This window comes from Ammospiza caudacuta, chromosome 28, assembly GCF_027887145.1.
Source record: "Ammospiza caudacuta isolate bAmmCau1 chromosome 28, bAmmCau1.pri, whole genome shotgun sequence".
Lineage (NCBI taxonomy): Eukaryota > Metazoa > Chordata > Aves > Passeriformes > Passerellidae > Ammospiza > Ammospiza caudacuta.
In genome coordinates this window covers 288,837-359,417 of record NC_080620.1, presented here as the reverse complement: position 1 = coordinate 359,417, position 70,581 = coordinate 288,837, and positions in this window count along the sequence as shown.

Genomic DNA, 70,581 nt, shown 5'->3' with positions numbered 1-70,581 from the left:
TAGGGTTAGGGTTCAGCCTAGGGCTTGGATTTCTTTAACCAGGAAGCCCTGAGTTCCAGGCTTACTTCATCTGCCAAAGGCATCCCAAAGGGAGTGCAGAAGTGCCACAACATGGCTGCTTTCACGGCTTTTCCCTTAGGAAGAACCCTAATACCCGGCTGATTTACCTTCCTAGGGTTACTGTTAGGCTTAGGCCTAGGACTTTTAAAACCAGGAAGCCCTGGGCTCCAGGCACACTGCAGCTGCGAAAGGCATCCCAAGGGGAGCGCAAAAGTGACGCAACTTGGCTGCCACCACTGATATTTCCATGAGAGCATCCCGAACCATAGGCTGATTTTCCTTCCTAGGGTTAAGGTTTGAGTTACGCCTAGGGTAAGGGTTCTATTAACCAGAAAGCCCTGAGTTCCAAGAACACAGCAGCTGCGAAGGACTACCCAAGAAGAGCGCAAAAGTACCACAACATGCCTGCCTCCACAGCTTTTTCCTTGGGGACATGCCTAATTCCTGGCTGATTTGCCTTTCTCGTCTTAGGGTTGGGGTTCGGCCTAGGGCTAGGATTTTTAAAATCAGGAAGCCCTGAGTTCCAGGCACACTGGAGCTGTGAAAGGCATCCAAAAGGGAGTGCAAAAGTGCCACAACATGGCTGCTTTCACGGCTTTTTCCTTGGCAAGAAGCCTAACACCAGGCTGATTTCCCTTCCCAGGGTTACTGTTAGGCTTAGGCCTAGGGCTAGGATTTTTAAAACTAGGAAGCCCTTAGCTCCAGGCACACTGCAGCTGTTCAAGGCATCCCAAGGGGAGTACAAAAGTGCAACAACATGGCAGCTTTCACAGCTTTTTCCTTGGCACCATCCCTATACCTAGGCTGATTTATCTGCCTAGGGTTAGGGTTCAGCCTAGGGCTTGGATTTCTTTAACCAGGAAGCCCTGAGTTCCAGGCTTACTTCATCTGCCAAAGGCATCCCAAAGGGAGTGCAGAAGTGCCACAACATGGCTGCTTTCACGGCTTTTCCCTTAGGAAGAACCCTAATACCCGGCTGGTTTACCTTCCTAGGGTTACTGTTAGGCTTAGGCCTAGGACTTTTAAAACCAGGAAGCCCTGGGCTCCAGGCACACTGCAGCTGCGAAAGGCATCCCAAGGGGAGCGCAAAAGTGACGCAACTTGGCTGCCACCACTGATATTTCCATGAGAGCATCCCGAACCATAGGCTGATTTTCCTTCCTAGGCTTAAGGTTTGAGTTACGCCTAGGGTAAGGGTTCTATTAACCAGAAAGCCCTGAGTTCCAAGAACACAGCAGCTGCGAAGGACTACCCAAGAAGAGCGCAAAAGTACCACAACATGCCTGCCTCCACAGCTTTTTCCTTGGGGACATGCCTCATTCCTGGCTGATTTGCCTTTCTCGTCTTAGGGCTGGGGTTCGGCCTAGGGCTAGGATTATTAAAATCAGGAAGCCCTGAGTTCCAGGCACACTGGAGCTGTGAAAGGCATCTAAAATTGAGTGCAAAAGTGCCACAACATGGCTGCTTTCACGGCTTTTTCCTTAGGAAGAACCCTAATACCCGGCTGGTTTACCTTCCTAGGGTTACTGTTAGGCTTAGGCCTAGGACTTTTAAAACCAGGAAGCCCTGGGCTCCAGGCACACTGCAGCTGCGAAAGGCATCCCAAGGGGAGCGCAAAAGTGACGCAACTTGGCTGCCACCACTGATATTTCCATGAGAGCATCCCGAACCATAGGCTGATTTTCCTTCCTAGGCTTAAGGTTTGAGTTACGCCTAGGGTAAGCGTTCTATTAACCAGAAAGCCCTGAGTTCCAAGAACACAGCAGCTGCGAAGGACTACCCAAGAAGAGCGCAAAAGTACCACAACATGCCTGCCTCCACAGCTTTTTCCTTGGGGACATGCCTAATTCCTGGCTGATTTGCCTTTCTCGTCTTAGGGTTGGGGTTCGGCCTAGGGCTAGGATTTTTAAAATCAGGAAGCCCTGAGTTCCAGGCACACTGGAGCTGTGAAAGGCATCCAAAAGGGAGTGCAAAAGTGCCACAACATGGCTGCTTTCACGGCTTTTTCCGTGGCAAGAAGCCTAACACCAGGCTGATTTCCCTTCCCAGGGTTACTGTTAGGCTTAGGCCTAGGGCTAGGATTTTTAAAACTAGGAAGCCCTTAGCTCCAGGCACACTGCAGCTGTTCAAGGCATCCCAAGGGGAGTACAAAAGTGCAACAACATGGCAGCTTTCACAGCTTTTTCCTTGGCACCATCCCTATACCTAGGCTGATTTATCTGCCTAGGGTTAGGGTTCAGCCTAGGGCTTGGATTTCTTTAACCAGGAAGCCCTGAGTTCCAGGCTTACTTCATCTGCCAAAGGCATCCCAAAGGGAGTGCAGAAGTGCCACAACATGGCTGCTTTCACGGCTTTTCCCTTAGGAAGAACCCTAATACCCGGCTGGTTTACCTTCCTAGGGTTACTGTTAGGCTTAGGCCTAGGACTTTTAAAACCAGGAAGCCCTGGGCTCCAGGCACACTGCAGCTGCGAAAGGCATCCCAAGGGGAGTGCAAAAGTGACGCAACTTGGCTGCCACCACTGATATTTCCATGAGAGCATCCCGAACCATAGGCTGATTTTCCTTCCTAGGGTTAAGGTTTGAGTTACGCCTAGGGTAAGCGTTCTATTAACCAGAAAGCCATGAGTTCCAAGAACACAGCAGCTGCGAAGGACTAGCCAAGAAGAGCGCAAAAGTACCACAACATGCCTGCCTCCACAGCTTTTTCCTTGGGGACATGCCTAATTCCTGGCTGATTTGCCTTTCTCGTCTTAGGGTTGGGGTTCGGCCTAGGGCTAGGATTTTTAAAATCAGGAAGCCCTGAGTTCCAGGCACACTGGAGCTGTGAAAGGCATCCAAAAGGGAGTGCAAAAGTGCCACAACATGGCTGCTTTCACGGCTTTTTCCTTGGCAAGAAGCCTAACACCAGGCTGATTTCCCTTCCCAGGGTTACTGTTAGGCTTAGGCCTAGGGCTAGGATTTTTAAAACTAGGAAGCCCTTAGCTCCAGGCACACTGCAGCTGTTCAAGGCATCCCAAGGGGAGTACAAAAGTGCAACAACATGGCAGCTTTCACAGCTTTTTCCTTGGCACCATCCCTATACCTAGGCTGATTTATCTGCCTGGGGTTAGGGTTAGGGTTCAGCCTAGGGCTTGGATTTCTTTAACCAGGAAGCCCTGAGTTCCAGGCTTACTTCATCTGCCAAAGGCATCCCAAAGGGAGTGCAGAAGTGCCACAACATGGCTGCTTTCACGGCTTTTCCCTTAGGAAGAACCCTAATACCCGGCGGGTTTACCTTCCTAGGGTTACTGTTAGGCTTAGGCCTAGGACTTTTAAAACCAGGAAGCCCTGGGCTCCAGGCACACAGCAGCTGCGAAAGGCATCCCAAGGGGAGCGCAAAAGTGACGCAACTTGGCTGCCACCACTGATATTTCCATGAGAGCATCCCGAACCATAGGCTGATTTTCCTTCCTAGGCTTAAGGTTTGAGTTACGCCTAGGGTAAGCGTTCTATTAACCAGAAAGCCCTGAGTTCCAAGAACACAGCAGCTGCGAAGGACTAACCAAGAAGAGCGCAAAAGTACCACAACATGCCTGCCTCCACAGCTTTTTCCTTGGGGACATGCCTCATTCCTGGCTGATTTGCCTTTCTCGTCTTAGGGCTGGGGTTCGGCCTAGGGCTAGGATTTTTAAAATCAGGAAGCCCTGAGTTCCAGGGTTCCAGGCACACTGGAGCTGTGAAAGGCATCCAAAAGGGAGTGCAAAAGTGCCACAACATGGCTGCTTTCACGGCTTTTTCCTTGGCAAGAAGCCTAACACCAGGCTGATTTCCCTTCCCAGGGTTACTGTTAGGCTTAGGCCTAGGGCTAGGATTTTTAAAACTAGGAAGCCCTTAGCTCCAGGCACACTGCAGCTGTTCAAGGCATCCCAAGGGGAGTACAAAAGTGCAACAACATGGCAGCTTTCACAGCTTTTTCCTTGGCACCATCCCTATACCTAGGCTGATTTATCTGCCTAGGGTTAGGGTTCAGCCTAGGGCTTGGATTTCTTTAACCAGGAAGCCCTGAGTTCCAGGCTTACTTCATCTGCCAAAGGCATCCCAAAGGGAGTGCAGAAGTGCCACAACATGGCTGCTTTCACGGCTTTTCCCTTAGGAAGAACCCTAATACCCGGCTGATTTACCTTCCTAGGGTTACTGTTAGGCTTAGGCCTAGGACTTTTAAAACCAGGAAGCCCTGGGCTCCAGGCACACTGCAGCTGCGAAAGGCATCCCAAGGGGAGCGCAAAAGTGACGCAACTTGGCTGCCACCACTGATATTTCCATGAGAGCATCCCGAACCATAGGCTGATTTTCCTTCCTAGGGTTAAGGTTTGAGTTACGCCTAGGGTAAGGGTTCTATTAACCAGAAAGCCCTGAGTTCCAAGAACACAGCAGCTGCGAAGGACTACCCAAGAAGAGCGCAAAAGTACCACAACATGCCTGCCTCCACAGCTTTTTCCTTGGGGACATGCCTAATTCCTGGCTGATTTGCCTTTCTCCTCTTAGGGCTGGGGTTCGGCCTAGGGCTAGGATTTTTAAAATCAGGAAGCCCTGAGTTCCAGGCACACTGGAGCTGTGAAAGGCATCCAAAAGGGAGTGCAAAAGTGCCACAATATGGCTGCTTTCACGGCTTTTTCCTTGGCAAGAAGCCTAACACCAGGCTGATTTGCCTTCCCAGGGTTACTGTTAGGCTTAGGCCTAGGGCTAGGATTTTTAAAACTAGGAAGCCCTTAGCTCCAGGCACACTGCAGCTGTTCAAGGCATCCCAAGGGGAGTACAAAAGTGCAACAACATGGCAGCTTTCACAGCTTTTTCCTTGGCACCATCCCTATACCTAGGCTGATTTATCTGCCTGGGGTTAGGGTTAGGGTTCAGCCTAGGGCTTGGATTTCTTTAACCAGGAAGCCCTGAGTTCCAGGCTTACTTCATCTGCCAAAGGCATCCCAAAGGGAGTGCAGAAGTGCCACAACATGGCTGCTTTCACGGCTTTTCCCTTAGGAAGAACCCTAATACCCGGCTGATTTACCTTCCTAGGGTTACTGTTAGGCTTAGGCCTAGGACTTTTAAAACCAGGAAGCCCTGGGCTCCAGGCACACTGCAGCTGCGAAAGGCATCCCAAGGGGAGCGCAAAAGTGACGCAACTTGGCTGCCACCACTGATATTTCCATGAGAGCATCCCGAACCATAGGCTGATTTTCCTTCCTAGGGTTAAGGTTTGAGTTACGCCTAGGGTAAGGGTTCTATTAACCAGAAAGCCCTGAGTTCCAAGAACACAGCAGCTGCGAAGGACTAGCCAAGAAGAGCGCAAAAGTACCACAACATGCCTGCCTCCACAGCTTTTTCCTTGGGGACATGCCTAATTCCTGGCTGATTTGCCTTTCTCGTCTTAGGGTTGGGGTTCGGCCTAGGGCTAGGATTTTTAAAATCAGGAAGCCCTGAGTTCCAGGCACACTGGAGCTGTGAAAGGCATCCAAAAGGGAGTGCAAAAGTGCCACAACATGGCTGCTTTCACGGCTTTTTCCTTGGCAAGAAGCCTAACACCAGGCTGATTTCCCTTCCCAGGGTTACTGTTAGGCTTAGGCCTAGGGCTAGGATTTTTAAAACTAGGAAGCCCTTAGCTCCAGGCACACTGCAGCTGTTCAAGGCATCCCAAGGGGAGTACAAAAGTGCAACAACATGGCAGCTTTCACAGCTTTTTCCTTGGTACCATCCCTATACCTAGGCTGATTTATCTGCCTAGGGTTAGGGTTCAGCCTAGGGCTTGGATTTCTTTAACCAGGAAGCCCTGAGTTCCAGGCTTACTTCATCTGCCAAAGACATCCCAAAGGGAGTGCAGAAGTGCCACAACATGGCTGCTTTCACGGCTTTTCCCTTAGGAAGAACCCTAATACCCGGCTGATTTACCTTCCTAGGGTTACTGTTAGGCTTAGGCCTAGGACTTTTAAAACCAGGAAGCCCTGGGCTCCAGGCACACTGCAGCTGCGAAAGGCATCCCAAGGGGAGTGCAAAAGTGACGCAACTTGGCTGCCACCACTGATATTTCCATGAGAGCATCCCGAACCATAGGCTGATTTTCCTTCCTAGGGTTAAGGTTTGAGTTACGCCTAGGGTAAGGGTTCTATTAACCAGAAAGCCCTGAGTTCCAAGAACACAGCAGCTGCGAAGGACTACCCAAGAAGAGCGCAAAAGTACCACAACATGCCTGCCTCCACAGCTTTTTCCTTGGGGACATGCCTAATTCCTGGCTGATTTGCCTTTCTCGTCTTAGGGCTGGGGTTCGGCCTAGGGCTAGGATTTTTAAAATCAGGAAGCCCTGAGTTCCAGGGTTCCAGGCACACTGGAGCTGTGAAAGGCATCCAAAAGGGAGTGCAAAAGTGCCACAACATGGCTGCTTTCACGGCTTTTTCCGTGGCAAGAAGCCTAACACCAGGCTGATTTCCCTTCCCAGGGTTACTGTTAGGCTTAGGCCTAGGGCTAGGATTTTTAAAACTAGGAAGCCCTTAGCTCCAGGCACACTGCAGCTGTTCAAGGCATCCCAAGGGGAGTACAAAAGTGCAACAACATGGCAGCTTTCACAGCTTTTTCCTTGGCACCATCCCTATACCTAGGCTGATTTATCTGCCTGGGGTTAGTGTTAGGGTTCAGCCTAGGGCTTGGATTTCTTTAACCAGGAAGCCCTGAGTTCCAGGCTTACTTCATCTGCCAAAGGCATCCCAAAGGGAGTGCAGAAGTGCCACAACATGGCTGCTTTCACGGCTTTTCCCTTAGGAAGAACCCTAATACCCGGCTGGTTTACCTTCCTAGGGTTACTGTTAGGCTTAGGCCTAGGACTTTTAAAACCAGGAAGCCCTGGGCTCCAGGCACACTGCAGCTGCGAAAGGCATCCCAAGGGGAGTGCAAAAGTGACGCAACTTGGCTGCCACCACTGATATTTCCATGAGAGCATCCCGAACCATAGGCTGATTTTCCTTCCTAGGGTTAAGGTTTGAGTTACGCCTAGGGTAAGCGTTCTATTAACCAGAAAGCCATGAGTTCCAAGAACACAGCAGCTGCGAAGGACTAGCCAAGAAGAGCGCAAAAGTACCACAACATGCCTGCCTCCACAGCTTTTTCCTTGGGGACATGCCTAATTCCTGGCTGATTTGCCTTTCTCGTCTTAGGGTTGGGGTTCGGCCTAGGGCTAGGATTTTTAAAATCAGGAAGCCCTGAGTTCCAGGCACACTGGAGCTGTGAAAGGCATCCAAAAGGGAGTGCAAAAGTGCCACAACATGGCTGCTTTCACGGCTTTTTCCTTGGCAAGAAGCCTAACACCAGGCTGATTTCCCTTCCCAGGGTTACTGTTAGGCTTAGGCCTAGGGCTAGGATTTTTAAAACTAGGAAGCCCTTAGCTCCAGGCACACTGCAGCTGTTCAAGGCATCCCAAGGGGAGTACAAAAGTGCAACAACATGGCAGCTTTCACAGCTTTTTCCTTGGCACCATCCCTATACCTAGGCTGATTTATCTGCCTGGGGTTAGGGTTAGGGTTCAGCCTAGGGCTTGGATTTCTTTAACCAGGAAGCCCTGAGTTCCAGGCTTACTTCATCTGCCAAAGGCATCCCAAAGGGAGTGCAGAAGTGCCACAACATGGCTGCTTTCACGGCTTTTCCCTTAGGAAGAACCCTAATACCCGGCGGGTTTACCTTCCTAGGGTTACTGTTAGGCTTAGGCCTAGGACTTTTAAAACCAGGAAGCCCTGGGCTCCAGGCACACAGCAGCTGCGAAAGGCATCCCAAGGGGAGCGCAAAAGTGACGCAACTTGGCTGCCACCACTGATATTTCCATGAGAGCATCCCGAACCATAGGCTGATTTTCCTTCCTAGGCTTAAGGTTTGAGTTACGCCTAGGGTAAGCGTTCTATTAACCAGAAAGCCCTGAGTTCCAAGAACACAGCAGCTGCGAAGGACTAACCAAGAAGAGCGCAAAAGTACCACAACATGCCTGCCTCCACAGCTTTTTCCTTGGGGACATGCCTCATTCCTGGCTGATTTGCCTTTCTCGTCTTAGGGCTGGGGTTCGGCCTAGGGCTAGGATTTTTAAAATCAGGAAGCCCTGAGTTCCAGGGTTCCAGGCACACTGGAGCTGTGAAAGGCATCCAAAAGGGAGTGCAAAAGTGCCACAACATGGCTGCTTTCACGGCTTTTTCCTTGGCAAGAAGCCTAACACCAGGCTGATTTCCCTTCCCAGGGTTACTGTTAGGCTTAGGCCTAGGGCTAGGATTTTTAAAACTAGGAAGCCCTTAGCTCCAGGCACACTGCAGCTGTTCAAGGCATCCCAAGGGGAGTACAAAAGTGCAACAACATGGCAGCTTTCACAGCTTTTTCCTTGGCACCATCCCTATACCTAGGCTGATTTATCTGCCTAGGGTTAGGGTTCAGCCTAGGGCTTGGATTTCTTTAACCAGGAAGCCCTGAGTTCCAGGCTTACTTCATCTGCCAAAGGCATCCCAAAGGGAGTGCAGAAGTGCCACAACATGGCTGCTTTCACGGCTTTTCCCTTAGGAAGAACCCTAATACCCGGCTGATTTACCTTCCTAGGGTTACTGTTAGGCTTAGGCCTAGGACTTTTAAAACCAGGAAGCCCTGGGCTCCAGGCACACTGCAGCTGCGAAAGGCATCCCAAGGGGAGCGCAAAAGTGACGCAACTTGGCTGCCACCACTGATATTTCCATGAGAGCATCCCGAACCATAGGCTGATTTTCCTTCCTAGGGTTAAGGTTTGAGTTACGCCTAGGGTAAGGGTTCTATTAACCAGAAAGCCCTGAGTTCCAAGAACACAGCAGCTGCGAAGGACTACCCAAGAAGAGCGCAAAAGTACCACAACATGCCTGCCTCCACAGCTTTTTCCTTGGGGACATGCCTAATTCCTGGCTGATTTGCCTTTCTCCTCTTAGGGCTGGGGTTCGGCCTAGGGCTAGGATTTTTAAAATCAGGAAGCCCTGAGTTCCAGGCACACTGGAGCTGTGAAAGGCATCCAAAAGGGAGTGCAAAAGTGCCACAATATGGCTGCTTTCACGGCTTTTTCCTTGGCAAGAAGCCTAACACCAGGCTGATTTGCCTTCCCAGGGTTACTGTTAGGCTTAGGCCTAGGGCTAGGATTTTTAAAACTAGGAAGCCCTTAGCTCCAGGCACACTGCAGCTGTTCAAGGCATCCCAAGGGGAGTACAAAAGTGCAACAACATGGCAGCTTTCACAGCTTTTTCCTTGGCACCATCCCTATACCTAGGCTGATTTATCTGCCTAGGGTTAGGGTTAGGGTTCAGCCTAGGGCTTGGATTTCTTTAACCAGGAAGCCCTGAGTTCCAGGCTTACTTCATCTGCCAAAGGCATCCCAAAGGGAGTGCAGAAGTGCCACAACATGGCTGCTTTCACGGCTTTTCCCTTAGGAAGAACCCTAATACCCGGCTGATTTACCTTCCTAGGGTTACTGTTAGGCTTAGGCCTAGGACTTTTAAAACCAGGAAGCCCTGGGCTCCAGGCACACTGCAGCTGCGAAAGGCATCCCAAGGGGAGCGCAAAAGTGACGCAACTTGGCTGCCACCACTGATATTTCCATGAGAGCATCCCGAACCATAGGCTGATTTTCCTTCCTAGGGTTAAGGTTTGAGTTACGCCTAGGGTAAGGGTTCTATTAACCAGAAAGCCCTGAGTTCCAAGAACACAGCAGCTGCGAAGGACTAGCCAAGAAGAGCGCAAAAGTACCACAACATGCCTGCCTCCACAGCTTTTTCCTTGGGGACATGCCTAATTCCTGGCTGATTTGCCTTTCTCGTCTTAGGGTTGGGGTTCGGCCTAGGGCTAGGATTTTTAAAATCAGGAAGCCCTGAGTTCCAGGCACACTGGAGCTGTGAAAGGCATCCAAAAGGGAGTGCAAAAGTGCCACAACATGGCTGCTTTCACGGCTTTTTCCTTGGCAAGAAGCCTAACACCAGGCTGATTTCCCTTCCCAGGGTTACTGTTAGGCTTAGGCCTAGGGCTAGGATTTTTAAAACTAGGAAGCCCTTAGCTCCAGGCACACTGCAGCTGTTCAAGGCATCCCAAGGGGAGTACAAAAGTGCAACAACATGGCAGCTTTCACAGCTTTTTCCTTGGTACCATTCCTATACCTAGGCTGATTTATCTGCCTAGGGTTAGGGTTCAGCCTAGGGCTTGGATTTCTTTAACCAGGAAGCCCTGAGTTCCAGGCTTACTTCATCTGCCAAAGGCATCCCAAAGGGAGTGCAGAAGTGCCACAACATGGCTGCTTTCACGGCTTTTCCCTTAGGAAGAACCCTAATACCCGGCTGATTTACCTTCCTAGGGTTACTGTTAGGCTTAGGCCTAGGACTTTTAAAACCAGGAAGCCCTGGGCTCCAGGCACACAGCAGCTGCGAAAGGCATCCCAAGGGGAGCGCAAAAGTGACGCAACTTGGCTGCCACCACTGATATTTCCATGAGAGCATCCCGAACCATAGGCTGATTTTCCTTCCTAGGCTTAAGGTTTGAGTTACGCCTAGGGTAAGCGTTCTATTAACCAGAAAGCCCTGAGTTCCAAGAACACAGCAGCTGCGAAGGACTAACCAAGAAGAGCGCAAAAGTACCACAACATGCCTGCCTCCACAGCTTTTTCCTTGGGGACATGCCTCATTCCTGGCTGATTTGCCTTTCTCGTCTTAGGGCTGGGGTTCGGCCTAGGGCTAGGATTTTTAAAATCAGGAAGCCCTGAGTTCCAGGGTTCCAGGCACACTGGAGCTGTGAAAGGCATCCAAAAGGGAGTGCAAAAGTGCCACAACATGGCTGCTTTCACGGCTTTTTCCTTGGCAAGAAGCCTAACACCAGGCTGATTTCCCTTCCCAGGGTTACTGTTAGGCTTAGGCCTAGGGCTAGGATTTTTAAAACTAGGAAGCCCTTAGCTCCAGGCACACTGCAGCTGTTCAAGGCATCCCAAGGGGAGTACAAAAGTGCAACAACATGGCAGCTTTCACAGCTTTTTCCTTGGCACCATCCCTATACCTAGGCTGATTTATCTGCCTAGGGTTAGGGTTCAGCCTAGGGCTTGGATTTCTTTAACCAGGAAGCCCTGAGTTCCAGGCTTACTTCATCTGCCAAAGACATCCCAAAGGGAGTGCAGAAGTGCCACAACATGGCTGCTTTCACGGCTTTTCCCTTAGGAAGAACCCTAATACCCGGCTGATTTACCTTCCTAGGGTTACTGTTAGGCTTAGGCCTAGGACTTTTAAAACCAGGAAGCCCTGGGCTCCAGGCACACTGCAGCTGCGAAAGGCATCCCAAGGGGAGTGCAAAAGTGACGCAACTTGGCTGCCACCACTGATATTTCCATGAGAGCATCCCGAACCATAGGCTGATTTTCCTTCCTAGGCTTAAGGTTTGAGTTACGCCTAGGGTAAGGGTTCTATTAACCAGAAAGCCCTGAGTTCCAAGAACACAGCAGCTGCGAAAGACTAGCCAAGAAGAGCGCAAAAGTACCACAACATGCCTGCCTCCACAGCTTTTTCCTTGGGGACATGCCTAATTCCTGGCTGATTTGCCTTTCTCCTCTTAGGGCTGGGGTTCGGCCTAGGGCTAGGATTTTTAAAATCAGGAAGCCCTGAGTTCCAGGCACACTGGAGCTGTGAAAGGCATCCAAAAGGGAGTGCAAAAGTGCCACAACATGGCTGCTTTCACGGCTTTTTCCTTGGCAAGAAGCCTAACACCAGGCTGATTTCCCTTCCCAGGGTTACTGTTAGGCTTAGGCCTAGGGCTAGGATTTTTAAAACTAGGAAGCCCTTAGCTCCAGGCACACTGCAGCTGTTCAAGGCATCCCAAGGGGAGTACAAAAGTGCAACAACATGGCAGCTTTCACAGCTTTTTCCTTGGCACCATCCCTATACCTAGGCTGATTTATCTGCCTAGGGTTAGGGTTCAGCCTAGGGCTTGGATTTCTTTAACCAGGAAGTCCTGAGTTCCAGGCTTACTTCATCTGCCAAAGGCATCCCAAAGGGAGTGCAGAAGTGCCACAACATGGCTGCTTTCACGGCTTTTCCCTTAGGAAGTACCCTAATACCCGGCTGATTTACCTTCCTAGGGTTACTGTTAGGCTTAGGCCTAGGACTTTTAAAACCAGGAAGCCCTGGGCTCCAGGCACACTGCAGCTGCGAAAGGCATCCCAAGGGGAGCGCAAAAGTGACGCAACTTGGCTGCCACCACTGATATTTCCATGAGAGCATCCCGAACCATAGGCTGATTTTCCTTCCTAGGGTTAAGGTTTGAGTTACGCCTAGGGTAAGGGTTCTATTAACCAGAAAGCCCTGAGTTCCAAGAGCACAGCAGCTGCGAAGGACTAGCCAAGAAGAGCGCAAAAGTACCACAACATGCCTGCCTCCACAGCTTTTTCCTTGGGGACATGCCTCATTCCTGGCTGATTTGCCTTTCTCGTCTTACGGTTGGGGTTCGGCCTAGGGCTAGGATTATTAAAATCAGGAAGCCCTGAGTTCCAGGCACACTGGAGCTGTGAAAGGCATCTAAAAGGGAGTGCAAAAGTGCCACAACATGGCTGCTTTCACGGCTTTTTCCTTAGGAAGAACCCTAATACCCGGCTGGTTTACCTTCCTAGGGTTACTGTTAGGCTTAGGCCTAGGACTTTTAAAATCAGGAAGCCCTGGGCTCCAGGCACACTGCAGCTGCGAAAGGCATCCCAAGGGGAGCGCAAAAGTGACGCAACTTGGCTGCCACCACTGATATTTCCATGAGAGCATCCCGAACCATAGGCTGATTTTCCTTCCTAGGCTTAAGGTTTGAGTTACGCCTAGGGTAAGGGTTCTATTAACCAGAAAGCCCTGAGTTCCAAGAACACAGCAGCTGTGAAGGACTACCCAAGAAGAGCGCAAAAGTACCACAACATGCCTGCCTCCACAGCTTTTTCCTTGGGGACATGCCTAATTCCTGGCTGATTTGCCTTTCTCGTCTTAGGGTTGGGGTTCGGCCTAGGGCTAGGATTTTTAAAATCAGGAAGCCCTGAGTTCCAGGCACACTGGAGCTGTGAAAGGCATCCAAAAGGGAGTGCAAAAGTGCCACAACATGGCTGCTTTCACGGCTTTTTCCTTGGCAAGAAGCCTAACACCAGGCTGATTTCCCTTCCCAGGGTTACTGTTAGGCTTAGGCCTAGGGCTAGGATTTTTAAAACTAGGAAGCCCTTAGCTCCAGGCACACTGCAGCTGTTCAAGGCATCCCAAGGGGAGTACAAAAGTGCAACAACATGGCAGCTTTCACAGCTTTTTCCTTGGTACCATTCCTATACCTAGGCTGATTTATCTGCCTAGGGTTAGGGTTCAGCCTAGGGCTTGGATTTCTTTAACCAGGAAGCCCTGAGTTCCAGGCTTACTTCATCTGCCAAAGGCATCCCAAAGGGAGTGCAGAAGTGCCACAACATGGCTGCTTTCACGGCTTTTCCCTTAGGAAGAACCCTAATACCCGGCTGATTTACCTTCCTAGGGTTACTGTTAGGCTTAGGCCTAGGACTTTTAAAACCAGGAAGCCCTGGGCTCCAGGCACACAGCAGCTGCGAAAGGCATCCCAAGGGGAGCGCAAAAGTGACGCAACTTGGCTGCCACCACTGATATTTCCATGAGAGCATCCCGAACCATAGGCTGATTTTCCTTCCTAGGCTTAAGGTTTGAGTTACGCCTAGGGTAAGCGTTCTATTAACCAGAAAGCCCTGAGTTCCAAGAACACAGCAGCTGCGAAGGACTAACCAAGAAGAGCGCAAAAGTACCACAACATGCCTGCCTCCACAGCTTTTTCCTTGGGGACATGCCTCATTCCTGGCTGATTTGCCTTTCTCGTCTTAGGGCTGGGGTTCGGCCTAGGGCTAGGATTTTTAAAATCAGGAAGCCCTGAGTTCCAGGGTTCCAGGCACACTGGAGCTGTGAAAGGCATCCAAAAGGGAGTGCAAAAGTGCCACAACATGGCTGCTTTCACGGCTTTTTCCTTGGCAAGAAGCCTAACACCAGGCTGATTTCCCTTCCCAGGGTTACTGTTAGGCTTAGGCCTAGGGCTAGGATTTTTAAAACTAGGAAGCCCTTAGCTCCAGGCACACTGCAGCTGTTCAAGGCATCCCAAGGGGAGTACAAAAGTGCAACAACATGGCAGCTTTCACAGCTTTTTCCTTGGCACCATCCCTATACCTAGGCTGATTTATCTGCCTAGGGTTAGGGTTCAGCCTAGGGCTTGGATTTCTTTAACCAGGAAGCCCTGAGTTCCAGGCTTACTTCATCTGCCAAAGGCATCCCAAAGGGAGTGCAGAAGTGCCACAACATGGCTGCTTTCACGGCTTTTCCCTTAGGAAGAACCCTAATACCCGGCTGATTTACCTTCCTAGGGTTACTGTTAGGCTTAGGCCTAGGACTTTTAAAACCAGGAAGCCCTGGGCTCCAGGCACACTGCAGCTGCGAAAGGCATCCCAAGGGGAGCGCAAAAGTGACGCAACTTGGCTGCCACCACTGATATTTCCATGAGAGCATCCCGAACCATAGGCTGATTTTCCTTCCTAGGGTTAAGGTTTGAGTTACGCCTAGGGTAAGGGTTCTATTAACCAGAAAGCCCTGAGTTCCAAGAACACAGCAGCTGCGAAGGACTACCCAAGAAGAGCGCAAAAGTACCACAACATGCCTGCCTCCACAGCTTTTTCCTTGGGGACATGCCTAATTCCTGGCTGATTTGCCTTTCTCCTCTTAGGGCTGGGGTTCGGCCTAGGGCTAGGATTTTTAAAATCAGGAAGCCCTGAGTTCCAGGCACACTGGAGCTGTGAAAGGCATCCAAAAGGGAGTGCAAAAGTGCCACAACATGGCTGCTTTCACGGCTTTTTCCTTGGCAAGAAGCCTAACACCAGGCTGATTTGCCTTCCCAGGGTTACTGTTAGGCTTAGGCCTAGGGCTAGGATTTTTAAAACTAGGAAGCCCTTAGCTCCAGGCACACTGCAGCTGTTCAAGGCATCCCAAGGGGAGTACAAAAGTGCAACAACATGGCAGCTTTCACAGCTTTTTCCTTGGCACCATCCCTATACCTAGGCTGATTTATCTGCCTAGGGTTAGGGTTAGGGTTCAGCCTAGGGCTTGGATTTCTTTAACCAGGAAGCCCTGAGTTCCAGGCTTACTTCATCTGCCAAAGGCATCCCAAAGGGAGTGCAGAAGTGCCACAACATGGCTGCTTTCACGGCTTTTCCCTTAGGAAGAACCCTAATACCCGGCTGATTTACCTTCCTAGGGTTACTGTTAGGCTTAGGCCTAGGACTTTTAAAACCAGGAAGCCCTGGGCTCCAGGCACACTGCAGCTGCGAAAGGCATCCCAAGGGGAGCGCAAAAGTGACGCAACTTGGCTGCCACCACTGATATTTCCATGAGAGCATCCCGAACCATAGGCTGATTTTCCTTCCTAGGGTTAAGGTTTGAGTTACGCCTAGGGTAAGGGTTCTATTAACCAGAAAGCCCTGAGTTCCAAGAACACAGCAGCTGCGAAGGACTAGCCAAGAAGAGCGCAAAAGTACCACAACATGCCTGCCTCCACAGCTTTTTCCTTGGGGACATGCCTAATTCCTGGCTGATTTGCCTTTCTCGTCTTAGGGTTGGGGTTCGGCCTAGGGCTAGGATTTTTAAAATCAGGAAGCCCTGAGTTCCAGGCACACTGGAGCTGTGAAAGGCATCCAAAAGGGAGTGCAAAAGTGCCACAACATGGCTGCTTTCACGGCTTTTTCCTTGGCAAGAAGCCTAACACCAGGCTGATTTCCCTTCCCAGGGTTACTGTTAGGCTTAGGCCTAGGGCTAGGATTTTTAAAACTAGGAAGCCCTTAGCTCCAGGCACACTGCAGCTGTTCAAGGCATCCCAAGGGGAGTACAAAAGTGCAACAACATGGCAGCTTTCACAGCTTTTTCCTTGGTACCATCCCTATACCTAGGCTGATTTATCTGCCTAGGGTTAGGGTTCAGCCTAGGGCTTGGATTTCTTTAACCAGGAAGCCCTGAGTTCCAGGCTTACTTCATCTGCCAAAGACATCCCAAAGGGAGTGCAGAAGTGCCACAACATGGCTGCTTTCACGGCTTTTCCCTTAGGAAGAACCCTAATACCCGGCTGATTTACCTTCCTAGGGTTACTGTTAGGCTTAGGCCTAGGACTTTTAAAACCAGGAAGCCCTGGGCTCCAGGCACACTGCAGCTGCGAAAGGCATCCCAAGGGGAGTGCAAAAGTGACGCAACTTGGCTGCCACCACTGATATTTCCATGAGAGCATCCCGAACCATAGGCTGATTTTCCTTCCTAGGGTTAAGGTTTGAGTTACGCCTAGGGTAAGGGTTCTATTAACCAGAAAGCCCTGAGTTCCAAGAACACAGCAGCTGCGAAGGACTACCCAAGAAGAGCGCAAAAGTACCACAACATGCCTGCCTCCACAGCTTTTTCCTTGGGGACATGCCTAATTCCTGGCTGATTTGCCTTTCTCGTCTTAGGGCTGGGGTTCGGCCTAGGGCTAGGATTTTTAAAATCAGGAAGCCCTGAGTTCCAGGGTTCCAGGCACACTGGAGCTGTGAAAGGCATCCAAAAGGGAGTGCAAAAGTGCCACAACATGGCTGCTTTCATGGCTTTTTCCTTGGCAAGAAGCCTAACACCAGGCTGATTTCCCTTCCCAGGGTTACTGTTAGGCTTAGGCCTAGGGCTAGGATTTTTAAAACTAGGAAGCCCTTAGCTCCAGGCACACTGCAGCTGTTCAAGGCATCCCAAGGGGAGTACAAAAGTGCAACAACATGGCAGCTTTCACAGCTTTTTCCTTGGCACCATCCCTATACCTAGGCTGATTTATCTGCCTAGGGTTAGGGTTCAGCCTAGGGCTTGGATTTCTTTAACCAGGAAGCCCTGAGTTCCAGGCTTACTTCATCTGCCAAAGACATCCCAAAGGGAGTGCAGAAGTGCCACAACATGGCTGCTTTCACGGCTTTTCCCTTAGGAAGAACCCTAATACCCGGCTGATTTACCTTCCTAGGGTTACTGTTAGGCTTAGGCCTAGGACTTTTAAAACCAGGAAGCCCTGGGCTCCAGGCACACTGCAGCTGCGAAAGGCATCCCAAGGGGAGTGCAAAAGTGACGCAACTTGGCTGCCACCACTGATATTTCCATGAGAGCATCCCGAACCATAGGCTGATTTTCCTTCCTAGGCTTAAGGTTTGAGTTACGCCTAGGGTAAGGGTTCTATTAACCAGAAAGCCCTGAGTTCCAAGAACACAGCAGCTGCGAAAGACTAGCCAAGAAGAGCGCAAAAGTACCACAACATGCCTGCCTCCACAGCTTTTTCCTTGGGGACATGCCTAATTCCTGGCTGATTTGCCTTTCTCGTCTTAGGGTTGGGGTTCGGCCTAGGGCTAGGATTTTTAAAATCAGGAAGCCCTGAGTTCCAGGCACACTGGAGCTGTGAAAGGCATCCAAAAGGGAGTGCAAAAGTGCCACAACATGGCTGCTTTCACGGCTTTTTCCTTGGCAAGAAGCCTAACACCAGGCTGATTTCCCTTCCCAGGGTTACTGTTAGGCTTAGGCCTAGGGCTAGGATTTTTAAAACTAGGAAGCCCTTAGCTCCAGGCACACTGCAGCTGTTCAAGGCATCCCAAGGGGAGTACAAAAGTGCAACAACATGGCAGCTTTCACAGCTTTTTCCTTGGTACCATCCCTATACCTAGGCTGATTTATCTGCCTAGGGTTAGGGTTCAGCCTAGGGCTTGGATTTCTTTAACCAGGAAGCCCTGAGTTCCAGGCTTACTTCATCTGCCAAAGACATCCCAAAGGGAGTGCAGAAGTGCCACAACATGGCTGCTTTCACGGCTTTTCCCTTAGGAAGAACCCTAATACCCGGCTGATTTACCTTCCTAGGGTTACTGTTAGGCTTAGGCCTAGGACTTTTAAAACCAGGAAGCCCTGGGCTCCAGGCACACTGCAGCTGCGAAAGGCATCCCAAGGGGAGTGCAAAAGTGACGCAACTTGGCTGCCACCACTGATATTTCCATGAGAGCATCCCGAACCATAGGCTGATTTTCCTTCCTAGGGTTAAGGTTTGAGTTACGCCTAGGGTAAGGGTTCTATTAACCAGAAAGCCCTGAGTTCCAAGAACACAGCAGCTGCGAAGGACTACCCAAGAAGAGCGCAAAAGTACCACAACATGCCTGCCTCCACAGCTTTTTCCTTGGGGACATGCCTAATTCCTGGCTGATTTGCCTTTCTCGTCTTAGGGTTGGGGTTCGGCCTAGGGCTAGGATTTTTAAAATCAGGAAGCCCTGAGTTCCAGGCACACTGGAGCTGTGAAAGGCATCCAAAAGGGAGTGCAAAAGTGCCACAACATGGCTGCTTTCACGGCTTTTTCCTTGGCAAGAAGCCTAACACCAGGCTGATTTCCCTTCCCAGGGTTACTGTTAGGCTTAGGCCTAGGGCTAGGATTTTTAAAACTAGGAAGCCCTTAGCTCCAGGCACACTGCAGCTGTTCAAGGCATCCCAAGGGGAGTACAAAAGTGCAACAACATGGCAGCTTTCACAGCTTTTTCCTTGGCACCATCCCTATACCTAGGCTGATTTATCTGCCTGGGGTTAGGGTTAGGGTTCAGCCTAGGGCTTGGATTTCTTTAACCAGGAAGCCCTGAGTTCCAGGCTTACTTCATCTGCCAAAGGCATCCCAAAGGGAGTGCAGAAGTGCCACAACATGGCTGCTTTCACGGCTTTTCCCTTAGGAAGAACCCTAATACCCGGCTGGTTTACCTTCCTAGGGTTACTGTTAGGCTTAGGCCTAGGACTTTTAAAACCAGGAAGCCCTGGGCTCCAGGCACACTGCAGCTGCGAAAGGCATCCCAAGGGGAGCGCAAAAGTGACGCAACTTGGCTGCCACCACTGATATTTCCATGAGAGCATCCCGAACCATAGGCTGATTTTCCTTCCTAGGCTTAAGGTTTGAGTTACGCCTAGGGTAAGGGTTCTATTAACCAGAAAGCCCTGAGTTCCAAGAACACAGCAGCTGCGAAGGACTACCCAAGAAGAGCGCAAAAGTACCACAACATGCCTGCCTCCACAGCTTTTTCCTTGGGGACATGCCTCATTCCTGGCTGATTTGCCTTTCTCGTCTTAGGGCTGGGGTTCGGCCTAGGGCTAGGATTATTAAAATCAGGAAGCCCTGAGTTCCAGGCACACTGGAGCTGTGAAAGGCATCTAAAATGGAGTGCAAAAGTGCCACAACATGGCTGCTTTCACGGCTTTTTCCTTAGGAAGAACCCTAATACCCGGCTGGTTTACCTTCCTAGGGTTACTGTTAGGCTTAGGCCTAGGACTTTTAAAACCAGGAAGCCCTGGGCTCCAGGCACACTGCAGCTGCGAAAGGCATCCCAAGGGGAGCGCAAAAGTGACGCAACTTGGCTGCCACCACTGATATTTCCATGAGAGCATCCCGAACCATAGGCTGATTTTCCTTCCTAGGGTTAAGGTTTGAGTTACGCCTAGGGTAAGGGTTCTATTAACCAGAAAGCCCTGAGATCCAAGAACACAGCAGCTGCGAAGGACTACCCAAGAAGAGCGCAAAAGTACCACAACATGCCTGCCTCCACAGCTTTTTCCTTGGGGACATGCCTAATTCCTGGCTGATTTGCCTTTCTCGTCTTAGGGTTGGGGTTCGGCCTAGGGCTAGGATTTTTAAAATCAGGAAGCCCTGAGTTCCAGGCACACTGGAGCTGTGAAAGGCATCCAAAAGGGAGTGCAAAAGTGCCACAACATGGCTGCTTTCACGGCTTTTTCCTTGGCAAGAAGCCTAACACCAGGCTGATTTCCCTTCCCAGGGTTACTGTTAGGCTTAGGCCTAGGGCTAGGATTTTTAAAACTAGGAAGCCCTTAGCTCCAGGCACACTGCAGCTGTTCAAGGCATCCCAAGGGGAGTACAAAAGTGCAACAACATGGCAGCTTTCACAGCTTTTTCCTTGGTACCATCCCTATACCTAGGCTGATTTATCTGCCTAGGGTTAGGGTTCAGCCTAGGGCTTGGATTTCTTTAACCAGGAAGCCCTGAGTTCCAGGCTTACTTCATCTGCCAAAGACATCCCAAAGGGAGTGCAGAAGTGCCACAACATGGCTGCTTTCACGGCTTTTCCCTTAGGAAGAACCCTAATACCCGGCTGATTTACCTTCCTAGGGTTACTGTTAGGCTTAGGCCTAGGACTTTTAAAACCAGGAAGCCCTGGGCTCCAGGCACACTGCAGCTGCGAAAGGCATCCCAAGGGGAGCGCAAAAGTGACGCAACTTGGCTGCCACCACTGATATTTCCATGAGAGCATCCCGAACCATAGGCTGATTTTCCTTCCTAGGGTTAAGGTTTGAGTTACGCCTAGGGTAAGGGTTCTATTAACCAGAAAGCCCTGAGTTCCAAGAACACAGCAGCTGCGAAGGACTACCCAAGAAGAGCGCAAAAGTACCACAACATGCCTGCCTCCACAGCTTTTTCCTTGGGGACATGCCTAATTCCTGGCTGATTTGCCTTTCTCGTCTTAGGGTTGGGGTTCGGCCTAGGGCTAGGATTTTTAAAATCAGGAAGCCCTGAGTTCCAGGCACACTGGAGCTGTGAAAGGCATCCAAAAGGGAGTGCAAAAGTGCCACAACATGGCTGCTTTCACGGCTTTTTCCTTGGCAAGAAGCCTAACACCAGGCTGATTTCCCTTCCCAGGGTTACTGTTAGGCTTAGGCCTAGGGCTAGGATTTTTAAAACTAGGAAGCCCTTAGCTCCAGGCACACTGCAGCTGTTCAAGGCATCCCAAGGGGAGTACAAAAGTGCAACAACATGGCAGCTTTCACAGCTTTTTCCTTGGTACCATCCCTATACCTAGGCTGATTTATCTGCCTAGGGTTAGGGTTCAGCCTAGGGCTTGGATTTCTTTAACCAGGAAGTCCTGAGTTCCAGGCTTACTTCATCTGCCAAAGGCATCCCAAAGGGAGTGCAGAAGTGCCACAACATGGCTGCTTTCACGGCTTTTCCCTTAGGAAGTACCCTAATACCCGGCTGATTTACCTTCCTAGGGTTACTGTTAGGCTTAGGCCTAGGACTTTTAAAACCAGGAAGCCCTGGGCTCCAGGCACACTGCAGCTGCGAAAGGCATCCCAAGGGGAGCGCAAAAGTGACGCAACTTGGCTGCCACCACTGATATTTCCATGAGAGCATCCCGAACCATAGGCTGATTTTCCTTCCTAGGGTTAAGGTTTGAGTTACGCCTAGGGTAAGGGTTCTATTAACCAGAAAGCCCTGAGTTCCAAGAGCACAGCAGCTGCGAAGGACTAGCCAAGAAGAGCGCAAAAGTACCACAACATGCCTGCCTCCACAGCTTTTTCCTTGGGGACATGCCTCATTCCTGGCTGATTTGCCTTTCTCGTCTTACGGTTGGGGTTCGGCCTAGGGCTAGGATTATTAAAATCAGGAAGCCCTGAGTTCCAGGCACACTGGAGCTGTGAAAGGCATCTAAAAGGGAGTGCAAAAGTGCCACAACATGGCTGCTTTCACGGCTTTTTCCTTAGGAAGAACCCTAATACCCGGCTGGTTTACCTTCCTAGGGTTACTGTTAGGCTTAGGCCTAGGACTTTTAAAATCAGGAAGCCCTGGGCTCCAGGCACACTGCAGCTGCGAAAGGCATCCCAAGGGGAGCGCAAAAGTGACGCAACTTGGCTGCCACCACTGATATTTCCATGAGAGCATCCCGAACCATAGGCTGATTTTCCTTCCTAGGCTTAAGGTTTGAGTTACGCCTAGGGTAAGGGTTCTATTAACCAGAAAGCCCTGAGTTCCAAGAACACAGCAGCTGCGAAGGACTACCCAAGAAGAGCGCAAAAGTACCACAACATGCCTGCCTCCACAGCTTTTTCCTTGGGGACATGCCTAATTCCTGGCTGATTTGCCTTTCTCGTCTTAGGGTTGGGGTTCGGCCTAGGGCTAGGATTTTTAAAAGCAGGAAGCCCTGAGTTCCAGGCACACTGGAGCTGTGAAAGGCATCCAAAAGGGAGTGCAAAAGTGCCACAACATGGCTGCTTTCACGGCTTTTTCCTTGGCAAGAAGCCTAACACCAGGCTGATTTCCCTTCCCAGGGTTACTGTTAGGCTTAGGCCTAGGGCTAGGATTTTTAAAACTAGGAAGCCCTTAGCTCCAGGCACACTGCAGCTGTTCAAGGCATCCCAAGGGGAGTACAAAAGTGCAACAACATGGCAGCTTTCACAGCTTTTTCCTTGGTACCATCCCTATACCTAGGCTGATTTATCTGCCTAGGGTTAGGGTTCAGCCTAGGGCTTGGATTTCTTTAACCAGGAAGCCCTGAGTTCCAGGCTTACTTCATCTGCCAAAGACATCCCAAAGGGAGTGCAGAAGTGCCACAACATGGCTGCTTTCACGGCTTTTCCCTTAGGAAGAACCCTAATACCCGGCTGATTTACCTTCCTAGGGTTACTGTTAGGCTTAGGCCTAGGACTTTTAAAACCAGGAAGCCCTGGGCTCCAGGCACACTGCAGCTGCGAAAGGCATCCCAAGGGGAGTGCAAAAGTGACGCAACTTGGCTGCCACCACTGATATTTCCATGAGAGCATCCCGAACCATAGGCTGATTTTCCTTCCTAGGGTTAAGGTTTGAGTTACGCCTAGGGTAAGGGTTCTATTAACCAGAAAGCCCTGAGTTCCAAGAACACAGCAGCTGCGAAGGACTACCCAAGAAGAGCGCAAAAGTACCACAACATGCCTGCCTCCACAGCTTTTTCCTTGGGGACATGCCTAATTCCTGGCTGATTTGCCTTTCTCGTCTTAGGGTTGGGGTTCGGCCTAGGGCTAGGATTTTTAAAATCAGGAAGCCCTGAGTTCCAGGCACACTGGAGCTGTGAAAGGCATCCAAAAGGGAGTGCAAAAGTGCCACAACATGGCTGCTTTCACGGCTTTTTCCTTGGCAAGAAGCCTAACACCAGGCTGATTTCCCTTCCCAGGGTTACTGTTAGGCTTAGGCCTAGGGCTAGGATTTTTAAAACTAGGAAGCCCTTAGCTCCAGGCACACTGCAGCTGTTCAAGGCATCCCAAGGGGAGTACAAAAGTGCAACAACATGGCAGCTTTCACAGCTTTTTCCTTGGCACCATCCCTATACCTAGGCTGATTTATCTGCCTGGGGTTAGGGTTAGGGTTCAGCCTAGGGCTTGGATTTCTTTAACCAGGAAGCCCTGAGTTCCAGGCTTACTTCATCTGCCAAAGGCATCCCAAAGGGAGTGCAGAAGTGCCACAACATGGCTGCTTTCACGGCTTTTCCCTTAGGAAGAACCCTAATACCCGGCTGGTTTACCTTCCTAGGGTTACTGTTAGGCTTAGGCCTAGGACTTTTAAAACCAGGAAGCCCTGGGCTCCAGGCACACTGCAGCTGCGAAAGGCATCCCAAGGGGAGCGCAAAAGTGACGCAACTTGGCTGCCACCACTGATATTTCCATGAGAGCATCCCGAACCATAGGCTGATTTTCCTTCCTAGGCTTAAGGTTTGAGTTACGCCTAGGGTAAGGGTTCTATTAACCAGAAAGCCCTGAGTTCCAAGAACACAGCAGCTGCGAAGGACTACCCAAGAAGAGCGCAAAAGTACCACAACATGCCTGCCTCCACAGCTTTTTCCTTGGGGACATGCCTCATTCCTGGCTGATTTGCCTTTCTCGTCTTAGGGCTGGGGTTCGGCCTAGGGCTAGGATTATTAAAATCAGGAAGCCCTGAGTTCCAGGCACACTGGAGCTGTGAAAGGCATCTAAAATGGAGTGCAAAAGTGCCACAACATGGCTGCTTTCACGGCTTTTTCCTTAGGAAGAACCCTAATACCCGGCTGGTTTACCTTCCTAGGGTTACTGTTAGGCTTAGGCCTAGGACTTTTAAAACCAGGAAGCCCTGGGCTCCAGGCACACTGCAGCTGCGAAAGGCATCCCAAGGGGAGCGCAAAAGTGACGCAACTTGGCTGCCACCACTGATATTTCCATGAGAGCATCCCGAACCATAGGCTGATTTTCCTTCCTAGGGTTAAGGTTTGAGTTACGCCTAGGGTAAGGGTTCTATTAACCAGAAAGCCCTGAGATCCAAGAACACAGCAGCTGCGAAGGACTACCCAAGAAGAGCGCAAAAGTACCACAACATGCCTGCCTCCACAGCTTTTTCCTTGGGGACATGCCTAATTCCTGGCTGATTTGCCTTTCTCGTCTTAGGGTTGGGGTTCGGCCTAGGGCTAGGATTTTTAAAATCAGGAAGCCCTGAGTTCCAGGCACACTGGAGCTGTGAAAGGCATCCAAAAGGGAGTGCAAAAGTGCCACAACATGGCTGCTTTCACGGCTTTTTCCTTGGCAAGAAGCCTAACACCAGGCTGATTTCCCTTCCCAGGGTTACTGTTAGGCTTAGGCCTAGGGCTAGGATTTTTAAAACTAGGAAGCCCTTAGCTCCAGGCACACTGCAGCTGTTCAAGGCATCCCAAGGGGAGTACAAAAGTGCAACAACATGGCAGCTTTCACAGCTTTTTCCTTGGCACCATCCCTATACCTAGGCTGATTTATCTGCCTAGGGTTAGGGTTCAGCCTAGGGCTTGGATTTCTTTAACCAGGAAGCCCTGAGTTCCAGGCTTACTTCATCTGCCAAAGACATCCCAAAGGGAGTGCAGAAGTGCCACAACATGGCTGCTTTCACGGCTTTTCCCTTAGGAAGAACCCTAATACCCGGCTGATTTACCTTCCTAGGGTTACTGTTAGGCTTAGGCCTAGGACTTTTAAAACCAGGAAGCCCTGGGCTCCAGGCACACTGCAGCTGCGAAAGGCATCCCAAGGGGAGCGCAAAAGTGACGCAACTTGGCTGCCACCACTGATATTTCCATGAGAGCATCCCGAACCATAGGCTGATTTTCCTTCCTAGGCTTAAGGTTTGAGTTACGCCTAGGGTAAGGGTTCTATTAACCAGAAAGCCCTGAGTTCCAAGAACACAGCAGCTGCGAAGGACTACCCAAGAAGAGCGCAAAAGTACCACAACATGCCTGCCTCCACAGCTTTTTCCTTGGGGACATGCCTAATTCCTGGCTGATTTGCCTTTCTCGTCTTAGGGTTGGGGTTCGGCCTAGGGCTAGGATTTTTAAAATCAGGAAGCCCTGAGTTCCAGGCACACTGGAGCTGTGAAAGGCATCCAAAAGGGAGTGCAAAAGTGCCACAACATGGCTGCTTTCACGGCTTTTTCCTTGGCAAGAAGCCTAACACCAGGCTGATTTCCCTTCCCAGGGTTACTGTTAGGCTTAGGCCTAGGGCTAGGATTTTTAAAACTAGGAAGCCCTTAGCTCCAGGCACACTGCAGCTGTTCAAGGCATCCCAAGGGGAGTACAAAAGTGCAACAACATGGCAGCTTTCACAGCTTTTTCCTTGGTACCATCCCTATACCTAGGCTGATTTATCTGCCTAGGGTTAGGGTTCAGCCTAGGGCTTGGATTTCTTTAACCAGGAAGCCCTGAGTTCCAGGCTTACTTCATCTGCCAAAGACATCCCAAAGGGAGTGCAGAAGTGCCACAACATGGCTGCTTTCACGGCTTTTCCCTTAGGAAGAACCCTAATACCCGGCTGATTTACCTTCCTAGGGTTACTGTTAGGCTTAGGCCTAGGACTTTTAAAACCAGGAAGCCCTGGGCTCCAGGCACACTGCAGCTGCGAAAGGCATCCCAAGGGGAGCGCAAAAGTGACGCAACTTGGCTGCCACCACTGATATTTCCATGAGAGCATCCCGAACCATAGGCTGATTTTCCTTCCTAGGGTTAAGGTTTGAGTTACGCCTAGGGTAAGGGTTCTATTAACCAGAAAGCCCTGAGTTCCAAGAACACAGCAGCTGCGAAGGACTAGCCAAGAAGAGCGCAAAAGTACCACAACATGCCTGCCTCCACAGCTTTTTCCTTGGGGACATGCCTAATTCCTGGCTGATTTGCCTTTCTCGTCTTAGGGTTGGGGTTCGGCCTAGGGCTAGGATTTTTAAAATCAGGAAGCCCTGAGTTCCAGGCACACTGGAGCTGTGAAAGGCATCCAAAAGGGAGTGCAAAAGTGCCACAACATGGCTGCTTTCACGGCTTTTTCCTTGGCAAGAAGCCTAACACCAGGCTGATTTCCCTTCCCAGGGTTACTGTTAGGCTTAGGCCTAGGGCTAGGATTTTTAAAACTAGGAAGCCCTTAGCTCCAGGCACACTGCAGCTGTTCAAGGCATCCCAAGGGGAGTACAAAAGTGCAACAACATGGCAGCTTTCACAGCTTTTTCCTTGGTACCATCCCTATACCTAGGCTGATTTATCTGCCTAGGGTTAGGGTTCAGCCTAGGGCTTGGATTTCTTTAACCAGGAAGCCCTGAGTTCCAGGCTTACTTCATCTGCCAAAGACATCCCAAAGGGAGTGCAGAAGTGCCACAACATGGCTGCTTTCACGGCTTTTCCCTTAGGAAGAACCCTAATACCCGGCTGATTTACCTTCCTAGGGTTACTGTTAGGCTTAGGCCTAGGACTTTTAAAACCAGGAAGCCCTGGGCTCCAGGCACACTGCAGCTGCGAAAGGCATCCCAAGGGGAGTGCAAAAGTGACGCAACTTGGCTGCCACCACTGATATTTCCATGAGAGCATCCCGAACCATAGGCTGATTTTCCTTCCTAGGGTTAAGGTTTGAGTTACGCCTAGGGTAAGGGTTCTATTAACCAGAAAGCCCTGAGTTCCAAGAACACAGCAGCTGCGAAGGACTACCCAAGAAGAGCGCAAAAGTACCACAACATGCCTGCCTCCACAGCTTTTTCCTTGGGGACATGCCTAATTCCTGGCTGATTTGCCTTTCTCGTCTTAGGGCTGGGGTTCGGCCTAGGGCTAGGATTTTTAAAATCAGGAAGCCCTGAGTTCCAGGGTTCCAGGCACACTGGAGCTGTGAAAGGCATCCAAAAGGGAGTGCAAAAGTGCCACAACATGGCTGCTTTCATGGCTTTTTCCTTGGCAAGAAGCCTAACACCAGGCTGATTTCCCTTCCCAGGGTTACTGTTAGGCTTAGGCCTAGGGCTAGGATTTTTAAAACTAGGAAGCCCTTAGCTCCAGGCACACTGCAGCTGTTCAAGGCATCCCAAGGGGAGTACAAAAGTGCAACAACATGGCAGCTTTCACAGCTTTTTCCTTGGCACCATCCCTATACCTAGGCTGATTTATCTGCCTAGGGTTAGGGTTCAGCCTAGGGCTTGGATTTCTTTAACCAGGAAGCCCTGAGTTCCAGGCTTACTTCATCTGCCAAAGACATCCCAAAGGGAGTGCAGAAGTGCCACAACATGGCTGCTTTCACGGCTTTTCCCTTAGGAAGAACCCTAATACCCGGCTGATTTACCTTCCTAGGGTTACTGTTAGGCTTAGGCCTAGGACTTTTAAAACCAGGAAGCCCTGGGCTCCAGGCACACTGCAGCTGCGAAAGGCATCCCAAGGGGAGTGCAAAAGTGACGCAACTTGGCTGCCACCACTGATATTTCCATGAGAGCATCCCGAACCATAGGCTGATTTTCCTTCCTAGGCTTAAGGTTTGAGTTACGCCTAGGGTAAGGGTTCTATTAACCAGAAAGCCCTGAGTTCCAAGAACACAGCAGCTGCGAAAGACTAGCCAAGAAGAGCGCAAAAGTACCACAACATGCCTGCCTCCACAGCTTTTTCCTTGGGGACATGCCTAATTCCTGGCTGATTTGCCTTTCTCGTCTTAGGGTTGGGGTTCGGCCTAGGGCTAGGATTTTTAAAATCAGGAAGCCCTGAGTTCCAGGCACACTGGAGCTGTGAAAGGCATCCAAAAGGGAGTGCAAAAGTGCCACAACATGGCTGCTTTCACGGCTTTTTCCTTGGCAAGAAGCCTAACACCAGGCTGATTTCCCTTCCCAGGGTTACTGTTAGGCTTAGGCCTAGGGCTAGGATTTTTAAAACTAGGAAGCCCTTAGCTCCAGGCACACTGCAGCTGTTCAAGGCATCCCAAGGGGAGTACAAAAGTGCAACAACATGGCAGCTTTCACAGCTTTTTCCTTGGCACCATCCCTATACCTAGGCTGATTTATCTGCCTAGGGTTAGGGTTCAGCCTAGGGCTTGGATTTCTTTAACCAGGAAGTCCTGAGTTCCAGGCTTACTTCATCTGCCAAAGGCATCCCAAAGGGAGTGCAGAAGTGCCACAACATGGCTGCTTTCACGGCTTTTCCCTTAGGAAGTACCCTAATACCCGGCTGATTTACCTTCCTAGGGTTACTGTTAGGCTTAGGCCTAGGACTTTTAAAACCAGGAAGCCCTGGGCTCCAGGCACACTGCAGCTGCGAAAGGCATCCCAAGGGGAGCGCAAAAGTGACGCAACTTGGCTGCCACCACTGATATTTCCATGAGAGCATCCCGAACCATAGGCTGATTTTCCTTCCTAGGCTTAAGGTTTGAGTTACGCCTAGGGTAAGGGTTCTATTAACCAGAAAGCCCTGAGTTCCAAGAGCACAGCAGCTGCGAAGGACTAGCCAAGAAGAGCGCAAAAGTACCACAACATGCCTGCCTCCACAGCTTTTTCCTTGGGGACATGCCTCATTCCTGGCTGATTTGCCTTTCTCGTCTTACGGTTGGGGCTCGGCCTAGGGCTAGGATTATTAAAATCAGGAAGCCCTGAGTTCCAGGCACACTGGAGCTGTGAAAGGCATCTAAAAGGGAGTGCAAAAGTGCCACAACATGGCTGCTTTCACGGCTTTTTCCTTAGGAAGAACCCTAATACCCGGCTGGTTTACCTTCCTAGGGTTACTGTTAGGCTTAGGCCTAGGACTTTTAAAATCAGGAAGCCCTGGGCTCCAGGCACACTGCAGCTGCGAAAGGCATCCCAAGGGGAGCGCAAAAGTGACGCAACTTGGCTGCCACCACTGATATTTCCATGAGACCATCCCGAACCATAGGCTGATTTTCCTTCCTAGGGTTAAGGTTTGAGTTACGCCTAGGGTAAGGGTTCTATTAACCAGAAAGCCCTGAGTTCCAAGAGCACAGCAGCTGCGAAGGACTAGCCAAGAAGAGCGCAAAAGTACCACAACATGCCTGCCTCCACAGCTTTTTCCTTGGGGACATGCCTAATTCCTGGCTGATTTGCCTTTCTCGTCTTAGGGTTGGGGTTCGGCCTAGGGCTAGGATTTTTAAAATCAGGAAGCCCTGAGTTCCAGGCACACTGGAGCTGTGAAAGGCATCCAAAAGGGAGTGCAAAAGTGCCACAACATGGCTGCTTTCACGGCTTTTTCCTTGGCAAGAAGCCTAACACCAGGCTGATTTCCCTTCCCAGGGTTACTGTTAGGCTTAGGCCTAGGGCTAGGATTTTTAAAACTAGGAAGCCCTTAGCTCCAGGCACACTGCAGCTGTTCAAGGCATCCCAAGGGGAGTACAAAAGTGCAACAACATGGCAGCTTTCACAGCTTTTTCCTTGGTACCATCCCTATACCTAGGCTGATTTATCTGCCTAGGGTTAGGGTTCAGCCTAGGGCTTGGATTTCTTTAACCAGGAAGCCCTGAGTTCCAGGCTTACTTCATCTGCCAAAGACATCCCAAAGGGAGTGCAGAAGTGCCACAACATGGCTGCTTTCACGGCTTTTCCCTTAGGAAGAACCCTAATACCCGGCTGATTTACCTTCCTAGGGTTACTGTTAGGCTTAGGCCTAGGACTTTTAAAACCAGGAAGCCCTGGGCTCCAGGCACACTGCAGCTGCGAAAGGCATCCCAAGGGGAGTGCAAAAGTGACGCAACTTGGCTGCCACCACTGATATTTCCATGAGAGCATCCCGAACCATAGGCTGATTTTCCTTCCTAGGGTTAAGGTTTGAGTTACGCCTAGGGTAAGGGTTCTATTAACCAGAAAGCCCTGAGTTCCAAGAACACAGCAGCTGCGAAGGACTACCCAAGAAGAGCGCAAAAGTACCACAACATGCCTGCCTCCACAGCTTTTTCCTTGGGGACATGCCTAATTCCTGGCTGATTTGCCTTTCTCGTCTTAGGGTTGGGGTTCGGCCTAGGGCTAGGATTTTTAAAATCAGGAAGCCCTGAGTTCCAGGCACACTGGAGCTGTGAAAGGCATCCAAAAGGGAGTGCAAAAGTGCCACAACATGGCTGCTTTCACGGCTTTTTCCTTGGCAAGAAGCCTAACACCAGGCTGATTTCCCTTCCCAGGGTTACTGTTAGGCTTAGGCCTAGGGCTAGGATTTTTAAAACTAGGAAGCCCTTAGCTCCAGGCACACTGCAGCTGTTCAAGGCATCCCAAGGGGAGTACAAAAGTGCAACAACATGGCAGCTTTCACAGCTTTTTCCTTGGCACCATCCCTATACCTAGGCTGATTTATCTGCCTGGGGTTAGGGTTAGGGTTCAGCCTAGGGCTTGGATTTCTTTAACCAGGAAGCCCTGAGTTCCAGGCTTACTTCATCTGCCAAAGGCATCCCAAAGGGAGTGCAGAAGTGCCACAACATGGCTGCTTTCACGGCTTTTCCCTTAGGAAGAACCCTAATACCCGGCTGGTTTACCTTCCTAGGGTTACTGTTAGGCTTAGGCCTAGGACTTTTAAAACCAGGAAGCCCTGGGCTCCAGGCACACTGCAGCTGCGAAAGGCATCCCAAGGGGAGCGCAAAAGTGACGCAACTTGGCTGCCACCACTGATATTTCCATGAGAGCATCCCGAACCATAGGCTGATTTTCCTTCCTAGGCTTAAGGTTTGAGTTACGCCTAGGGTAAGGGTTCTATTAACCAGAAAGCCCTGAGTTCCAAGAACACAGCAGCTGCGAAGGACTACCCAAGAAGAGCGCAAAAGTACCACAACATGCCTGCCTCCACAGCTTTTTCCTTGGGGACATGCCTCATTCCTGGCTGATTTGCCTTTCTCGTCTTAGGGCTGGGGTTCGGCCTAGGGCTAGGATTATTAAAATCAGGAAGCCCTGAGTTCCAGGCACACTGGAGCTGTGAAAGGCATCTAAAATGGAGTGCAAAAGTGCCACAACATGGCTGCTTTCACGGCTTTTTCCTTAGGAAGAACCCTAATACCCGGCTGGTTTACCTTCCTAGGGTTACTGTTAGGCTTAGGCCTAGGACTTTTAAAATCAGGAAGCCCTGGGCTCCAGGCACACTGCAGCTGCGAAAGGCATCCCAAGGGGAGCGCAAAAGTGACGCAACTTGGCTGCCACCACTGATATTTCCATGAGACCATCCCGAACCATAGGCTGATTTTCCTTCCTAGGGTTAAGGTTTGAGTTACGCCTAGGGTAAGGGTTCTATTAACCAGAAAGCCCTGAGTTCCAAGAGCACAGCAGCTGCGAAGGACTAGCCAAGAAGAGCGCAAAAGTACCACAACATGCCTGCCTCCACAGCTTTTTCCTTGGGGACATGCCTAATTCCTGGCTGATTTGCCTTTCTCGTCTTAGGGTTGGGGTTCGGCCTAGGGCTAGGATTTTTAAAATCAGGAAGCCCTGAGTTCCAGGCACACTGGAGCTGTGAAAGGCATCCAAAAGGGAGTGCAAAAGTGCCACAACATGGCTGCTTTCACGGCTTTTTCCTTGGCAAGAAGCCTAACACCAGGCTGATTTCCCTTCCCAGGGTTACTGTTAGGCTTAGGCCTAGGGCTAGGATTTTTAAAACTAGGAAGCCCTTAGCTCCAGGCACACTGCAGCTGTTCAAGGCATCCCAAGGGGAGTACAAAAGTGCAACAACATGGCAGCTTTCACAGCTTTTTCCTTGGTACCATCCCTATACCTAGGCTGATTTATCTGCCTAGGGTTAGGGTTCAGCCTAGGGCTTGGATTTCTTTAACCAGGAAGCCCTGAGTTCCAGGCTTACTTCATCTGCCAAAGACATCCCAAAGGGAGTGCAGAAGTGCCACAACATGGCTGCTTTCACGGCTTTTCCCTTAGGAAGAACCCTAATACCCGGCTGATTTACCTTCCTAGGGTTACTGTTAGGCTTAGGCCTAGGACTTTTAAAACCAGGAAGCCCTGGGCTCCAGGCACACTGCAGCTGCGAAAGGCATCCCAAGGGGAGCGCAAAAGTGACGCAACTTGGCTGCCACCACTGATATTTCCATGAGAGCATCCCGAACCATAGGCTGATTTTCCTTCCTAGGGTTAAGGTTTGAGTTACGCCTAGGGTAAGGGTTCTATTAACCAGAAAGCCCTGAGTTCCAAGAACACAGCAGCTGCGAAGGACTACCCAAGAAGAGCGCAAAAGTACCACAACATGCCTGCCTCCACAGCTTTTTCCTTGGGGACATGCCTAATTCCTGGCTGATTTGCCTTTCTCGTCTTAGGGTTGGGGTTCGGCCTAGGGCTAGGATTTTTAAAATCAGGAAGCCCTGAGTTCCAGGCACACTGGAGCTGTGAAAGGCATCCAAAAGGGAGTGCAAAAGTGCCACAACATGGCTGCTTTCACGGCTTTTTCCTTGGCAAGAAGCCTAACACCAGGCTGATTTCCCTTCCCAGGGTTACTGTTAGGCTTAGGCCTAGGGCTAGGATTTTTAAAACTAGGAAGCCCTTAGCTCCAGGCACACTGCAGCTGTTCAAGGCATCCCAAGGGGAGTACAAAAGTGCAACAACATGGCAGCTTTCACAGCTTTTTCCTTGGCACCATCCCTATACCTAGGCTGATTTATCTGCCTGGGGTTAGGGTTCAGCCTAGGGCTTGGATTTCTTTAACCAGGAAGCCCTGAGTTCCAGGCACACTGGAGCTGTGAAAGGCATCTAAAAGGGAGTGCAAAAGTGCCACAACATGGCTGCTTTCACGGCTTTTCCCTTAGGAAGAACCCTAATACCCGGCTGGTTTACCTTCCTAGGGTTACTGTTAGGCTTAGGCCTAGGACTTTTAAAACCAGGAAGCCCTGGGCTCCAGGCACACTGCAGCTGCGAAAGGCATCCCAAGGGGAGCGCAAAAGTGACGCAACTTGGCTGCCACCACTGATATTTCCATGAGAGCATCCCGAACCATAGGCTGATTTTCCTTCCTAGGCTTAAGGTTTGAGTTACGCCTAGGGTAAGGGTTCTATTAACCAGAAAGCCCTGAGTTCCAAGAACACAGCAGCTGCGAAGGACTACCCAAGAAGAGCGCAAAAGTACCACAACATGCCTGCCTCCACAGCTTTTTCCTTGGGGACATGCCTCATTCCTGGCTGATTTGCCTTTCTCGTCTTAGGGCTGGGGTTCGGCCTAGGGCTAGGATTATTAAAATCAGGAAGCCCTGAGTTCCAGGCACACTGGAGCTGTGAAAGGCATCTAAAATGGAGTGCAAAAGTGCCACAACATGGCTGCTTTCACGGCTTTTTCCTTAGGAAGAACCCTAATACCCGGCTGGTTTACCTTCCTAGGGTTACTGTTAGGCTTAGGCCTAGGACTTTTAAAACCAGGAAGCCCTGGGCTCCAGGCACACTGCAGCTGCGAAAGGCATCCCAAGGGGAGCGCAAAAGTGACGCAACTTGGCTGCCACCACTGATATTTCCATGAGAGCATCCCGAACCATAGGCTGATTTTCCTTCCTAGGGTTAAGGTTTGAGTTACGCCTAGGGTAAGGGTTCTATTAACCAGAAAGCCCTGAGATCCAAGAACACAGCAGCTGCGAAGGACTACCCAAGAAGAGCGCAAAAGTACCACAACATGCCTGCCTCCACAGCTTTTTCCTTGGGGACATGCCTAATTCCTGGCTGATTTGCCTTTCTCGTCTTAGGGTTGGGGTTCGGCCTAGGGCTAGGATTTTTAAAATCAGGAAGCCCTGAGTTCCAGGCACACTGGAGCTGTGAAAGGCATCCAAAAGGGAGTGCAAAAGTGCCACAACATGGCTGCTTTCACGGCTTTTTCCTTGGCAAGAAGCCTAACACCAGGCTGATTTCCCTTCCCAGGGTTACTGTTAGGCTTAGGCCTAGGGCTAGGATTTTTAAAACTAGGAAGCCCTTAGCTCCAGGCACACTGCAGCTGTTCAAGGCATCCCAAGGGGAGTACAAAAGTGCAACAACATGGCAGCTTTCACAGCTTTTTCCTTGGTACCATCCCTATACCTAGGCTGATTTATCTGCCTAGGGTTAGGGTTCAGCCTAGGGCTTGGATTTCTTTAACCAGGAAGCCCTGAGTTCCAGGCTTACTTCATCTGCCAAAGACATCCCAAAGGGAGTGCAGAAGTGCCACAACATGGCTGCTTTCACGGCTTTTCCCTTAGGAAGAACCCTAATACCCGGCTGATTTACCTTCCTAGGGTTACTGTTAGGCTTAGGCCTAGGACTTTTAAAACCAGGAAGCCCTGGGCTCCAGGCACACTGCAGCTGCGAAAGGCATCCCAAGGGGAGCGCAAAAGTGACGCAACTTGGCTGCCACCACTGATATTTCCATGAGAGCATCCCGAACCATAGGCTGATTTTCCTTCCTAGGGTTAAGGTTTGAGTTACGCCTAGGGTAAGGGTTCTATTAACCAGAAAGCCCTGAGTTCCAAGAACACAGCAGCTGTGAAGGACTAGCCAAGAAGAGCGCAAAAGTACCACAACATGCCTGCCTCCACAGCTTTTTCCTTGGGGACATGCCTAATTCCTGGCTGATTTGCCTTTCTCGTCTTAGGGTTGGGGTTCGGCCTAGGGCTAGGATTTTTAAAATCAGGAAGCCCTGAGTTCCAGGCACACTGGAGCTGTGAAAGGCATCCAAAAGGGAGTGCAAAAGTGCCACAACATGGCTGCTTTCACGGCTTTTTCCTTGGCAAGAAGCCTAACACCAGGCTGATTTCCCTTCCCAGGGTTACTGTTAGGCTTAGGCCTAGGGCTAGGATTTTTAAAACTAGGAAGCCCTTAGCTCCAGGCACACTGCAGCTGTTCAAGGCATCCCAAGGGGAGTACAAAAGTGCAACAACATGGCAGCTTTCACAGCTTTTTCCTTGGCACCATCCCTATACCTAGGCTGATTTATCTGCCTGGGGTTAGGGTTCAGCCTAGGGCTTGGATTTCTTTAACCAGGAAGCCCTGAGTTCCAGGCACACTGGAGCTGTGAAAGGCATCTAAAAGGGAGTGCAAAAGTGCCACAACATGGCTGCTTTCACGGCTTTTCCCTTAGGAAGAACCCTAATACCCGGCTGGTTTACCTTCCTAGGGTTACTGTTAGGCTTAGGCCTAGGACTTTTAAAACCAGGAAGCCCTGGGCTCCAGGCACACTGCAGCTGCGAAAGGCATCCCAAGGGGAGCGCAAAAGTGACGCAACTTGGCTGCCACCACTGATATTTCCATGAGAGCATCCCGAACCATAGGCTGATTTTCCTTCCTAGGCTTAAGGTTTGAGTTACGCCTAGGGTAAGGGTTCTATTAACCAGAAAGCCCTGAGTTCCAAGAACACAGCAGCTGCGAAGGACTACCCAAGAAGAGCGCAAAAGTACCACAACATGCCTGCCTCCACAGCTTTTTCCTTGGGGACATGCCTCATTCCTGGCTGATTTGCCTTTCTCGTCTTAGGGCTGGGGTTCGGCCTAGGGCTAGGATTATTAAAATCAGGAAGCCCTGAGTTCCAGGCACACTGGAGCTGTGAAAGGCATCTAAAATGGAGTGCAAAAGTGCCACAACATGGCTGCTTTCACGGCTTTTTCCTTAGGAAGAACCCTAATACCCGGCTGGTTTACCTTCCTAGGGTTACTGTTAGGCTTAGGCCTAGGACTTTTAAAACCAGGAAGCCCTGGGCTCCAGGCACACTGCAGCTGCGAAAGGCATCCCAAGGGGAGCGCAAAAGTGACGCAACTTGGCTGCCACCACTGATATTTCCATGAGAGCATCCCGAACCATAGGCTGATTTTCCTTCCTAGGGTTAAGGTTTGAGTTACGCCTAGGGTAAGGGTTCTATTAACCAGAAAGCCCTGAGATCCAAGAACACAGCAGCTGCGAAGGACTACCCAAGAAGAGCGCAAAAGTACCACAACATGCCTGCCTCCACAGCTTTTTCCTTGGGGACATGCCTAATTCCTGGCTGATTTGCCTTTCTCGTCTTAGGGTTGGGGTTCGGCCTAGGGCTAGGATTTTTAAAATCAGGAAGCCCTGAGTTCCAGGCACACTGGAGCTGTGAAAGGCATCCAAAAGGGAGTGCAAAAGTGCCACAACATGGCTGCTTTCACGGCTTTTTCCTTGGCAAGAAGCCTAACACCAGGCTGATTTCCCTTCCCAGGGTTACTGTTAGGCTTAGGCCTAGGGCTAGGATTTTTAAAACTAGGAAGCCCTTAGCTCCAGGCACACTGCAGCTGTTCAAGGCATCCCAAGGGGAGTACAAAAGTGCAACAACATGGCAGCTTTCACAGCTTTTTCCTTGGTACCATCCCTATACCTAGGCTGATTTATCTGCCTAGGGTTAGGGTTCAGCCTAGGGCTTGGATTTCTTTAACCAGGAAGCCCTGAGTTCCAGGCTTACTTCATCTGCCAAAGACATCCCAAAGGGAGTGCAGAAGTGCCACAACATGGCTGCTTTCACGGCTTTTCCCTTAGGAAGAACCCTAATACCCGGCTGATTTACCTTCCTAGGGTTACTGTTAGGCTTAGGCCTAGGACTTTTAAAACCAGGAAGCCCTGGGCTCCAGGCACACTGCAGCTGCGAAAGGCATCCCAAGGGGAGCGCAAAAGTGACGCAACTTGGCTGCCACCACTGATATTTCCATGAGAGCATCCCGAACCATAGGCTGATTTTCCTTCCTAGGGTTAAGGTTTGAGTTACGCCTAGGGTAAGGGTTCTATTAACCAGAAAGCCCTGAGTTCCAAGAACACAGCAGCTGCGAAGGACTACCCAAGAAGAGCGCAAAAGTACCACAACATGCCTGCCTCCACAGCTTTTTCCTTGGGGACATGCCTAATTCCTGGCTGATTTGCCTTTCTCGTCTTAGGGTTGGGGTTCGGCCTAGGGCTAGGATTTTTAAAATCAGGAAGCCCTGAGTTCCAGGCACACTGGAGCTGTGAAAGGCATCCAAAAGGGAGTGCAAAAGTGCCACAACATGGCTGCTTTCACGGCTTTTTCCTTGGCAAGAAGCCTAACACCAGGCTGATTTCCCTTCCCAGGGTTACTGTTAGGCTTAGGCCTAGGGCTAGGATTTTTAAAACTAGGAAGCCCTTAGCTCCAGGCACACTGCAGCTGTTCAAGGCATCCCAAGGGGAGTACAAAAGTGCAACAACATGGCAGCTTTCACAGCTTTTTCCTTGGTACCATCCCTATACCTAGGCTGATTTATCTGCCTAGGGTTAGGGTTCAGCCTAGGGCTTGGATTTCTTTAACCAGGAAGTCCTGAGTTCCAGGCTTACTTCATCTGCCAAAGGCATCCCAAAGGGAGTGCAGAAGTGCCACAACATGGCTGCTTTCACGGCTTTTCCCTTAGGAAGTACCCTAATACCCGGCTGATTTACCTTCCTAGGGTTACTGTTAGGCTTAGGCCTAGGACTTTTAAAACCAGGAAGCCCTGGGCTCCAGGCACACTGCAGCTGCGAAAGGCATCCCAAGGGGAGCGCAAAAGTGACGCAACTTGGCTGCCACCACTGATATTTCCATGAGAGCATCCCGAACCATAGGCTGATTTTCCTTCCTAGGGTTAAGGTTTGAGTTACGCCTAGGGTAAGGGTTCTATTAACCAGAAAGCCCTGAGTTCCAAGAGCACAGCAGCTGCGAAGGACTAGCCAAGAAGAGCGCAAAAGTACCACAACATGCCTGCCTCCACAGCTTTTTCCTTGGGGACATGCCTCATTCCTGGCTGATTTGCCTTTCTCGTCTTACGGTTGGGGTTCGGCCTAGGGCTAGGATTATTAAAATCAGGAAGCCCTGAGTTCCAGGCACACTGGAGCTGTGAAAGGCATCTAAAAGGGAGTGCAAAAGTGCCACAACATGGCTGCTTTCACGGCTTTTTCCTTAGGAAGAACCCTAATACCCGGCTGGTTTACCTTCCTAGGGTTACTGTTAGGCTTAGGCCTAGGACTTTTAAAATCAGGAAGCCCTGGGCTCCAGGCACACTGCAGCTGCGAAAGGCATCCCAAGGGGAGCGCAAAAGTGACGCAACTTGGCTGCCACCACTGATATTTCCATGAGAGCATCCCGAACCATAGGCTGATTTTCCTTCCTAGGCTTAAGGTTTGAGTTACGCCTAGGGTAAGGGTTCTATTAACCAGAAAGCCCTGAGTTCCAAGAACACAGCAGCTGTGAAGGACTACCCAAGAAGAGCGCAAAAGTACCACAACATGCCTGCCTCCACAGCTTTTTCCTTGGGGACATGCCTAATTCCTGGCTGATTTGCCTTTCTCGTCTTAGGGTTGGGGTTCGGCCTAGGGCTAGGATTTTTAAAAGCAGGAAGCCCTGAGTTCCAGGCACACTGGAGCTGTGAAAGGCATCCAAAAGGGAGTGCAAAAGTGCCACAACATGGCTGCTTTCACGGCTTTTTCCTTGGCAAGAAGCCTAACACCAGGCTGATTTCCCTTCCCAGGGTTACTGTTAGGCTTAGGCCTAGGGCTAGGATTTTTAAAACTAGGAAGCCCTTAGCTCCAGGCACACTGCAGCTGTTCAAGGCATCCCAAGGGGAGTACAAAAGTGCAACAACATGGCAGCTTTCACAGCTTTTTCCTTGGTACCATCCCTATACCTAGGCTGATTTATCTGCCTAGGGTTAGGGTTCAGCCTAGGGCTTGGATTTCTTTAACCAGGAAGCCCTGAGTTCCAGGCTTACTTCATCTGCCAAAGACATCCCAAAGGGAGTGCAGAAGTGCCACAACATGGCTGCTTTCACGGCTTTTCCCTTAGGAAGAACCCTAATACCCGGCTGATTTACCTTCCTAGGGTTACTGTTAGGCTTAGGCCTAGGACTTTTAAAACCAGGAAGCCCTGGGCTCCAGGCACACTGCAGCTGCGAAAGGCATCCCAAGGGGAGTGCAAAAGTGACGCAACTTGGCTGCCACCACTGATATTTCCATGAGAGCATCCCGAACCATAGGCTGATTTTCCTTCCTAGGCTTAAGGTTTGAGTTACGCCTAGGGTAAGGGTTCTATTAACCAGAAAGCCCTGAGTTCCAAGAACACAGCAGCTGCGAAGGACTACCCAAGAAGAGCGCAAAAGTACCACAACATGCCTGCCTCCACAGCTTTTTCCTTGGGGACATGCCTAATTCCTGGCTGATTTGCCTTTCTCGTCTTAGGGTTGGGGTTCGGCCTAGGGCTAGGATTTTTAAAATCAGGAAGCCCTGAGTTCCAGGCACACTGGAGCTGTGAAAGGCATCCAAAAGGGAGTGCAAAAGTGCCACAACATGGCTGCTTTCACGGCTTTTTCCTTGGCAAGAAGCCTAACACCAGGCTGATTTCCCTTCCCAGGGTTACTGTTAGGCTTAGGCCTAGGGCTAGGATTTTTAAAACTAGGAAGCCCTTAGCTCCAGGCACACTGCAGCTGTTCAAGGCATCCCAAGGGGAGTACAAAAGTGCAACAACATGGCAGCTTTCACAGCTTTTTCCTTGGCACCATCCCTATACCTAGGCTGATTTATCTGCCTGGGGTTAGGGTTAGGGTTCAGCCTAGGGCTTGGATTTCTTTAACCAGGAAGCCCTGAGTTCCAGGCTTACTTCATCTGCCAAAGGCATCCCAAAGGGAGTGCAGAAGTGCCACAACATGGCTGCTTTCACGGCTTTTCCCTTAGGAAGAACCCTAATACCCGGCTGGTTTACCTTCCTAGGGTTACTGTTAGGCTTAGGCCTAGGACTTTTAAAACCAGGAAGCCCTGGGCTCCAGGCACACTGCAGCTGCGAAAGGCATCCCAAGGGGAGCGCAAAAGTGACGCAACTTGGCTGCCACCACTGATATTTCCATGAGAGCATCCCGAACCATAGGCTGATTTTCCTTCCTAGGCTTAAGGTTTGAGTTACGCCTAGGGTAAGGGTTCTATTAACCAGAAAGCCCTGAGTTCCAAGAACACAGCAGCTGCGAAGGACTACCCAAGAAGAGCGCAAAAGTACCACAACATGCCTGCCTCCACAGCTTTTTCCTTGGGGACATGCCTCATTCCTGGCTGATTTGCCTTTCTCGTCTTAGGGCTGGGGTTCGGCCTAGGGCTAGGATTATTAAAATCAGGAAGCCCTGAGTTCCAGGCACACTGGAGCTGTGAAAGGCATCTAAAATGGAGTGCAAAAGTGCCACAACATGGCTGCTTTCACGGCTTTTTCCTTAGGAAGAACCCTAATACCCGGCTGGTTTACCTTCCTAGGGTTACTGTTAGGCTTAGGCCTAGGACTTTTAAAACCAGGAAGCCCTGGGCTCCAGGCACACTGCAGCTGCGAAAGGCATCCCAAGGGGAGCGCAAAAGTGACGCAACTTGGCTGCCACCACTGATATTTCCATGAGAGCATCCCGAACCATAGGCTGATTTTCCTTCCTAGGGTTAAGGTTTGAGTTACGCCTAGGGTAAGGGTTCTATTAACCAGAAAGCCCTGAGATCCAAGAACACAGCAGCTGCGAAGGACTACCCAAGAAGAGCGCAAAAGTACCACAACATGCCTGCCTCCACAGCTTTTTCCTTGGGGACATGCCTAATTCCTGGCTGATTTGCCTTTCTCGTCTTAGGGTTGGGGTTCGGCCTAGGGCTAGGATTTTTAAAATCAGGAAGCCCTGAGTTCCAGGCACACTGGAGCTGTGAAAGGCATCCAAAAGGGAGTGCAAAAGTGCCACAACATGGCTGCTTTCACGGCTTTTTCCTTGGCAAGAAGCCTAACACCAGGCTGATTTCCCTTCCCAGGGTTACTGTTAGGCTTAGGCCTAGGGCTAGGATTTTTAAAACTAGGAAGCCCTTAGCTCCAGGCACACTGCAGCTGTTCAAGGCATCCCAAGGGGAGTACAAAAGTGCAACAACATGGCAGCTTTCACAGCTTTTTCCTTGGCACCATCCCTATACCTAGGCTGATTTATCTGCCTAGGGTTAGGGTTCAGCCTAGGGCTTGGATTTCTTTAACCAGGAAGCCCTGAGTTCCAGGCTTACTTCATCTGCCAAAGACATCCCAAAGGGAGTGCAGAAGTGCCACAACATGGCTGCTTTCACGGCTTTTCCCTTAGGAAGAACCCTAATACCCGGCTGATTTACCTTCCTAGGGTTACTGTTAGGCTTAGGCCTAGGACTTTTAAAACCAGGAAGCCCTGGGCTCCAGGCACACTGCAGCTGCGAAAGGCATCCCAAGGGGAGCGCAAAAGTGACGCAACTTGGCTGCCACCACTGATATTTCCATGAGAGCATCCCGAACCATAGGCTGATTTTCCTTCCTAGGCTTAAGGTTTGAGTTACGCCTAGGGTAAGGGTTCTATTAACCAGAAAGCCCTGAGTTCCAAGAACACAGCAGCTGCGAAGGACTACCCAAGAAGAGCGCAAAAGTACCACAACATGCCTGCCTCCACAGCTTTTTCCTTGGGGACATGCCTAATTCCTGGCTGATTTGCCTTTCTCGTCTTAGGGTTGGGGTTCGGCCTAGGGCTAGGATTTTTAAAATCAGGAAGCCCTGAGTTCCAGGCACACTGGAGCTGTGAAAGGCATCCAAAAGGGAGTGCAAAAGTGCCACAACATGGCTGCTTTCACGGCTTTTTCCTTGGCAAGAAGCCTAACACCAGGCTGATTTCCCTTCCCAGGGTTACTGTTAGGCTTAGGCCTAGGGCTAGGATTTTTAAAACTAGGAAGCCCTTAGCTCCAGGCACACTGCAGCTGTTCAAGGCATCCCAAGGGGAGTACAAAAGTGCAACAACATGGCAGCTTTCACAGCTTTTTCCTTGGTACCATCCCTATACCTAGGCTGATTTATCTGCCTAGGGTTAGGGTTCAGCCTAGGGCTTGGATTTCTTTAACCAGGAAGCCCTGAGTTCCAGGCTTACTTCATCTGCCAAAGACATCCCAAAGGGAGTGCAGAAGTGCCACAACATGGCTGCTTTCACGGCTTTTCCCTTAGGAAGAACCCTAATACCCGGCTGATTTACCTTCCTAGGGTTACTGTTAGGCTTAGGCCTAGGACTTTTAAAACCAGGAAGCCCTGGGCTCCAGGCACACTGCAGCTGCGAAAGGCATCCCAAGGGGAGTGCAAAAGTGACGCAACTTGGCTGCCACCACTGATATTTCCATGAGAGCATCCCGAACCATAGGCTGATTTTCCTTCCTAGGGTTAAGGTTTGAGTTACGCCTAGGGTAAGGGTTCTATTAACCAGAAAGCCCTGAGTTCCAAGAACACAGCAGCTGCGAAGGACTACCCAAGAAGAGCGCAAAAGTACCACAACATGCCTGCCTCCACAGCTTTTTCCTTGGGGACATGCCTAATTCCTGGCTGATTTGCCTTTCTCGTCTTAGGGCTGGGGTTCGGCCTAGGGCTAGGATTTTTAAAATCAGGAAGCCCTGAGTTCCAGGGTTCCAGGCACACTGGAGCTGTGAAAGGCATCCAAAAGGGAGTGCAAAAGTGCCACAACATGGCTGCTTTCATGGCTTTTTCCTTGGCAAGAAGCCTAACACCAGGCTGATTTCCCTTCCCAGGCTTACTGTTAGGCTTAGGCCTAGGGCTAGGATTTTTAAAACTAGGAAGCCCTTAGCTCCAGGCACACTGCAGCTGTTCAAGGCATCCCAAGGGGAGTACAAAAGTGCAACAACATGGCAGCTTTCACAGCTTTTTCCTTGGCACCATCCCTATACCTAGGCTGATTTATCTGCCTAGGGTTAGGGTTCAGCCTAGGGCTTGGATTTCTTTAACCAGGAAGCCCTGAGTTCCAGGCTTACTTCATCTGCCAAAGACATCCCAAAGGGAGTGCAGAAGTGCCACAACATGGCTGCTTTCACGGCTTTTCCCTTAGGAAGAACCCTAATACCCGGCTGATTTACCTTCCTAGGGTTACTGTTAGGCTTAGGCCTAGGACTTTTAAAACCAGGAAGCCCTGGGCTCCAGGCACACTGCAGCTGCGAAAGGCATCCCAAGGGGAGTGCAAAAGTGACGCAACTTGGCTGCCACCACTGATATTTCCATGAGAGCATCCCGAACCATAGGCTGATTTTCCTTCCTAGGGTTAAGGTTTGAGTTACGCCTAGGGTAAGGGTTCTATTAACCAGAAAGCCCTGAGTTCCAAGAACACAGCAGCTGCGAAAGACTAGCCAAGAAGAGCGCAAAAGTACCACAACATGCCTGCCTCCACAGCTTTTTCCTTGGGGACATGCCTAATTCCTGGCTGATTTGCCTTTCTCGTCTTAGGGTTGGGGTTCGGCCTAGGGCTAGGATTTTTAAAATCAGGAAGCCCTGAGTTCCAGGCACACTGGAGCTGTGAAAGGCATCCAAAAGGGAGTGCAAAAGTGCCACAACATGGCTGCTTTCACGGCTTTTTCCTTGGCAAGAAGCCTAACACCAGGCTGATTTCCCTTCCCAGGGTTACTGTTAGGCTTAGGCCTAGGGCTAGGATTTTTAAAACTAGGAAGCCCTTAGCTCCAGGCACACTGCAGCTGTTCAAGGCATCCCAAGGGGAGTACAAAAGTGCAACAACATGGCAGCTTTCACAGCTTTTTCCTTGGCACCATCCCTATACCTAGGCTGATTTATCTGCCTAGGGTTAGGGTTCAGCCTAGGGCTTGGATTTCTTTAACCAGGAAGCCCTGAGTTCCAGGCTTACTTCATCTGCCAAAGGCATCCCAAAGGGAGTGCAGAAGTGCCACAACATGGCTGCTTTCACGGCTTTTCCCTTAGGAAGTACCCTAATACCCGGCTGATTTACCTTCCTAGGGTTACTGTTAGGCTTAGGCCTAGGACTTTTAAAACCAGGAAGCCCTGGGCTCCAGGCACACTGCAGCTGCGAAAGGCATCCCAAGGGGAGCGCAAAAGTGACGCAACTTGGCTGCCACCACTGATATTTCCATGAGAGCATCCCGAACCATAGGCTGATTTTCCTTCCTAGGGTTAAGGTTTGAGTTACGCCTAGGGTAAGGGTTCTATTAACCAGAAAGCCCTGAGTTCCAAGAGCACAGCAGCTGCGAAGGACTAGCCAAGAAGAGCGCAAAAGTACCACAACATGCCTGCCTCCACAGCTTTTTCCTTGGGGACATGCCTCATTCCTGGCTGATTTGCCTTTCTCGTCTTACGGTTGGGGTTCGGCCTAGGGCTAGGATTATTAAAATCAGGAAGCCCTGAGTTCCAGGCACACTGGAGCTGTGAAAGGCATCTAAAAGGGAGTGCAAAAGTGCCACAACATGGCTGCTTTCACGGCTTTTTCCTTAGGAAGAACCCTAATACCCGGCTGGTTTACCTTCCTAGGGTTACTGTTAGGCTTAGGCCTAGGACTTTTAAAATCAGGAAGCCCTGGGCTCCAGGCACACTGCAGCTGCGAAAGGCATCCCAAGGGGAGCGCAAAAGTGACGCAACTTGGCTGCCACCACTGATATTTCCATGAGAGCATCCCGAACCATAGGCTGATTTTCCTTCCTAGGCTTAAGGTTTGAGTTACGCCTAGGGTAAGGGTTCTATTAACCAGAAAGCCCTGAGTTCCAAGAACACAGCAGCTGTGAAGGACTACCCAAGAAGAGCGCAAAAGTACCACAACATGCCTGCCTCCACAGCTTTTTCCTTGGGGACATGCCTAATTCCTGGCTGATTTGCCTTTCTCGTCTTAGGGTTGGGGTTCGGCCTAGGGCTAGGATTTTTAAAAGCAGGAAGCCCTGAGTTCCAGGCACACTGGAGCTGTGAAAGGCATCCAAAAGGGAGTGCAAAAGTGCCACAACATGGCTGCTTTCACGGCTTTTTCCTTGGCAAGAAGCCTAACACCAGGCTGATTTCCCTTCCCAGGGTTACTGTTAGGCTTAGGCCTAGGGCTAGGATTTTTAAAACTAGGAAGCCCTTAGCTCCAGGCACACTGCAGCTGTTCAAGGCATCCCAAGGGGAGTACAAAAGTGCAACAACATGGCAGCTTTCACAGCTTTTTCCTTGGTACCATCCCTATACCTAGGCTGATTTATCTGCCTAGGGTTAGGGTTCAGCCTAGGGCTTGGATTTCTTTAACCAGGAAGCCCTGAGTTCCAGGCTTACTTCATCTGCCAAAGACATCCCAAAGGGAGTGCAGAAGTGCCACAACATGGCTGCTTTCACGGCTTTTCCCTTAGGAAGAACCCTAATACCCGGCTGATTTACCTTCCTAGGGTTACTGTTAGGCTTAGGCCTAGGACTTTTAAAACCAGGAAGCCCTGGGCTCCAGGCACACTGCAGCTGCGAAAGGCATCCCAAGGGGAGTGCAAAAGTGACGCAACTTGGCTGCCACCACTGATATTTCCATGAGAGCATCCCGAACCATAGGCTGATTTTCCTTCCTAGGGTTAAGGTTTGAGTTACGCCTAGGGTAAGGGTTCTATTAACCAGAAAGCCCTGAGTTCCAAGAACACAGCAGCTGCGAAGGACTACCCAAGAAGAGCGCAAAAGTACCACAACATGCCTGCCTCCACAGCTTTTTCCTTGGGGACATGCCTAATTCCTGGCTGATTTGCCTTTCTCGTCTTAGGGTTGGGGTTCGGCCTAGGGCTAGGATTTTTAAAATCAGGAAGCCCTGAGTTCCAGGCACACTGGAGCTGTGAAAGGCATCCAAAAGGGAGTGCAAAAGTGCCACAACATGGCTGCTTTCACGGCTTTTTCCTTGGCAAGAAGCCTAACACCAGGCTGATTTCCCTTCCCAGGGTTACTGTTAGGCTTAGGCCTAGGGCTAGGATTTTTAAAACTAGGAAGCCCTTAGCTCCAGGCACACTGCAGCTGTTCAAGGCATCCCAAGGGGAGTACAAAAGTGCAACAACATGGCAGCTTTCACAGCTTTTTCCTTGGCACCATCCCTATACCTAGGCTGATTTATCTGCCTGGGGTTAGGGTTAGGGTTCAGCCTAGGGCTTGGATTTCTTTAACCAGGAAGCCCTGAGTTCCAGGCTTACTTCATCTGCCAAAGGCATCCCAAAGGGAGTGCAGAAGTGCCACAACATGGCTGCTTTCACGGCTTTTCCCTTAGGAAGAACCCTAATACCCGGCTGGTTTACCTTCCTAGGGTTACTGTTAGGCTTAGGCCTAGGACTTTTAAAACCAGGAAGCCCTGGGCTCCAGGCACACTGCAGCTGCGAAAGGCATCCCAAGGGGAGCGCAAAAGTGACGCAACTTGGCTGCCACCACTGATATTTCCATGAGAGCATCCCGAACCATAGGCTGATTTTCCTTCCTAGGCTTAAGGTTTGAGTTACGCCTAGGGTAAGGGTTCTATTAACCAGAAAGCCCTGAGTTCCAAGAACACAGCAGCTGCGAAGGACTACCCAAGAAGAGCGCAAAAGTACCACAACATGCCTGCCTCCACAGCTTTTTCCTTGGGGACATGCCTCATTCCTGGCTGATTTGCCTTTCTCGTCTTAGGGCTGGGGTTCGGCCTAGGGCTAGGATTATTAAAATCAGGAAGCCCTGAGTTCCAGGCACACTGGAGCTGTGAAAGGCATCTAAAATGGAGTGCAAAAGTGCCACAACATGGCTGCTTTCACGGCTTTTTCCTTAGGAAGAACCCTAATACCCGGCTGGTTTACCTTCCTAGGGTTACTGTTAGGCTTAGGCCTAGGACTTTTAAAACCAGGAAGCCCTGGGCTCCAGGCACACTGCAGCTGCGAAAGGCATCCCAAGGGGAGCGCAAAAGTGACGCAACTTGGCTGCCACCACTGATATTTCCATGAGAGCATCCCGAACCATAGGCTGATTTTCCTTCCTAGGGTTAAGGTTTGAGTTACGCCTAGGGTAAGGGTTCTATTAACCAGAAAGCCCTGAGATCCAAGAACACAGCAGCTGCGAAGGACTACCCAAGAAGAGCGCAAAAGTACCACAACATGCCTGCCTCCACAGCTTTTTCCTTGGGGACATGCCTAATTCCTGGCTGATTTGCCTTTCTCGTCTTAGGGTTGGGGTTCGGCCTAGGGCTAGGATTTTTAAAATCAGGAAGCCCTGAGTTCCAGGCACACTGGAGCTGTGAAAGGCATCCAAAAGGGAGTGCAAAAGTGCCACAACATGGCTGCTTTCACGGCTTTTTCCTTGGCAAGAAGCCTAACACCAGGCTGATTTCCCTTCCCAGGGTTACTGTTAGGCTTAGGCCTAGGGCTAGGATTTTTAAAACTAGGAAGCCCTTAGCTCCAGGCACACTGCAGCTGTTCAAGGCATCCCAAGGGGAGTACAAAAGTGCAACAACATGGCAGCTTTCACAGCTTTTTCCTTGGCACCATCCCTATACCTAGGCTGATTTATCTGCCTAGGGTTAGGGTTCAGCCTAGGGCTTGGATTTCTTTAACCAGGAAGCCCTGAGTTCCAGGCTTACTTCATCTGCCAAAGACATCCCAAAGGGAGTGCAGAAGTGCCACAACATGGCTGCTTTCACGGCTTTTCCCTTAGGAAGAACCCTAATACCCGGCTGATTTACCTTCCTAGGGTTACTGTTAGGCTTAGGCCTAGGACTTTTAAAACCAGGAAGCCCTGGGCTCCAGGCACACTGCAGCTGCGAAAGGCATCCCAAGGGGAGCGCAAAAGTGACGCAACTTGGCTGCCACCACTGATATTTCCATGAGAGCATCCCGAACCATAGGCTGATTTTCCTTCCTAGGCTTAAGGTTTGAGTTACGCCTAGGGTAAGGGTTCTATTAACCAGAAAGCCCTGAGTTCCAAGAACACAGCAGCTGCGAAGGACTACCCAAGAAGAGCGCAAAAGTACCACAACATGCCTGCCTCCACAGCTTTTTCCTTGGGGACATGCCTCATTCCTGGCTGATTTGCCTTTCTCGTCTTAGGGCTGGGGTTCGGCCTAGGGCTAGGATTATTAAAATCAGGAAGCCCTGAGTTCCAGGCACACTGGAGCTGTGAAAGGCATCTAAAATGGAGTGCAAAAGTGCCACAACATGGCTGCTTTCACGGCTTTTTCCTTAGGAAGAACCCTAATACCCGGCTGGTTTACCTTCCTAGGGTTACTGTTAGGCTTAGGCCTAGGACTTTTAAAACCAGGAAGCCCTGGGCTCCAGGCACACTGCAGCTGCGAAAGGCATCCCAAGGGGAGCGCAAAAGTGACGCAACTTGGCTGCCACCACTGATATTTCCATGAGAGCATCCCGAACCATAGGCTGATTTTCCTTCCTAGGGTTAAGGTTTGAGTTACGCCTAGGGTAAGGGTTCTATTAACCAGAAAGCCCTGAGATCCAAGAACACAGCAGCTGCGAAGGACTACCCAAGAAGAGCGCAAAAGTACCACAACATGCCTGCCTCCACAGCTTTTTCCTTGGGGACATGCCTAATTCCTGGCTGATTTGCCTTTCTCGTCTTAGGGTTGGGGTTCGGCCTAGGGCTAGGATTTTTAAAATCAGGAAGCCCTGAGTTCCAGGCACACTGGAGCTGTGAAAGGCATCCAAAAGGGAGTGCAAAAGTGCCACAACATGGCTGCTTTCACGGCTTTTTCCTTGGCAAGAAGCCTAACACCAGGCTGATTTCCCTTCCCAGGGTTACTGTTAGGCTTAGGCCTAGGGCTAGGATTTTTAAAACTAGGAAGCCCTTAGCTCCAGGCACACTGCAGCTGTTCAAGGCATCCCAAGGGGAGTACAAAAGTGCAACAACATGGCAGCTTTCACAGCTTTTTCCTTGGCACCATCCCTATACCTAGGCTGATTTATCTGCCTAGGGTTAGGGTTCAGCCTAGGGCTTGGATTTCTTTAACCAGGAAGCCCTGAGTTCCAGGCTTACTTCATCTGCCAAAGACATCCCAAAGGGAGTGCAGAAGTGCCACAACATGGCTGCTTTCACGGCTTTTCCCTTAGGAAGAACCCTAATACCCGGCTGATTTACCTTCCTAGGGTTACTGTTAGGCTTAGGCCTAGGACTTTTAAAACCAGGAAGCCCTGGGCTCCAGGCACACTGCAGCTGCGAAAGGCATCCCAAGGGGAGCGCAAAAGTGACGCAACTTGGCTGCCACCACTGATATTTCCATGAGAGCATCCCGAACCATAGGCTGATTTTCCTTCCTAGGCTTAAGGTTTGAGTTACGCCTAGGGTAAGGGTTCTATTAACCAGAAAGCCCTGAGTTCCAAGAACACAGCAGCTGCGAAGGACTACCCAAGAAGAGCGCAAAAGTACCACAACATGCCTGCCTCCACAGCTTTTTCCTTGGGGACATGCCTAATTCCTGGCTGATTTGCCTTTCTCGTCTTAGGGTTGGGGTTCGGCCTAGGGCTAGGATTTTTAAAATCAGGAAGCCCTGAGTTCCAGGCACACTGGAGCTGTGAAAGGCATCCAAAAGGGAGTGCAAAAGTGCCACAACATGGCTGCTTTCACGGCTTTTTCCTTGGCAAGAAGCCTAACACCAGGCTGATTTCCCTTCCCAGGGTTACTGTTAGGCTTAGGCCTAGGGCTAGGATTTTTAAAACTAGGAAGCCCTTAGCTCCAGGCACACTGCAGCTGTTCAAGGCATCCCAAGGGGAGTACAAAAGTGCAACAACATGGCAGCTTTCACAGCTTTTTCCTTGGTACCATCCCTATACCTAGGCTGATTTATCTGCCTAGGGTTAGGGTTCAGCCTAGGGCTTGGATTTCTTTAACCAGGAAGCCCTGAGTTCCAGGCTTACTTCATCTGCCAAAGACATCCCAAAGGGAGTGCAGAAGTGCCACAACATGGCTGCTTTCACGGCTTTTCCCTTAGGAAGAACCCTAATACCCGGCTGATTTACCTTCCTAGGGTTACTGTTAGGCTTAGGCCTAGGACTTTTAAAACCAGGAAGCCCTGGGCTCCAGGCACACTGCAGCTGCGAAAGGCATCCCAAGGGGAGTGCAAAAGTGACGCAACTTGGCTGCCACCACTGATATTTCCATGAGAGCATCCCGAACCATAGGCTGATTTTCCTTCCTAGGGTTAAGGTTTGAGTTACGCCTAGGGTAAGGGTTCTATTAACCAGAAAGCCCTGAGTTCCAAGAACACAGCAGCTGCGAAGGACTACCCAAGAAGAGCGCAAAAGTACCACAACATGCCTGCCTCCACAGCTTTTTCCTTGGGGACATGCCTAATTCCTGGCTGATTTGCCTTTCTCGTCTTAGGGCTGGGGTTCGGCCTAGGGCTAGGATTTTTAAAATCAGGAAGCCCTGAGTTCCAGGGTTCCAGGCACACTGGAGCTGTGAAAGGCATCCAAAAGGGAGTGCAAAAGTGCCACAACATGGCTGCTTTCATGGCTTTTTCCTTGGCAAGAAGCCTAACACCAGGCTGATTTCCCTTCCCAGGCTTACTGTTAGGCTTAGGCCTAGGGCTAGGATTTTTAAAACTAGGAAGCCCTTAGCTCCAGGCACACTGCAGCTGTTCAAGGCATCCCAAGGGGAGTACAAAAGTGCAACAACATGGCAGCTTTCACAGCTTTTTCCTTGGCACCATCCCTATACCTAGGCTGATTTATCTGCCTAGGGTTAGGGTTCAGCCTAGGGCTTGGATTTCTTTAACCAGGAAGCCCTGAGTTCCAGGCTTACTTCATCTGCCAAAGACATCCCAAAGGGAGTGCAGAAGTGCCACAACATGGCTGCTTTCACGGCTTTTCCCTTAGGAAGAACCCTAATACCCGGCTGATTTACCTTCCTAGGGTTACTGTTAGGCTTAGGCCTAGGACTTTTAAAACCAGGAAGCCCTGGGCTCCAGGCACACTGCAGCTGCGAAAGGCATCCCAAGGGGAGTGCAAAAGTGACGCAACTTGGCTGCCACCACTGATATTTCCATGAGAGCATCCCGAACCATAGGCTGATTTTCCTTCCTAGGGTTAAGGTTTGAGTTACGCCTAGGGTAAGGGTTCTATTAACCAGAAAGCCCTGAGTTCCAAGAACACAGCAGCTGCGAAAGACTAGCCAAGAAGAGCGCAAAAGTACCACAACATGCCTGCCTCCACAGCTTTTTCCTTGGGGACATGCCTAATTCCTGGCTGATTTGCCTTTCTCGTCTTAGGGTTGGGGTTCGGCCTAGGGCTAGGATTTTTAAAATCAGGAAGCCCTGAGTTCCAGGCACACTGGAGCTGTGAAAGGCATCCAAAAGGGAGTGCAAAAGTGCCACAACATGGCTGCTTTCACGGCTTTTTCCTTGGCAAGAAGCCTAACACCAGGCTGATTTCCCTTCCCAGGGTTACTGTTAGGCTTAGGCCTAGGGCTAGGATTTTTAAAACTAGGAAGCCCTTAGCTCCAGGCACACTGCAGCTGTTCAAGGCATCCCAAGGGGAGTACAAAAGTGCAACAACATGGCAGCTTTCACAGCTTTTTCCTTGGCACCATCCCTATACCTAGGCTGATTTATCTGCCTAGGGTTAGGGTTCAGCCTAGGGCTTGGATTTCTTTAACCAGGAAGCCCTGAGTTCCAGGCTTACTTCATCTGCCAAAGGCATCCCAAAGGGAGTGCAGAAGTGCCACAACATGGCTGCTTTCACGGCTTTTCCCTTAGGAAGTACCCTAATACCCGGCTGATTTACCTTCCTAGGGTTACTGTTAGGCTTAGGCCTAGGACTTTTAAAACCAGGAAGCCCTGGGCTCCAGGCACACTGCAGCTGCGAAAGGCATCCCAAGGGGAGCGCAAAAGTGACGCAACTTGGCTGCCACCACTGATATTTCCATGAGAGCATCCCGAACCATAGGCTGATTTTCCTTCCTAGGGTTAAGGTTTGAGTTACGCCTAGGGTAAGGGTTCTATTAACCAGAAAGCCCTGAGTTCCAAGAGCACAGCAGCTGCGAAGGACTAGCCAAGAAGAGCGCAAAAGTACCACAACATGCCTGCCTCCACAGCTTTTTCCTTGGGGACATGCCTCATTCCTGGCTGATTTGCCTTTCTCGTCTTACGGTTGGGGTTCGGCCTAGGGCTAGGATTATTAAAATCAGGAAGCCCTGAGTTCCAGGCACACTGGAGCTGTGAAAGGCATCTAAAAGGGAGTGCAAAAGTGCCACAACATGGCTGCTTTCACGGCTTTTTCCTTAGGAAGAACCCTAATACCCGGCTGGTTTACCTTCCTAGGGTTACTGTTAGGCTTAGGCCTAGGACTTTTAAAATCAGGAAGCCCTGGGCTCCAGGCACACTGCAGCTGCGAAAGGCATCCCAAGGGGAGCGCAAAAGTGACGCAACTTGGCTGCCACCACTGATATTTCCATGAGAGCATCCCGAACCATAGGCTGATTTTCCTTCCTAGGCTTAAGGTTTGAGTTACGCCTAGGGTAAGGGTTCTATTAACCAGAAAGCCCTGAGTTCCAAGAACACAGCAGCTGTGAAGGACTACCCAAGAAGAGCGCAAAAGTACCACAACATGCCTGCCTCCACAGCTTTTTCCTTGGGGACATGCCTAATTCCTGGCTGATTTGCCTTTCTCGTCTTAGGGTTGGGGTTCGGCCTAGGGCTAGGATTTTTAAAAGCAGGAAGCCCTGAGTTCCAGGCACACTGGAGCTGTGAAAGGCATCCAAAAGGGAGTGCAAAAGTGCCACAACATGGCTGCTTTCACGGCTTTTTCCTTGGCAAGAAGCCTAACACCAGGCTGATTTCCCTTCCCAGGGTTACTGTTAGGCTTAGGCCTAGGGCTAGGATTTTTAAAACTAGGAAGCCCTTAGCTCCAGGCACACTGCAGCTGTTCAAGGCATCCCAAGGGGAGTACAAAAGTGCAACAACATGGCAGCTTTCACAGCTTTTTCCTTGGTACCATCCCTATACCTAGGCTGATTTATCTGCCTAGGGTTAGGGTTCAGCCTAGGGCTTGGATTTCTTTAACCAGGAAGCCCTGAGTTCCAGGCTTACTTCATCTGCCAAAGACATCCCAAAGGGAGTGCAGAAGTGCCACAACATGGCTGCTTTCACGGCTTTTCCCTTAGGAAGAACCCTAATACCCGGCTGATTTACCTTCCTAGGGTTACTGTTAGGCTTAGGCCTAGGACTTTTAAAACCAGGAAGCCCTGGGCTCCAGGCACACTGCAGCTGCGAAAGGCATCCCAAGGGGAGTGCAAAAGTGACGCAACTTGGCTGCCACCACTGATATTTCCATGAGAGCATCCCGAACCATAGGCTGATTTTCCTTCCTAGGGTTAAGGTTTGAGTTACGCCTAGGGTAAGGGTTCTATTAACCAGAAAGCCCTGAGTTCCAAGAACACAGCAGCTGCGAAGGACTACCCAAGAAGAGCGCAAAAGTACCACAACATGCCTGCCTCCACAGCTTTTTCCTTGGGGACATGCCTAATTCCTGGCTGATTTGCCTTTCTCGTCTTAGGGTTGGGGTTCGGCCTAGGGCTAGGATTTTTAAAATCAGGAAGCCCTGAGTTCCAGGCACACTGGAGCTGTGAAAGGCATCCAAAAGGGAGTGCAAAAGTGCCACAACATGGCTGCTTTCACGGCTTTTTCCTTGGCAAGAAGCCTAACACCAGGCTGATTTCCCTTCCCAGGGTTACTGTTAGGCTTAGGCCTAGGGCTAGGATTTTTAAAACTAGGAAGCCCTTAGCTCCAGGCACACTGCAGCTGTTCAAGGCATCCCAAGGGGAGTACAAAAGTGCAACAACATGGCAGCTTTCACAGCTTTTTCCTTGGCACCATCCCTATACCTAGGCTGATTTATCTGCCTGGGGTTAGGGTTAGGGTTCAGCCTAGGGCTTGGATTTCTTTAACCAGGAAGCCCTGAGTTCCAGGCTTACTTCATCTGCCAAAGGCATCCCAAAGGGAGTGCAGAAGTGCCACAACATGGCTGCTTTCACGGCTTTTCCCTTAGGAAGAACCCTAATACCCGGCTGGTTTACCTTCCTAGGGTTACTGTTAGGCTTAGGCCTAGGACTTTTAAAACCAGGAAGCCCTGGGCTCCAGGCACACTGCAGCTGCGAAAGGCATCCCAAGGGGAGCGCAAAAGTGACGCAACTTGGCTGCCACCACTGATATTTCCATGAGAGCATCCCGAACCATAGGCTGATTTTCCTTCCTAGGCTTAAGGTTTGAGTTACGCCTAGGGTAAGGGTTCTATTAACCAGAAAGCCCTGAGTTCCAAGAACACAGCAGCTGCGAAGGACTACCCAAGAAGAGCGCAAAAGTACCACAACATGCCTGCCTCCACAGCTTTTTCCTTGGGGACATGCCTCATTCCTGGCTGATTTGCCTTTCTCGTCTTAGGGCTGGGGTTCGGCCTAGGGCTAGGATTATTAAAATCAGGAAGCCCTGAGTTCCAGGCACACTGGAGCTGTGAAAGGCATCTAAAATGGAGTGCAAAAGTGCCACAACATGGCTGCTTTCACGGCTTTTTCCTTAGGAAGAACCCTAATACCCGGCTGGTTTACCTTCCTAGGGTTACTGTTAGGCTTAGGCCTAGGACTTTTAAAACCAGGAAGCCCTGGGCTCCAGGCACACTGCAGCTGCGAAAGGCATCCCAAGGGGAGCGCAAAAGTGACGCAACTTGGCTGCCACCACTGATATTTCCATGAGAGCATCCCGAACCATAGGCTGATTTTCCTTCCTAGGGTTAAGGTTTGAGTTACGCCTAGGGTAAGGGTTCTATTAACCAGAAAGCCCTGAGATCCAAGAACACAGCAGCTGCGAAGGACTACCCAAGAAGAGCGCAAAAGTACCACAACATGCCTGCCTCCACAGCTTTTTCCTTGGGGACATGCCTAATTCCTGGCTGATTTGCCTTTCTCGTCTTAGGGTTGGGGTTCGGCCTAGGGCTAGGATTTTTAAAATCAGGAAGCCCTGAGTTCCAGGCACACTGGAGCTGTGAAAGGCATCCAAAAGGGAGTGCAAAAGTGCCACAACATGGCTGCTTTCACGGCTTTTTCCTTGGCAAGAAGCCTAACACCAGGCTGATTTCCCTTCCCAGGGTTACTGTTAGGCTTAGGCCTAGGGCTAGGATTTTTAAAACTAGGAAGCCCTTAGCTCCAGGCACACTGCAGCTGTTCAAGGCATCCCAAGGGGAGTACAAAAGTGCAACAACATGGCAGCTTTCACAGCTTTTTCCTTGGCACCATCCCTATACCTAGGCTGATTTATCTGCCTAGGGTTAGGGTTCAGCCTAGGGCTTGGATTTCTTTAACCAGGAAGCCCTGAGTTCCAGGCTTACTTCATCTGCCAAAGACATCCCAAAGGGAGTGCAGAAGTGCCACAACATGGCTGCTTTCACGGCTTTTCCCTTAGGAAGAACCCTAATACCCGGCTGATTTACCTTCCTAGGGTTACTGTTAGGCTTAGGCCTAGGACTTTTAAAACCAGGAAGCCCTGGGCTCCAGGCACACTGCAGCTGCGAAAGGCATCCCAAGGGGAGCGCAAAAGTGACGCAACTTGGCTGCCACCACTGATATTTCCATGAGAGCATCCCGAACCATAGGCTGATTTTCCTTCCTAGGCTTAAGGTTTGAGTTACGCCTAGGGTAAGGGTTCTATTAACCAGAAAGCCCTGAGTTCCAAGAACACAGCAGCTGCGAAGGACTACCCAAGAAGAGCGCAAAAGTACCACAACATGCCTGCCTCCACAGCTTTTTCCTTGGGGACATGCCTAATTCCTGGCTGATTTGCCTTTCTCGTCTTAGGGTTGGGGTTCGGCCTAGGGCTAGGATTTTTAAAATCAGGAAGCCCTGAGTTCCAGGCACACTGGAGCTGTGAAAGGCATCCAAAAGGGAGTGCAAAAGTGCCACAACATGGCTGCTTTCACGGCTTTTTCCTTGGCAAGAAGCCTAACACCAGGCTGATTTCCCTTCCCAGGGTTACTGTTAGGCTTAGGCCTAGGGCTAGGATTTTTAAAACTAGGAAGCCCTTAGCTCCAGGCACACTGCAGCTGTTCAAGGCATCCCAAGGGGAGTACAAAAGTGCAACAACATGGCAGCTTTCACAGCTTTTTCCTTGGTACCATCCCTATACCTAGGCTGATTTATCTGCCTAGGGTTAGGGTTCAGCCTAGGGCTTGGATTTCTTTAACCAGGAAGCCCTGAGTTCCAGGCTTACTTCATCTGCCAAAGACATCCCAAAGGGAGTGCAGAAGTGCCACAACATGGCTGCTTTCACGGCTTTTCCCTTAGGAAGAACCCTAATACCCGGCTGATTTACCTTCCTAGGGTTACTGTTAGGCTTAGGCCTAGGACTTTTAAAACCAGGAAGCCCTGGGCTCCAGGCACACTGCAGCTGCGAAAGGCATCCCAAGGGGAGTGCAAAAGTGACGCAACTTGGCTGCCACCACTGATATTTCCATGAGAGCATCCCGAACCATAGGCTGATTTTCCTTCCTAGGGTTAAGGTTTGAGTTACGCCTAGGGTAAGGGTTCTATTAACCAGAAAGCCCTGAGTTCCAAGAACACAGCAGCTGCGAAGGACTACCCAAGAAGAGCGCAAAAGTACCACAACATGCCTGCCTCCACAGCTTTTTCCTTGGGGACATGCCTAATTCCTGGCTGATTTGCCTTTCTCGTCTTAGGGCTGGGGTTCGGCCTAGGGCTAGGATTTTTAAAATCAGGAAGCCCTTAGTTCCAGGGTTCCAGGCACACTGGAGCTGTGAAAGGCATCCAAAAGGGAGTGCAAAAGTGCCACAACATGGCTGCTTTCATGGCTTTTTCCTTGGCAAGAAGCCTAACACCAGGCTGATTTCCCTTCCCAGGCTTACTGTTAGGCTTAGGCCTAGGGCTAGGATTTTTAAAACTAGGAAGCCCTTAGCTCCAGGCACACTGCAGCTGTTCAAGGCATCCCAAGGGGAGTACAAAAGTGCAACAACATGGCAGCTTTCACAGCTTTTTCCTTGGCACCATCCCTATACCTAGGCTGATTTATCTGCCTAGGGTTAGGGTTCAGCCTAGGGCTTGGATTTCTTTAACCAGGAAGCCCTGAGTTCCAGGCTTACTTCATCTGCCAAAGACATCCCAAAGGGAGTGCAGAAGTGCCACAACATGGCTGCTTTCACGGCTTTTCCCTTAGGAAGAACCCTAATACCCGGCTGATTTACCTTCCTAGGGTTACTGTTAGGCTTAGGCCTAGGACTTTTAAAACCAGGAAGCCCTGGGCTCCAGGCACACTGCAGCTGCGAAAGGCATCCCAAGGGGAGTGCAAAAGTGACGCAACTTGGCTGCCACCACTGATATTTCCATGAGAGCATCCCGAACCATAGGCTGATTTTCCTTCCTAGGGTTAAGGTTTGAGTTACGCCTAGGGTAAGGGTTCTATTAACCAGAAAGCCCTGAGTTCCAAGAACACAGCAGCTGCGAAAGACTAGCCAAGAAGAGCGCAAAAGTACCACAACATGCCTGCCTCCACAGCTTTTTCCTTGGGGACATGCCTAATTCCTGGCTGATTTGCCTTTCTCGTCTTAGGGTTGGGGTTCGGCCTAGGGCTAGGATTTTTAAAATCAGGAAGCCCTGAGTTCCAGGCACACTGGAGCTGTGAAAGGCATCCAAAAGGGAGTGCAAAAGTGCCACAACATGGCTGCTTTCACGGCTTTTTCCTTGGCAAGAAGCCTAACACCAGGCTGATTTCCCTTCCCAGGGTTACTGTTAGGCTTAGGCCTAGGGCTAGGATTTTTAAAACTAGGAAGCCCTTAGCTCCAGGCACACTGCAGCTGTTCAAGGCATCCCAAGGGGAGTACAAAAGTGCAACAACATGGCAGCTTTCACAGCTTTTTCCTTGGCACCATCCCTATACCTAGGCTGATTTATCTGCCTAGGGTTAGGGTTCAGCCTAGGGCTTGGATTTCTTTAACCAGGAAGCCCTGAGTTCCAGGCTTACTTCATCTGCCAAAGGCATCCCAAAGGGAGTGCAGAAGTGCCACAACATGGCTGCTTTCACGGCTTTTCCCTTAGGAAGATCCCTAATACCCGGCTGATTTACCTTCCTAGGGTTACTGTTAGGCTTAGGCCTAGGACTTTTAAAACCAGGAAGCCCTGGGCTCCAGGCACACTGCAGCTGCGAAAGGCATCCCAAGGGGAGCGCAAAAGTGACGCAACTTGGCTGCCACCACTGATATTTCCATGAGAGCATCCCGAACCATAGGCTGATTTTCCTTCCTAGGCTTAAGGTTTGAGTTACGCCTAGGGTAAGGGTTCTATTAACCAGAAAGCCCTGAGTTCCAAGAACACAGCAGCTGCGAAGGACTACCCAAGAAGAGCGCAAAAGTACCACAACATGCCTGCCTCCACAGCTTTTTCCTTGGGGACATGCCTAATTCCTGGCTGATTTGCCTTTCTCGTCTTAGGTTTGGGGTTCGGCCTAGGGCTAGGATTTTTAAAATCAGGAAGCCCTGAGTTCCAGGCACACTGGAGCTGTGAAAGGCATCCAAAAGGGAGTGCAAAAGTGCCACAACATGGCTGCTTTCACGGCTTTTTCCTTGGCAAGAAGCCTAACACCAGGCTGATTTCCCTTCCCAGGGTTACTGTTAGGCTTAGGCCTAGGGCTAGGATTTTTAAAACTAGGAAGCCCTTAGCTCCAGGCACACTGCAGCTGTTCAAGGCATCCCAAGGGGAGTACAAAAGTGCAACAACATGGCAGCTTTCACAGCTTTTTCCTTGGCACCATCCCTATACCTAGGCTGATTTATCTGCCTAGGGTTAGGGTTCAGCCTAGGGCTTGGATTTCTTTAACCAGGAAGCCCTGAGTTCCAGGCTTACTTCATCTGCCAAAGACATCCCAAAGGGAGTGCAGAAGTGCCACAACATGGCTGCTTTCACGGCTTTTCCCTTAGGAAGAACCCTAATACCCGGCTGATTTACCTTCCTAGGGTTACTGTTAGGCTTAGGCCTAGGACTTTTAAAACCAGGAAGCCCTGGGCTCCAGGCACACTGCAGCTGCGAAAGGCATCCCAAGGGGAGCGCAAAAGTGACGCAACTTGGCTGCCACCACTGATATTTCCATGAGAGCATCCCGAACCATAGGCTGATTTTCCTTCCTAGGCTTAAGGTTTGAGTTACGCCTAGGGTAAGGGTTCTATTAACCAGAAAGCCCTGAGTTCCAAGAACACAGCAGCTGCGAAGGACTACCCAAGAAGAGCGCAAAAGTACCACAACATGCCTGCCTCCACAGCTTTTTCCTTGGGGACATGCCTAATTCCTGGCTGATTTGCCTTTCTCGTCTTAGGGTTGGGGTTCGGCCTAGGGCTAGGATTTTTAAAATCAGGAAGCCCTGAGTTCCAGGCACACTGGAGCTGTGAAAGGCATCCAAAAGGGAGTGCAAAAGTGCCACAACATGGCTGCTTTCACGGCTTTTTCCTTGGCAAGAAGCCTAACACCAGGCTGATTTCCCTTCCCAGGGTTACTGTTAGGCTTAGGCCTAGGGCTAGGATTTTTAAAACTAGGAAGCCCTTAGCTCCAGGCACACTGCAGCTGTTCAAGGCATCCCAAGGGGAGTACAAAAGTGCAACAACATGGCAGCTTTCACAGCTTTTTCCTTGGTACCATCCCTATACCTAGGCTGATTTATCTGCCTAGGGTTAGGGTTCAGCCTAGGGCTTGGATTTCTTTAACCAGGAAGCCCTGAGTTCCAGGCTTACTTCATCTGCCAAAGACATCCCAAAGGGAGTGCAGAAGTGCCACAACATGGCTGCTTTCACGGCTTTTCCCTTAGGAAGAACCCTAATACCCGGCTGATTTACCTTCCTAGGGTTACTGTTAGGCTTAGGCCTAGGACTTTTAAAACCAGGAAGCCCTGGGCTCCAGGCACACTGCAGCTGCGAAAGGCATCCCAAGGGGAGTGCAAAAGTGACGCAACTTGGCTGCCACCACTGATATTTCCATGAGAGCATCCCGAACCATAGGCTGATTTTCCTTCCTAGGGTTAAGGTTTGAGTTACGCCTAGGGTAAGGGTTCTATTAACCAGAAAGCCCTGAGTTCCAAGAACACAGCAGCTGCGAAGGACTACCCAAGAAGAGCGCAAAAGTACCACAACATGCCTGCCTCCACAGCTTTTTCCTTGGGGACATGCCTAATTCCTGGCTGATTTGCCTTTCTCCTCTTAGGGCTGGGGTTCGGCCTAGGGCTAGGATTTTTAAAATCAGGAAGCCCTGAGTTCCAGGGTTCCAGGCACACTGGAGCTGTGAAAGGCATCCAAAAGGGAGTGCAAAAGTGCCACAACATGGCTGCTTTCATGGCTTTTTCCTTGGCAAGAAGCCTAACACCAGGCTGATTTCCCTTCCCAGGCTTACTGTTAGGCTTAGGCCTAGGGCTAGGATTTTTAAAACTAGGAAGCCCTTAGCTCCAGGCACACTGCAGCTGTTCAAGGCATCCCAAGGGGAGTACAAAAGTGCAACAACATGGCAGCTTTCACAGCTTTTTCCTTGGCACCATCCCTATACCTAGGCTGATTTACCTGCCTAGGGTTAGGGTTCAGCCTAGGGCTTGGATTTCTTTAACCAGGAAGCCCTGAGTTCCAGGCTTACTTCATCTGCCAAAGACATCCCAAAGGGAGTGCAGAAGTGCCACAACATGGCTGCTTTCACGGCTTTTCCCTTAGGAAGAACCCTAATACCCGGCTGATTTACCTTCCTAGGGTTACTGTTAGGCTTAGGCCTAGGACTTTTAAAACCAGGAAGCCCTGGGCTCCAGGCACACTGCAGCTGCGAAAGGCATCCCAAGGGGAGTGCAAAAGTGACGCAACTTGGCTGCCACCACTGATATTTCCATGAGAGCATCCCGAACCATAGGCTGATTTTCCTTCCTAGGGTTAAGGTTTGAGTTACGCCTAGGGTAAGGGTTCTATTAACCAGAAAGCCCTGAGTTCCAAGAACACAGCAGCTGCGAAAGACTAGCCAAGAAGAGCGCAAAAGTACCACAACATGCCTGCCTCCACAGCTTTTTCCTTGGGGACATGCCTAATTCCTGGCTGATTTGCCTTTCTCGTCTTAGGGTTGGGGTTCGGCCTAGGGCTAGGATTTTTAAAATCAGGAAGCCCTGAGTTCCAGGCACACTGGAGCTGTGAAAGGCATCCAAAAGGGAGTGCAAAAGTGCCACAACATGGCTGCTTTCACGGCTTTTTCCTTGGCAAGAAGCCTAACACCAGGCTGATTTCCCTTCCCAGGGTTACTGTTAGGCTTAGGCCTAGGGCTAGGATTTTTAAAACTAGGAAGCCCTTAGCTCCAGGCACACTGCAGCTGTTCAAGGCATCCCAAGGGGAGTACAAAAGTGCAACAACATGGCAGCTTTCACAGCTTTTTCCTTGGCACCATCCCTATACCTAGGCTGATTTATCTGCCTAGGGTTAGGGTTCAGCCTAGGGCTTGGATTTCTTTAACCAGGAAGCCCTGAGTTCCAGGCTTACTTCATCTGCCAAAGGCATCCCAAAGGGAGTGCAGAAGTGCCACAACATGGCTGCTTTCACGGCTTTTCCCTTAGGAAGATCCCTAATACCCGGCTGATTTACCTTCCTAGGGTTACTGTTAGGCTTAGGCCTAGGACTTTTAAAACCAGGAAGCCCTGGGCTCCAGGCACACTGCAGCTGCGAAAGGCATCCCAAGGGGAGCGCAAAAGTGACGCAACTTGGCTGCCACCACTGATATTTCCATGAGAGCATCCCGAACCATAGGCTGATTTTCCTTCCTAGGCTTAAGGTTTGAGTTACGCCTAGGGTAAGGGTTCTATTAACCAGAAAGCCCTGAGTTCCAAGAACACAGCAGCTGCGAAGGACTACCCAAGAAGAGCGCAAAAGTACCACAACATGCCTGCCTCCACAGCTTTTTCCTTGGGGACATGCCTAATTCCTGGCTGATTTGCCTTTCTCGTCTTAGGTTTGGGGTTCGGCCTAGGGCTAGGATTTTTAAAATCAGGAAGCCCTGAGTTCCAGGCACACTGGAGCTGTGAAAGGCATCCAAAAGGGAGTGCAAAAGTGCCACAACATGGCTGCTTTCACGGCTTTTTCCTTGGCAAGAAGCCTAACACCAGGCTGATTTCCCTTCCCAGGGTTACTGTTAGGCTTAGGCCTAGGGCTAGGATTTTTAAAACTAGGAAGCCCTTAGCTCCAGGCACACTGCAGCTGTTCAAGGCATCCCAAGGGGAGTACAAAAGTGCAACAACATGGCAGCTTTCACAGCTTTTTCCTTGGCACCATCCCTATACCTAGGCTGATTTATCTGCCTAGGGTTAGGGTTCAGCCTAGGGCTTGGATTTCTTTAACCAGGAAGCCCTGAGTTCCAGGCTTACTTCATCTGCCAAAGGCATCCCAAAGGGAGTGCAGAAGTGCCACAACATGGCTGCTTTCACGGCTTTTCCCTTAGGAAGAACCCTAATACCCGGCTGATTTACCTTCCTAGGGTTACTGTTAGGCTTAGGCCTAGGACTTTTAAAACCAGGAAGCCCTGGGCTCCAGGCACACTGCAGCTGCGAAAGGCATCCCAAGGGGAGCGCAAAAGTGACGCAACTTGGCTGCCACCACTGATATTTCCATGAGACCATCCCGAACCATAGGCTGATTTTCCTTCCTAGGGTTAAGGTTTGAGTTACGCCTAGGGTAAGGGTTCTATTAACCAGAAAGCCCTGAGTTCCAAGAGCACAGCAGCTGCGAAGGACTAGCCAAGAAGAGCGCAAAAGTACCACAACATGCCTGCCTCCACAGCTTTTTCCTTGGGGACATGCCTCATTCCTGGCTGATTTGCCTTTCTCGTCTTACGGTTGGGGTTCGGCCTAGGGCTAGGATTATTAAAATCAGGAAGCCCTGAGTTCCAGGCACACTGGAGCTGTGAAAGGCATCTAAAAGGGAGTGCAAAAGTGCCACAACATGGCTGCTTTCACGGCTTTTTCCTTAGGAAGAACCCTAATACCCGGCTGGTTTACCTTCCTAGGGTTACTGTTAGGCTTAGGCCTAGGACTTTTAAAATCAGGAAGCCCTGGGCTCCAGGCACACTGCAGCTGCGAAAGGCATCCCAAGGGGAGCGCAAAAGTGACGCAACTTGGCTGCCACCACTGATATTTCCATGAGAGCATCCCGAACCATAGGCTGATTTTCCTTCCTAGGCTTAAGGTTTGAGTTACGCCTAGGGTAAGGGTTCTATTAACCAGAAAGCCCTGAGTTCCAAGAACACAGCAGCTGTGAAGGACTACCCAAGAAGAGCGCAAAAGTACCACAACATGCCTGCCTCCACAGCTTTTTCCTTGGGGACATGCCTAATTCCTGGCTGATTTGCCTTTCTCGTCTTAGGGTTGGGGTTCGGCCTAGGGCTAGGATTTTTAAAATCAGGAAGCCCTGAGTTCCAGGCACACTGGAGCTGTGAAAGGCATCCAAAAGGGAGTGCAAAAGTGCCACAACATGGCTGCTTTCACGGCTTTTTCCTTGGCAAGAAGCCTAACACCAGGCTGATTTCCCTTCCCAGGGTTACTGTTAGGCTTAGGCCTAGGGCTAGGATTTTTAAAACTAGGAAGCCCTTAGCTCCAGGCACACTGCAGCTGTTCAAGGCATCCCAAGGGGAGTACAAAAGTGCAACAACATGGCAGCTTTCACAGCTTTTTCCTTGGCACCATCCCTATACCTAGGCTGATTTATCTGCCTAGGGTTAGGGTTCAGCCTAGGGCTTGGATTTCTTTAACCAGGAAGCCCTGAGTTCCAGGCTTACTTCATCTGCCAAAGACATCCCAAAGGGAGTGCAGAAGTGCCACAACATGGCTGCTTTCACGGCTTTTCCCTTAGGAAGAACCCTAATACCCGGCTGATTTACCTTCCTAGGGTTACTGTTAGGCTTAGGCCTAGGACTTTTAAAACCAGGAAGCCCTGGGCTCCAGGCACACTGCAGCTGCGAAAGGCATCCCAAGGGGAGTGCAAAAGTGACGCAACTTGGCTGCCACCACTGATATTTCCATGAGAGCATCCCGAACCATAGGCTGATTTTCCTTCCTAGGGTTAAGGTTTGAGTTACGCCTAGGGTAAGGGTTCTATTAACCAGAAAGCCCTGAGTTCCAAGAACACAGCAGCTGTGAAGGACTACCCAAGAAGAGCGCAAAAGTACCACAACATGCCTGCCTCCACAGCTTTTTCCTTGGGGACATGCCTAATTCCTGGCTGATTTGCCTTTCTCGTCTTAGGGTTGGGGTTCGGCCTAGGGCTAGGATTTTTAAAATCAGGAAGCCCTGAGTTCCAGGCACACTGGAGCTGTGAAAGGCATCCAAAAGGGAGTGCAAAAGTGCCACAACATGGCTGCTTTCACGGCTTTTTCCTTGGCAAGAAGCCTAACACCAGGCTGATTTCCCTTCCCAGGGTTACTGTTAGGCTTAGGCCTAGGGCTAGGATTTTTAAAACTAGGAAGCCCTTAGCTCCAGGCACACTGCAGCTGTTCAAGGCATCCCAAGGGGAGTACAAAAGTGCAACAACATGGCAGCTTTCACAGCTTTTTCCTTGGCACCATCCCTATACCTAGGCTGATTTATCTGCCTGGGGTTAGGGTTAGGGTTCAGCCTAGGGCTTGGATTTCTTTAACCAGGAAGCCCTGAGTTCCAGGCTTACTTCATCTGCCAAAGGCATCCCAAAGGGAGTGCAGAAGTGCCACAACATGGCTGCTTTCACGGCTTTTCCCTTAGGAAGAACCCTAATACCCGGCTGGTTTACCTTCCTAGGGTTACTGTTAGGCTTAGGCCTAGGACTTTTAAAACCAGGAAGCCCTGGGCTCCAGGCACACTGCAGCTGCGAAAGGCATCCCAAGGGGAGCGCAAAAGTGACGCAACTTGGCTGCCACCACTGATATTTCCATGAGAGCATCCCGAACCATAGGCTGATTTTCCTTCCTAGGCTTAAGGTTTGAGTTACGCCTAGGGTAAGGGTTCTATTAACCAGAAAGCCCTGAGTTCCAAGAACACAGCAGCTGCGAAGGACTAGCCAAGAAGAGCGCAAAAGTACCACAACATGCCTGCCTCCACAGCTTTTTCCTTGGGGACATGCCTCATTCCTGGCTGATTTGCCTTTCTCGTCTTAGGGCTGGGGTTCGGCCTAGGGCTAGGATTATTAAAATCAGGAAGCCCTGAGTTCCAGGCACACTGGAGCTGTGAAAGGCATCTAAAATGGAGTGCAAAAGTGCCACAACATGGCTGCTTTCACAGCTTTTTCCTTGGTACCATCCCTATACCTAGGCTGATTTATCTGCCTAGGGTTAGGGTTCAGCCTAGGGCTTGGATTTCTTTAACCAGGAAGCCCTGAGTTCCAGGCTTACTTCATCTGCCAAAGACATCCCAAAGGGAGTGCAGAAGTGCCACAACATGGCTGCTTTCACGGCTTTTCCCTTAGGAAGAACCCTAATACCCGGCTGATTTACCTTCCTAGGGTTACTGTTAGGCTTAGGCCTAGGACTTTTAAAACCAGGAAGCCCTGGGCTCCAGGCACACTGCAGCTGCGAAAGGCATCCCAAGGGGAGCGCAAAAGTGACGCAACTTGGCTGCCACCACTGATATTTCCATGAGACCATCCCGAACCATAGGCTGATTTTCCTTCCTAGGGTTAAGGTTTGAGTTACGCCTAGGGTAAGGGTTCTATTAACCAGAAAGCCCTGAGTTCCAAGAACACAGCAGCTGCGAAGGACTACCCAAGAAGAGCGCAAAAGTACCACAACATGCCTGCCTCCACAGCTTTTTCCTTGGGGACATGCCTAATTCCTGGCTGATTTGCCTTTCTCGTCTTAGGGTTGGGGTTCGGCCTAGGGCTAGGATTTTTAAAATCAGGAAGCCCTGAGTTCCAGGCACACTGGAGCTGTGAAAGGCATCCAAAAGGGAGTGCAAAAGTGCCACAACATGGCTGCTTTCACGGCTTTTTCCTTGGCAAGAAGCCTAACACCAGGCTGATTTCCCTTCCCAGGGTTACTGTTAGGCTTAGGCCTAGGGCTAGGATTTTTAAAACTAGGAAGCCCTTAGCTCCAGGCACACTGCAGCTGTTCAAGGCATCCCAAGGGGAGTACAAAAGTGCAACAACATGGCAGCTTTCACAGCTTTTTCCTTGGTACCATCCCTATACCTAGGCTGATTTATCTGCCTAGGGTTAGGGTTCAGCCTAGGGCTTGGATTTCTTTAACCAGGAAGCCCTGAGTTCCAGGCTTACTTCATCTGCCAAAGACATCCCAAAGGGAGTGCAGAAGTGCCACAACATGGCTGCTTTCACGGCTTTTCCCTTAGGAAGAACCCTAATACCCGGCTGATTTACCTTCCTAGGGTTACTGTTAGGCTTAGGCCTAGGACTTTTAAAACCAGGAAGCCCTGGGCTCCAGGCACACTGCAGCTGCGAAAGGCATCCCAAGGGGAGCGCAAAAGTGACGCAACTTGGCTGCCACCACTGATATTTCCATGAGAGCATCCCGAACCATAGGCTGATTTTCCTTCCTAGGGTTAAGGTTTGAGTTACGCCTAGGGTAAGGGTTCTATTAACCAGAAAGCCCTGAGTTCCAAGAACACAGCAGCTGCGAAGGACTACCCAAGAAGAGCGCAAAAGTACCACAACATGCCTGCCTCCACAGCTTTTTCCTTGGGGACATGCCTAATTCCTGGCTGATTTGCCTTTCTCGTCTTAGGGCTGGGGTTCGGCCTAGGGCTAGGATTTTTAAAATCAGGAAGCCCTGAGTTCCAGGGTTCCAGGCACACTGGAGCTGTGAAAGGCATCCAAAAGGGAGTGCAAAAGTGCCACAACATGGCTGCTTTCATGGCTTTTTCCTTGGCAAGAAGCCTAACACCAGGCTGATTTCCCTTCCCAGGCTTACTGTTAGGCTTAGGCCTAGGGCTAGGATTTTTAAAACTAGGAAGCCCTTAGCTCCAGGCACACTGCAGCTGTTCAAGGCATCCCAAGGGGAGTACAAAAGTGCAACAACATGGCAGCTTTCACAGCTTTTTCCTTGGCACCATCCCTATACCTAGGCTGATTTATCTGCCTAGGGTTAGGGTTCAGCCTAGGGCTTGGATTTCTTTAACCAGGAAGCCCTGAGTTCCAGGCTTACTTCATCTGCCAAAGACATCCCAAAGGGAGTGCAGAAGTGCCACAACATGGCTGCTTTCACGGCTTTTCCCTTAGGAAGAACCCTAATACCCGGCTGATTTACCTTCCTAGGGTTACTGTTAGGCTTAGGCCTAGGACTTTTAAAACCAGGAAGCCCTGGGCTCCAGGCACACTGCAGCTGCGAAAGGCATCCCAAGGGGAGTGCAAAAGTGACGCAACTTGGCTGCCACCACTGATATTTCCATGAGACCATCCCGAACCATAGGGTGATTTTCCTTCCTAGGGTTAAGGTTTGAGTTACGCCTAGGGTAAGGGTTCTATTAACCAGAAAGCCCTGAGTTCCAAGAACACAGCAGCTGCGAAAGACTAGCCAAGAAGAGCGCAAAAGTACCACAACATGCCTGCCTCCACAGCTTTTTCCTTGGGGACATGCCTAATTCCTGGCTGATTTGCCTTTCTCGTCTTAGGGTTGGGGTTCGGCCTAGGGCTAGGATTTTTAAAATCAGGAAGCCCTGAGTTCCAGGCACACTGGAGCTGTGAAAGGCATCCAAAAGGGAGTGCAAAAGTGCCACAACATGGCTGCTTTCACGGCTTTTTCCTTGGCAAGAAGCCTAACACCAGGCTGATTTCCCTTCCCAGGGTTACTGTTAGGCTTAGGCCTAGGGCTAGGATTTTTAAAACTAGGAAGCCCTTAGCTCCAGGCACACTGCAGCTGTTCAAGGCATCCCAAGGGGAGTACAAAAGTGCAACAACATGGCAGCTTTCACAGCTTTTTCCTTGGCACCATCCCTATACCTAGGCTGATTTATCTGCCTAGGGTTAGGGTTCAGCCTAGGGCTTGGATTTCTTTAACCAGGAAGCCCTGAGTTCCAGGCTTACTTCATCTGCCAAAGGCATCCCAAAGGGAGTGCAGAAGTGCCACAACATGGCTGCTTTCACGGCTTTTCCCTTAGGAAGATCCCTAATACCCGGCTGATTTACCTTCCTAGGGTTACTGTTAGGCTTAGGCCTAGGACTTTTAAAACCAGGAAGCCCTGGGCTCCAGGCACACTGCAGCTGCGAAAGGCATCCCAAGGGGAGCGCAAAAGTGACGCAACTTGGCTGCCACCACTGATATTTCCATGAGAGCATCCCGAACCATAGGCTGATTTTCCTTCCTAGGCTTAAGGTTTGAGTTACGCCTAGGGTAAGGGTTCTATTAACCAGAAAGCCCTGAGTTCCAAGAACACAGCAGCTGCGAAGGACTACCCAAGAAGAGCGCAAAAGTACCACAACATGCCTGCCTCCACAGCTTTTTCCTTGGGGACATGCCTAATTCCTGGCTGATTTGCCTTTCTCGTCTTAGGTTTGGGGTTCGGCCTAGGGCTAGGATTTTTAAAATCAGGAAGCCCTGAGTTCCAGGCACACTGGAGCTGTGAAAGGCATCCAAAAGGGAGTGCAAAAGTGCCACAACATGGCTGCTTTCACGGCTTTTTCCTTGGCAAGAAGCCTAACACCAGGCTGATTTCCCTTCCCAGGGTTACTGTTAGGCTTAGGCCTAGGGCTAGGATTTTTAAAACTAGGAAGCCCTTAGCTCCAGGCACACTGCAGCTGTTCAAGGCATCCCAAGGGGAGTACAAAAGTGCAACAACATGGCAGCTTTCACAGCTTTTTCCTTGGCACCATCCCTATACCTAGGCTGATTTATCTGCCTAGGGTTAGGGTTCAGCCTAGGGCTTGGATTTCTTTAACCAGGAAGCCCTGAGTTCCAGGCTTACTTCATCTGCCAAAGGCATCCCAAAGGGAGTGCAGAAGTGCCACAACATGGCTGCTTTCACGGCTTTTCCCTTAGGAAGATCCCTAATACCCGGCTGATTTACCTTCCTAGGGTTACTGTTAGGCTTAGGCCTAGGACTTTTAAAACCAGGAAGCCCTGGGCTCCAGGCACACTGCAGCTGCGAAAGGCATCCCAAGGGGAGCGCAAAAGTGACGCAACTTGGCTGCCACCACTGATATTTCCATGAGACCATCCCGAACCATAGGCTGATTTTCCTTCCTAGGGTTAAGGTTTGAGTTACGCCTAGGGTAAGGGTTCTATTAACCAGAAAGCCCTGAGTTCCAAGAGCACAGCAGCTGCGAAGGACTAGCCAAGAAGAGCGCAAAAGTACCACAACATGCCTGCCTCCACAGCTTTTTCCTTGGGGACATGCCTCATTCCTGGCTGATTTGCCTTTCTCGTCTTACGGTTGGGGTTCGGCCTAGGGCTAGGATTATTAAAATCAGGAAGCCCTGAGTTCCAGGCACACTGGAGCTGTGAAAGGCATCTAAAAGGGAGTGCAAAAGTGCCACAACATGGCTGCTTTCACGGCTTTTTCCTTAGGAAGAACCCTAATACCCGGCTGGTTTACCTTCCTAGGGTTACTGTTAGGCTTAGGCCTAGGACTTTTAAAATCAGGAAGCCCTGGGCTCCAGGCACACTGCAGCTGCGAAAGGCATCCCAAGGGGAGCGCAAAAGTGACGCAACTTGGCTGCCACCACTGATATTTCCATGAGAGCATCCCGAACCATAGGCTGATTTTCCTTCCTAGGCTTAAGGTTTGAGTTACGCCTAGGGTAAGGGTTCTATTAACCAGAAAGCCCTGAGTTCCAAGAACACAGCAGCTGTGAAGGACTACCCAAGAAGAGCGCAAAAGTACCACAACATGCCTGCCTCCACAGCTTTTTCCTTGGGGACATGCCTAATTCCTGGCTGATTTGCCTTTCTCGTCTTAGGGTTGGGGTTCGGCCTAGGGCTAGGATTTTTAAAATCAGGAAGCCCTGAGTTCCAGGCACACTGGAGCTGTGAAAGGCATCCAAAAGGGAGTGCAAAAGTGCCACAACATGGCTGCTTTCACGGCTTTTTCCTTGGCAAGAAGCCTAACACCAGGCTGATTTCCCTTCCCAGGGTTACTGTTAGGCTTAGGCCTAGGGCTAGGATTTTTAAAACTAGGAAGCCCTTAGCTCCAGGCACACTGCAGCTGTTCAAGGCATCCCAAGGGGAGTACAAAAGTGCAACAACATGGCAGCTTTCACAGCTTTTTCCTTGGTACCATCCCTATACCTAGGCTGATTTATCTGCCTAGGGTTAGGGTTCAGCCTAGGGCTTGGATTTCTTTAACCAGGAAGCCCTGAGTTCCAGGCTTACTTCATCTGCCAAAGACATCCCAAAGGGAGTGCAGAAGTGCCACAACATGGCTGCTTTCACGGCTTTTCCCTTAGGAAGAACCCTAATACCCGGCTGATTTACCTTCCTAGGGTTACTGTTAGGCTTAGGCCTAGGACTTTTAAAACCAGGAAGCCCTGGGCTCCAGGCACACTGCAGCTGCGAAAGGCATCCCAAGGGGAGTGCAAAAGTGACGCAACTTGGCTGCCACCACTGATATTTCCATGAGAGCATCCCGAACCATAGGCTGATTTTCCTTCCTAGGGTTAAGGTTTGAGTTACGCCTAGGGTAAGGGTTCTATTAACCAGAAAGCCCTGAGTTCCAAGAACACAGCAGCTGTGAAGGACTAGCCAAGAAGAGCGCAAAAGTACCACAACATGCCTGCCTCCACAGCTTTTTCCTTGGGGACATGCCT